This window comes from Magallana gigas, chromosome 5 (genome assembly GCF_963853765.1).
Source record: "Magallana gigas chromosome 5, xbMagGiga1.1, whole genome shotgun sequence".
In the NCBI taxonomy this organism is placed as follows: Eukaryota; Metazoa; Mollusca; class Bivalvia; order Ostreida; family Ostreidae; genus Magallana; species Magallana gigas.
The window spans coordinates 6,343,182-6,404,129 of NC_088857.1; the positions used below are offsets into that span (position 1 = coordinate 6,343,182).

Below are 60,948 nucleotides of genomic sequence, written 5' to 3' on the forward strand. Positions count from 1 at the left end.
AACAGTACAACAGTAAACGGTGCAAATATTCTATCGAGAACTGGAGGGTTTTATAATGAACCTTTTCAAGGAGTGAAATATAAGGGGGGAGGGCATCGTTAACAAATTAATCTTTGCTTCGATAAACATTCTGCATCACAAAGGCCAGAGGCTTAAGTAAGCTTTACTGTTCAAAGTTTATTCGTTATCTGTCGTCCCGTTGTAATTGTCTTCGGTGTTGAAAGCTTTCACATTTTCATTTTCTCCAGAACCAATTTCAGAGAGACTTAATACAAAGAATTCTTGGGGTAAGGGCTTTTAATTTTGTTTAGATAACGGGTCAGGTTCCCTTCAAAGGAAGATACAGAAAGAGTAATACATGTAACAGGATGGAGAGTGTTAAAAATCTTTATTCCAGGTTTACAGTTTCATATTTTACAGTTCATTTCAACTAAACATAGGACAAATCATCCTAGGCGAGTGGGCTTTCAAGCTTGTTCCTCTGGGTCATGATTTGAACATAAACATCGGAAAATGATAAGAAAGTGAACAGTTTACAACGACAACGGACAAATGTTAATCATTAATCTTCGGCTAGGCGAGTTAAAAAATATACTTATATCTAGTAAAGAAAAAATTCAAATTATTTAGCCTTGGAACTTGAGCGTTTTACTACAGTAGATTTCGTATATTACGCGAATACTTAATTCTGCGATTTAACTTCTTTGCATCAAATCGCGAGAATGTAAATTCGTAAACGCCATTTTTTTTATGGTTAATTAGATTAAGTTAACGTTTGTCCAAAAATTAAAATAGATAGGTAAAAACCCGGGAAATGTGCTTCTCGTGATATTACACGAAAATTAAAACCTCGCGTTAATAAGGAATCTACAATATATCGTTATGCAAAGCTTTTTGTATTAAGGAGGTAAATATACCCTACAATTGGTCACGACCATCCAGCCCTCTTGCGCAAGAAAAAAATTAATGGATCAGCATATTTTGACATTTATCATTTCCTAAAAGCTTACAGCAGACAATGTTTGTTTAAGTTTTGCTGCGGCGTTCTCATACACGGTGTGAAACATTTTTTAAAAATCTGATTGTTGTCTTGCACTGAACAAATCGGTATCACACCGATGATAAACGGTGCAAACATTACATATTAATATTGATCAAAGTACATGTACATATACATTTCTTAGAATAAAATGCTTTCTTTGTTGATTCATGCGATATATGAAGGTGACAACATTGCAGAAAAATCACATAATATCATAAATTAATTTGGACATAATATTTTTCAAAAATAAGGGCCATGTATGGGACAATAATCTACATAGCACTAACTTCATATGTTAAACATATTTACTTGCCGCTATGATTTTTTTAAAATAATTTATTTTATGTTTTACAATAGGCCTATTCAAATTTTATTCAAACCCTATGAAAGTAAAAATCAAATCTCGTTCTATTATCCAAATTTTATCATTGCATGATAAAATATCACAGTAACTGATGAAGTAGGGTTTATCGAACACAGTGCAAATTCAACCATGTCCTTATTCTTAAAACAAGATAGGCGACCTCTATTTAAATATTTGCAAAAATGTTTATGCAATGAAATGGTAAAGTCTCAGAAATATCTTTCATTTGGAAAAAGATTTTTCAAACATACCTAGCAGAAGATTGAGACAAAACTGTGCTTTAAATTCTAACTCAAAATTTGCTGTAAATTTATAGCCAGTCCAAACTGTTCGTGTGATTTTCTAGAGATGCATATCATTCGTTTTTTGTCTGTAAAAAGTATGCAAAAGCAAGGAATTCTTTAATGAATTGCGTATTGGCATAACATTATATACACATGATATATGCACATTTATTGTCATGGGGGATGATTCTTCAAATACAGAAAACATTGAAATTTTAAAGACTGTACAAATTTCCTCGAGTGAATGTGGTCATTTTTTAAAATGTTTAAATTTATAATGCAATATTATATATGTAGGAGACTGTTTATTCATCTATATTAATATAAATTCATATACATTATTGGCAATATTTATAAATGGTATTGTGAGGGGAATACTACGTAAGTTATTTAGAACTTGTGTCTTATTCAGTTGCTTTAATCAATACAATATGTTCAATTCAAATTCAACTTGATATATTCGCTTCAATAACTATGGCTTACAATGTCAAAAAATACTGTCCTCTAACTTCCAAGGATTAATCAAGTCGAATTGGAAATGCAGCGATGAAAATCAGTGCTTGGAAGTGAGTTCTTAAGGAATGTTGAAGTTTGTACCACTCCACTATGGATTGAAAAAATAGAAGCATTCTGTCAAAAAGTTTATTCCTACTGTTAGTTTTAATCAATGGCTTTATCCATCTTTAAGCAAATTAAAGGCAGTTTAATGGTCATACATATAAAAACATGTTCATCAATTCCTTTGACTTGATTTTTTGGATACATGCATAAGTTATTGATAGTCTTTATAATAAAGGTCTGGAACAGAGCAGTGTTTTCTTCACGGCTCATACAATGTTTTACTTGTGACACAACACACAATTCGTAGATTACGAACATACATTTTGTAAAAGATTCACCAAAACTTTTATCAGATTTTCTTTATTATTGATGTATTTACATGAACAAGAAAATCGTGAATAAGATATAACATATTTATTAATTTATAAATATTTTGACTGGCAGAGCATTTGTTAAAAACCCTTCATACACTGTAACACTCCAACTTTTAAATGCTAATATATAGAATTGAAAAAAATGCAGAGATAGTTAGGTCGGAATTAATATTGAAAAGAAAGATATAATTAGCTGTCTCCGGCTTTTTGAAATACACAACACTTTTTTTATGCAGCACAATATGTATCCTTATTTTAAAAAAGACATAGTACCATGTAAACTCATGAAATTATAGATTTTAAAACAAAAATTGTTTTTGTATGTCGCTGTTCAATATAATCTGCAGGTTATCTTAGATTTCTTAGAGGCTAGGAACACTAAAAAAAATCCATTTTCCGACATTGTATATTGAACAGTCTCTTGTCACACATGAATCACCAGAAACTTTAAATGGCATTATTGTAAAATTAGATGTTTTTGCGATAATTCAGGTCTTAGAATTAACTTTACTAAAACAAAAATGGTCTAGGCAGGCAGTAGCATGTTTTCAAAAGATATATTTTCATCACTCGAGATGGAAACTGACCTGGAACAATACAAATCTTGATCTGCTAGGAATTGAATTTTCAGGTAACTTACATAAAAGTAAATAATTTTTTGGAAATTAAATAAACATTTAAACAATGGAATTCATGAAAATTAACTCCATTTGGAAGATTATTTGTACAAAACACTTTAATTTTACCAAAAATAAATCATTTGTTTTAACTTTACCAAACTCTGACAATGCATTTTATCAAAAGTTTGATAAAATTTTGATTCAATTACCTCTGGGTGTCAGATTTACACAGAAATAAGAAAAATTCAGTAAATGAATTGTTATCCTCTGCATAACGTTTTTTAAATATCTAATTTTAATACAATTCTATTAAAAATTGATTAAACTTGGGGCAGATTTTTGACAATTTCAAATGAAGTCTTTATTTCTGTTCTTAAAGTAATTGAATAAAACTTACCAATATGTGTCTTTTATTTGTTTGCTCATTTATTATCATTTGGGACACTTTTGTTAGTTGAAATCAGTTGCTGACAATGCATCAAAAGTTTACTTGACAAAATATCAAAACATATTAAGTTGAATAATTTTTATATTCTTGAAGAATTTTCAAATAGTTAATACTTCTGGACACTATTTTTTGTTAGGTAGAAGTATGACTTTATTCAGACACGTATGTCAATTTATATCAATAAAGGAGACAATCATTTTTTTCTGATCAAGGAAATTTGAATGCTGCCAGTTTGTGAAAATGATTACATTTGTTTTTGAAATTTTTGAAGTTTTTTTTAATAAGAAAATGAATAATATTTGTTCTTATCTAGCATATATATCTAATTTTGACTGGATCTTTCCCGTCCCAATTAAAGTTTTACCTTTAACAAGTGTGTAACTCACGTCATAGACGTTTGAATTTCACATTTTTTTTTATTTTGCAAACGTTTAAAGTAAAAAAAAAGTTACACTACCATACTGCACTTTGTCACCTCGTAATGATACTATTATATAAGAGAATGGGAATTATGAATCAGTGTAAAATGCACCTTAAATACTCTTATATCCTAGGATGACAACCATTTGATTCTTAATAAGTATGGACCCATCAAGAATCATATGGTTGTTGTCCTAGTTTATTTACATGGTTTAATAGCGAGCGCAGCTTGTGGTAGATCTACGTCTTTATGAGTTTGCCCTCCCTGTGATAATTTTTACATCTGTATGATTTTGCCCCCACCCCATTTTAATATTTCTAATTCTACCTGATTTTGCTCTCCTTTTGACAGCTTTAAATCTACATGTACATGATTTGACGGATAACTATTCCCCTTTCGTTTTATAGTTAAGGCGTAATAAGAACTTTCTCAATTGGACACTTTTGCATCTACCTGTTTTTGCCCTCCCGGTATGGGATAGTTATTCATTTTTCTGCTTATAACCTCTCTGTAACACTTCTAAGGCCACCTGATTTTGATACACTTATTTGTGTTCCCCTGTCTGTGCGTGTAAGAGGATTAGAGTGGGCATTAGGATGGACGAAGTAACAGCTAGAGGTTCAGACTCATCCCCTGAGGAGAGAAAGAACAATAAACATTAAAGATATAAACATATAACATATAGTTCAACATCGTTAAAGCTTAGCAAAGTTAATATCACTGGGAAAAGTGAGCCAAATTTGAATATTGCAATGTCACCTTTTACTCATCATTTCAATAATGTAACCCCATGAATTTTTAAATTCAATGTAATTCATGTTATTTATTGATCAACAAGTTACACATAAAATCAAGCAATCTTAAAGAAGTGTATACAAAAATGTAAAAATGAACGCTAAGTTGTAATAATATTGAAATTGTAATGGAATAAAGCCATCCCCACACTTTCTTTAAAACTGTGCAACAATTCTTAAATTGTAAGGCTCCGTACAGTTTTTTTTAAAAATTTGATATTATGAACTGTTGTTTTTTTTTAGAATAGGATAAAATTGAAAATAGTTGTAACTGATTTGAGATGATTTATTGAACGTAGCAGAATTTTTTTTTTTTTACAATGAAACACTTTTCTAAACTTTAGTATGATATGTTTCATTAAGTTTTATTACGTTTGGATCCATAAGTTGCGTTCAAAAACCTTCATTTAAACAGTTCATTCTCTATTTATAAATTTCAATGTATTAAGATAATTAAGTGTATTCATGACATTCAAAACTCTGATTTTTCATAAAACCCGACAACAATTAACGTTTTCAGTTATCTCAAAACTGAAAACTGTTATCTGTTTCCTATTGCTCTACAGTTGTCACAAACCATTTTCCATTTTCTGATTTTTATATACAAGTAGTAAATATCCAGGAATTATCTAATAACGGTCTTAAAATATTCATTTCTAAAAAAAAAAAGGGGGGGGGGGGAACAGATGATTTACTTATATAATTCCTGTACATTTTTGTCTATATTAATAAAAGAAATCTAAGTATTTGAATATTTGTTGAATATTATCTTAAACCTTAAAGTAAGATATTTACATGAGAAATTGTTTACTTATAATTCTAAGTCTCGTTCACAACGTACGTCTCCGATGTATAAACTTCTCTTAATGTCTCCAAAGAAATAAGTAAACATGTTTGCTTATTTCTTTTGTTATTTTGTAATAAACAATGTGCTTGTTATTTTCTTATAAAATGGGTTAGTTTTCTCTTTTCCAATGAATTGAATAATTTTGATATTTAATGAATGTTCACCTTGTGTGTTTATTTGTGGTATAACAGAATGTACACACTATTGTTTGTAAGATGTACATAGAAGTCACTGGTTTTTAATGTTTATCACCCATACAAACATTACAAGATCAAGCACGTTAAATTAAATGATTCTTCGCGATAGCTTTAATGATAACTGAAGTCTGAAGGTAACTTTTTTTATCAATATTAAAACAATACAGTCACGCTAACGCCTCCAAATTATATTTGTGTTGGGAGGTGAATGTCGTATCTTTTGAATTGCACATATTTGATATTATTTACTAGATTCACAAATACTGGTTAACTTTTAACAAGTTTATTCACATTGATCCAGAAAATAGTCATATCACATACTATGTTTATTCCATGTGCTCGTGCAAATAAAACAAAACCCCAAATCTCCACTTCATTCTACTCCGGTAAACTCCTGATACATATCTCAAAAATTAGCTCCAATCTATCTTATTACCTAGCTACATTTCTACATCAGTCTCTATTAAATTCTAATCATCTTGTCAGAACTCAAACTTGACCTTGGCTTCAAATTCTACTAACAATAGCTCCTATGGCTCCACTAACTAAAAAAACCCATAAAACTTGACCACTCTAGACAATGTTCCATTCTTAATCACCCAAACACAGCTTGAATTAAGTAAACAGCACATTCTCAGTATTAACTAATACACTAAATTTACTCCTACTCATTTGTAATAATTTTTAATATAATTTACGAATTATTTTACAGAGAAATGAATAATATGCATCTTATGATATTAGTCAAGTCAATGCTGAATGCAAAAATTAATAATGATATATGACTCTATTTTTTACACTCTGCAAATAACATGTATGTATGCATGTATGCATGTATGCATGTATGTATGTATGGCAATCATGTACAAAGGCGGATATTTTATCAGTTTGTACTACCACATGATAATAATTGTTAGATAACCGTTCAAACATTATCGTATAAAACACATACCTATGATAAAATGGCTTACACGGTAGTACAAAGTTGTCCTCTGACTTTTCAGGAGTGGTCGAGTCGAGCCAGTTCCACATGTAGCAGCAGTACCTATCACTGTGTGGAGGACGAGTACTCTAGGATGGTAGAAGTCTGCGCCGTGCCAATATGGATAGAAGCAGGTATTCTATTGGGAGCTCTCTATTTAAAACAAAAGATTCACTTTTCGTTAGTTGTTTTATAATCAAATAAGAGTTTCAGAGATTCAATATTCGCTGAAAATAAAAGGTCTAGGAATGGTCTCGGAAAACTGGCTGAGTGGTAAATTAGTAAACTTTACTTTACGAAATGCATCGATTACCAACCTAACGGGGAAATCTCATAGTAAAGCCTACCTGTATCTCGGAAACGGGAAGGGGGGGCTCGAAAACAATCATAGCCAGTCTTCTCAAATTTTCTGGGGGAGGGGGGAGGGTTTCACTATATAGCTAACCTTCTGGGGGGTAAACCTCACTAAATAGCCAGTCTTCTAGGGAAAGTCTCACCTTGATGATTATAGACACAATAACAGGTCATTGAACGTTGATGCTTCAACTTAGTTTCTTCCAACTTTAAAAAAAACATTAAAATGATTGAATGCGCTTACACTAAAACACATTAACGGCATGGCTTGACAAATACATGTAATTTGGAAAAAGGATTCTTTTAAGAATAAAAACCTCACATTACAAATCCCTATGAAATTGTAACTTTTCTTATGTGACGGTTAGATTCGTTTACAATTCAAGCTACGATGTTCACCTTCATAGCATACTGTTTAATAATTGATTTATGCGTACAGCTGAATCTGATACTAGTAAATAATTTTCAAAAAGGGAAAACACTGAGTTGTTTATTCATTTTCTTTTCCTTCTAAAAAAATGAATCAATCTTAAAAATGCATGCATCGTAATGGAATAGTCTGGACTATGAAGGATAGCTCTGGACCGTGTATGTTATTTATAAGTTACTCACGATCTGACCAGGCTGACAGAATCAATCAAAATTGTGTATTAAGTACACGAGTGTATATAACTATAAATTCATTTATGGATGATGGATGGATGGATAAGGCGTGTAAAATGCCTAAACACGAATGGTTAAAATGGAGAAAATTAAAATATCAATCAATCTGATATCTTTTGAACAAATTATTCAAAACAATAAATATTTAACATATCATCGATTTTAAACCTTTAAATATATTTAATACTTAATTTAAACAGGCGCATACCTATCAAAACGTCCAAATAATGTCATTTTTAAGAACGTCAAGGCCACTTCTCTTCTAGAGTGGGTCTGTGCTCCATTTTTCTCATAATCTAAATAAGGTCTAAAGGAAAACAAACCGATTTCAATCTACAAAAACGTGGAGAAATGACCCACTGTACTAAAAAAAACTCATTTTGTATCCAAACAATTGAGCGCTTCAAAAAAAAATGTATGTCCGTTAATTTGTGGCCAAAGTCAAACATAGTATTTAAACATCTTACTTTGTTGTGTCTGAAAAGGCTCAGTGGTTAAGCACCTGACATTAGTTAACCTTATTATTAGGGTTATTTGGGTTTTTATGTTTTCGGTTCCATACCACCAAAATTTAATGCAATATCATTTTAATTAAATATGACTCAATTAATTTTAAAAACTGAATATAGTTAGAAATTGTGCTTTTGCAAAATTCCATTGTAATATACCGGTATTTGAATAGATTTAAAAAATAAATTTAAAATTGTATTTCCCACCTTCTTTAAATTTCAATAATTCTGATACTGTGGAATCATTAGATTTCGTGGTGGCTCAATTTTCGTGGAATTCATGGGTACCTCTCATCAACGAAATAACTTCTTCCACGAATTGATAAATTAGGGTAATAAAGTCATATTCCCTTTTGTAGATATATAAGAATACACGAAATTATGTCTCCACGAACCTGTAAAATTTTAGTCATCCACGAAAATTGGCCCCAACGAAATTAAATGATTCCACAGTATATATTTTTTTGATATTCAAAACGATATAAATTTCCCTTATTATTATTGAGTTTTAACCTTTTAATATGTTCAATAGTTGGAATACTAGTATGTTAACTCGAAAAGGCGTATGCGAATCAAAACGTCTAAGAAGTGTCATTTTTTAGAACTTCAAGGCATTTTCTTATATAGTGTGTGTCTGTGCTTCATATTTTTTCATAGTCTAAATAAGGTCTATGGGAAACAAACCGATTTCAATCAACAAAAAGAGAAGACTATACATTAAAAACATCATTGTGTATCCCAACAGTTGAACGTTTCGAAAAAATAGTACAGGACCGTAAATTCGTGGCCAAAGTCACAGATATTATTTAAACAGAGTACTTTTTAAATATTTAAACGTTTCAAAAAAATATTGTTCAATTGAGCATTGTGGCTCATGATCCTCTTGTTTGTTTAGGGTTTTTTTTTCTATTTGTTTTTTGTATATTCAATATTTGTGAAGAATTGCCTAGATTCTCTTTATATAACTGAAGTATTGTTAAACAAGAGAAAGGGGGTGTTGCCTAGTAACTATGAAGAAGCATAAAAAGTAATGCAATTTTTTTTTCTCTTTAAAATCCATAGGAACGGCAATTATTTCAAACCAAATTTGGTTTTTCAAGCTGCGTCTAAAAGAACTTCATTTATTTTACAACGAATGATAAGTTCTACGACTTATATTAGTATATCTCGTTGGCTCGGATGTTAGTGCGAGGTGATCATCGATGTATTAGAAAGCCGGAGAACCCGGAGAAAACCCATATGTCCAAGTGGGCGACCGCCATACCCTTTCACACACAACCACTGTCGGTTACGGCGATCAAACTCGAGTCACAGCGGTGATAAGCGATTGCATTGTCCACTGCGCTACTTGGACGCCAACTGCGTAAACGTTAAAGACATACTTGGTTTTCCCTTAAGAATTGAATATCAAAATTTTATATTTTATGAAATTGAATGAGGTCAATTTCGAAGTGCCTCAATGCATTTTTATTTTCCTTATTATGAAGATTGTTACCATTGCAACGGTACTAATCAGTTTAAAAATACATATTGCACAACCATGAAAGTAGGTTTAAAAACCAGAAATCATTACCATTGAAACACTTTGAAAATGCATTTCTTCACAATTGCCTTTCTTTAGTTTCTTTAGTTTAAAAAATTGACAATGTTTATCTTCTTTCTTTGGGAACACCAAATTTTGCCATTAACATGATTGAGTCTTAACTAAGAATAAAAAATTCATGTTGGCATCTTCACACTCAGTTACCATGGCAACGGAACCATACATCAAAATAAATGGTTTTGGGCTTTTTTGCTTATCAAAGTCTATTGAACAGAAAATTATGAGAAAAAAACTCGGCGACTACTGTAGATTCCTTATTTTACGTGATTCCGCGATATAACGGTTTTCCATCAAATTGCGAGAACATAAAATCGAATGTCGAAATTTTATCATAGGCTCATGTAGTTTACATATGTTCGAAAATTAAAAGCGAAATTTTAGCATTCGTGAGACGGCCTTCTCGTGATTTTACGCGGATATTAATTCCTTGCGTTTAATTAGGAATTTACAGTATGCGTTGCAACCGAAATTTGATTATTAGAGATAATTGATCTTAAGACTTGCATTTTTGGAAGGAACGGAAATTAATTCTCTACAACTTCCATAATAGATAAAAGTCATAACAGGAATTTGATTCATCTTATATGGGATATAACAAACGTCGTCTGAGCAATGTTCAAACTGTTTGGCTATAACACCCCTGCGAATGTTTAATGTCATTAAAATTTTAGACAACGTGATTTTGTTTAACCCTTTCAGTTTCGCAGTAAAAATCATACATCGTGTTTATGGTCTATTTCATAGAATCTGTATAGGTACTTGTATTCAAATATAAAATCTAGAGGTTTATTGATTTTAAACTTTATCTTCATTAATTGGTGAGAAAATGTGTTGTAGAAATAAATGTAACAATACAAAAAATAGTTTTTGTCTACTTTCCAACAATTAAAATTCTTTTTTTTTTTTTAATTGTAAACAAATGTTAAATATATAAATCATTTTATGAAATAGTCACTCTCTCACTTCTCACATACACACATTTTCATCCCATATTGTAATATAAAATAAAGAGTAGGGTAGTTGCTTGTGATAGTTATGCCTATGCAGTAAAACTGCAATCCATGTGAAAAAAAACCCAGACAAACAAACCAAAGAAAGAAAAAAAAAACAACAGAATACCAAAAAACAAAAAACATAAAAATATTTAATTGATGCATTATTGTACACATGTTAATTCTAAACTGCCAGATGATTAATAAAATCATTCTAAGGAGACCATGCTTTTTCAAATTCATCAATTTCTGATATCTGAATATAAATATACTTTTCAGTCTTGTATCTTTGATTTAAATAGTGTAAAAGCCCTAAAATATTTGGCGTCTTACTTTGTTTTAAACATAAAAATATATATTGTTTTGTACATAGGATTACAAAGTTTAGAATTCTGTTCTCCCAAACAAGGGGATAAACACCAAATAATACATTACAAACATCAAAACTAACATTTTTGTTGCATTTCTCATATAAAAGTATACTAAGTGCGATTAAAATTCTTAGTAGAGATCCCCCTGAGGATTAATTTTCGATCCGCGCCTGACCTAGAAATAGCATCAATAGTGAAACAGACTATACTATTTTATGCAGAATGTTCCTTGAAAATGGCTCGATATATACAACGTTTTTATGCAAAACAGACACCCATTATTTATTTAAAAACATCGTATTGCATACCACAAGCATCAAACATGGCTATTTTTGATTAAGCAACCCAATGTTAATATTTTCAACCATTTTGCATTTAAGACAAAATCTTAAAAGATTTTCATGTTTTAACATACGTCAAAGTAAGATATGATATAAAAAACGACCAGTACTTACGTATTTTGGGAATATTATTTGAGCACTTATACTTCCGCTCGAAATTTCACAGGAAATAAACAAACACATTCCCATGGGTGTATAATTTTTATTACCCTTTCTCTTTTTGTAGGTCACTGCCCCGTTTACAACACAGTGGCGGAGAAGATGGATTCTCGTGTGTGTTCCAGGGACCCCTGTCCTAAAGTCGTGTACACCTCTGATGCCGTTTACAAATGTATATCTTATTAATAATGATAATATTTAATATATCTAGAAACATTTTTTTCCAAAACTGATTGATAAAATTATCATATGAATGCTTGAAGCAGTCTAATCTCTGAAGTTGATGGAATGTAAATATTAATTCTAGCATTAATGTTTAAACGATAAAAAAAAATGCATATGCATTATGTTTTAAGCGTTAAAGATCGTGATTTTAGATAACAAAATAAGCAATCATATTTTTCTTGTTCGTAAAAAAATATTTAATATATGTTACTGTATGCTTTATACCACATAGACACTGGTTGCCAGCAGTTTGCCCTTGGGTAAGTTACAAAGAAATAAAAGGTAAAAACGGTAGATTTCAATCTTTTTGTATTTGGTTTTCCTAAAACAAAATCTTTGATTTGGTATTAAAATATCTTATAGCTCAAGCATGACTACGTCCACGGGTCCCCTTGCTAACACGCCAATGTCAGACACCTCTGATAATTCCATCATCGCTGTTGAGGTATCATCAGTGATAGTTGTCATTCTACTGGTTATTCTAGGATTTATTCTATGGAGAAAAAAGAAATTTATTGGTATGACCTATACGAATAATATTCTAACAATTTGCATAATGTAAAATTCTACGAATATTAAACCATATACCGTTCCAAATCTATTTTGCGATGTTAAAAACCAGATATTTCAAGGATTTAAATAGAGTATTCGGTTAAATAATGGAAGAGGAATGAATACATCTTTTCAAACGTTTCACGTTTGTGCGGATTTGAGCGCATGAGGGGGGGGGGGGGAATCAAAGAAACTCTATATATATTTATTCTATGCATGTTATAATACGATGGGTCGTTATTAAGATTAAATATAATTCATTGATTATTATTAAGTGATGATTATGGTCGGGGTGTTATCAATTCCAATAAGGCCTGAAGGGCTTTATAATAGATCTGATCATACCAAACCATATTGATCACCTCATGAAAATCAAAGAATGATTCTTTACTACATATATTACCATAATTTTAGCAATTGAACGATTAACCTACTTGGGCCCCAACAGTACGTCATGTGTAAATGATGAAATCATATAATTATATCTTACTTTGATCGGTAGTTTTATCACAGAAAAAAAGACTCGAGAAAGTTATATAGCTAAAACTTGTTGTAGCCTTCCAAGCCTGTTTATATGGTAGAGAGCAGACACATCTAGCCAATGATACATGTAAACAAAACATCGGAGACGAAACAGGTTAGCTCTTTAAACGTTTGAATTCGAGTAAACTATTTCCAATTGATTTCCATTAGATCATTGGTTACAATTGCATTCTGACTGTTATACTTAATTTCTGTTTCAATTTCGAACCAATATTTTCTCTCCTACAAGACTTACAAGACAGCAGTTGATGTAAAAAAAAATGTAAGCACCGATTTACAATGTCTTTGGAACTACACAATGTATAATATGTAGATAAATAAATTACATTTGCGTTTTAATATTTATTCAGATTAATAACATTATGCTTACAGAACCACTGATACAAGGTGAAATAGATTCTGCTGCTCTAGGTATGAATTTCAAACATGTGTCGTAAACGTTAAACTACATCTTACGTACTATAGCATTCATTGAATTGCTTACCTATAAGCATTATTTTTAAATGAATTAAATAATTATGCCTTTAGAAAATGATGACAAATGTCTGCATTGGCCTATTTGATAAATAATATTTACTATGTTCCTGTAGAGAAAAACACTCCAAAGGAGCTCAGTGCTGATAGCGGCTTCATTTCTCGGTGCCAGGATTATCTTAACAAACGTGGTAATACGCTAGCGTTAATTGGAATATTGGGAAGCGGAAAAAGAACAATTGCAGCTCAAATAGCCATAAGACTTGCCAAAAAAGACCCTAAATTTAAAATCAAAATAGTGAGCAACAGTGATGTCATATCTGAAGATTTGAAGACAAGTCATTCAACAATTATGATAATACATAACCCAGTTAAAACATGGTTCACATCTAAGCATGCCGATGAAAAAATCGACTGTTTATTAGAAATTTGTGCGAAAGCCAAAACAAATAATTCGTATATCATAGCCATTTTCCATTTCAGTGATTGGAATTCATTTAAATCGCAAATTAGCAATAAGAATACCATAATGGAACATATTTTCCCACACAGAGAGATAATTTGTAATAAAATGCAAAAATTGAATGAAATGGCAAAGAGCAAAAATATAGACATCTCAAAAGTAAGATTTCAAACAGATGAAAGAAGCATAGGAGACCCTTTCATGATGACTTTGTTCCTAAAAAATCGTGCATTTCGAAATCACGAATATTTACGTAATCCAGCTAAGTTTGTCTTTGAAAAACTGAAAATTCTGGAAAAGTCGCCTGAAATTAACGACCAATTAGCATTTAAAACTATGGTATTTGTCGTTGTTCACAATGGAGAAATCGCTAAAACGAAGTTGAATGATATCTCACATCACTCACTGTTTGCCAATTGGAAGGGGGAAATGAATATAAAGGTATCCATTGGTGCATGTTTTGAACAGTTGCTTGACCTATTCATAGAAGAAACGTTGGACGGACAATCTTACCGTATTCTGCATGACGTTATCACAAGATGTACATTTATAGCTGCTATGGAACACCATAAGATCTTACTATTTAGAGAATGCGACCCAATATTAATATTTGACTGCATTCGACTGAAATCAAGAGTTGAAAAAATGAGATATTCAGGAGAGATAGTCTACGATGACACGTATATAAAGATTGCACTTCCTACTGAAATATTCCCAGATATAGCCAGATTGTTTTGCCAACGATCGAAAATGCAAAGTCTTTTATGGAACAGCATATTATATAACAATGAACATTTTAAGGAGGAGTGGAACAAGGCTAAACTATATTTTACAAGTTAGGATAAAAGACATGAGAAAAATATGGAGGTTAACTGATGATTTAAGATAACTAAAAAGATTCATAGAAATGTTTGCCTATGATTTTGAAAATCAGAGGCTTCTTATGCATGCAGTTAAGACAGTGATTGTGTAGCACTCCAGTATATTCTTAGAGTTAAACTGTATCATTAAATGTTTATTTTGCTGATTTGTTTAAGCTAAACATATGCTTTAAAAACAAAATTTGTAATTTTTAGAAACGGAAAACGTATTAAAGATAATGAAAAATGGGAATACAATAGAAAATACGTAGAGGTAGTGAATCAATTTGACTATCTTGGTGTGTAGTTTAATTACAATGGTAAATTTTTATCTACACAAAGCACTGTGCGGCACAGGGAAACAAAGTAATGTTCAGTATATCTATTAAAATGAAAAATTTGACTTATTATGTTGAAACTCAATTAAATGTTTTTGATACCTATGTAAAAAGTGTAATAAGCTTTGGTGCTGAAATTTCGGAATTGCATAAGGGCCAAGATGGTAGAAAAAGTGCATATAAATTTTTGAAAGAGGGTTCTGGTTGTCAGCAAAAAGTACATTCAACAGTGCAGTATATTATGAATTAGGTAGATCTCCACTAAAAATCTTCATGAAATTTTTTTTAAATACTGGGTTAAATAAGAAACAGTCAAAACTGTATTTTAAAATCAAGTTACGAAGACATGGTGAAAAATAAACTAACAAATGGATTTCAAATATTAGGAAAGAATTGTGCATCTTAGGCTTGGCTGATTTATATCATAGTACTATGAAAGAATCTGTTGTTTTAGATATTATATATGACAGAATGTGTGATGTCCTTAAACAAAAAGTTGTCAATATAAGCAATGCATCAAAATTTATATTGTATAAACATGTTGTTGATTTTTTTTTGTTTACAAGTTCATCTAAAGAAATCAATTTATGTAAAATATCGTAATTTAATTACACGCTTACGGTTGTCTTCACATCACTTAAAGATCGAAACAGGGAGGTTTGATAATTTAACACGTGATTGTCGAAAATGTGACGTTTGCAACTTAAATGAAATTGAAGATGAATTCCACTTTTTACTTATTTGTTTATCACTTCGTAGTTTAAGAGAAAAGTATGTTAAAAAATACTACTCCAGAAAACTAAGTGTCTATAAAGTTATACAGCTTATATCTGCTTCTAATAAAGAACTGTGTAATTTAGGGAAATATTAATATTATGCAAACAAGCATCGAACTCTTAATGTGAATAATCAAAATTGATTATGTACACTTCGCATGTCTAACTATATTTAATATGTATATGTTCACTTATATAACCTGAGATATTTGTCTATTGGAATAAAGAACTTGAACTATTATGCTTGGTATACATGTGTGATTACTTGTTATATGCTATGTGGAATTTGTAATTCCTTTTTCCTGAAATTAACGACCAATTATCATATAAAACTAAGATTTTTGTTATTCTTCACCTTGGAGAAATCGCCAAAAGGGATCGGAGTTGGATGCCATCTCACATCACTCATTATTTGCCAATGTGAAGGAGAAAATCAATAATGGGGGATACATTGATCAATGTATTGAACAGTTGACGGAGCTGTAGAAGAAACGTTGGACGGACAATCTTACAGTATTCTGCATGACGTTATCACAAGGTGTACATTTCTCGCTGCTACTGAAAATCATAGGGCCTTACTAATCACAGAATGCATCTCCATATTAATGTTTGATTGCATTCGAGTAAATTGAGCTAACCAAAAACGAAAATCAACGCAGTTAGCTTATGTAAGTTTGAATTCCATCGGAAATGTTTCCAAAAATAGATTTGACCGACTTTTCGACAAAAATGACTAAAAAATGTCTTATTAGAAAACAGCAGATTATATAATGATGAAAATTTTCAGAATGAGTGGGATAAGGCTGAACTTTATTTCACAAATGAAATAGATGTGGAAAATGAGACAGTTAACTGACCATTTTAATATGATATTAAAAGAATTCATAACTGTACCACATATTCTCAAACAAGTACTTGTATAAGAACTATCAGATACTCTATATATATGACACCTACTGACATCGCATTTTGCATGCCTGGTTATTATTGTTTAGATTTATATATTTTGTACATTGTGTAATTCTAATGGTTTTCCATCGTACACCCTTTTCCCCAAATGTTACAAAACAGCTGATGGGCCACAAGTATGGTATTTTCATAAATATTAATTAATCTCATGAGCTTCGGGTATTTTACTTTAAAGGAGGATGTGGTAACAAGTCATTTTAAACAAATACAGGTGTGTATGAGGTCATTTTCTTTTAATCTTAGTGTAGGACCAAACTCCCCGTTGAGGCCTCATCTTAAGTTTGTGAACAAACAAACTATGGCAGAAGTTTGAGTTTGGGGACAAATAAAGGATTCTTATTGAACGGCCTCCATATCTCAATGTATTTTCACTGTATTTTATTCTTTGTCCTTGGTGGATATTTTTTCTTAGTAACATAAAGTAAGAAAGGGGTATTTCAACATTCCTTGTTAGTGACGGATTTTTTTTATTACCGTACATGAGTTATAAAAGAGGTTTTTCAACATTTACCCATTTTCTAAATAAACATACATCAATGAGCTAGCAAGGTACCAAAGTCTCACAATTGAAAACTAAAACCGAGCAAATAAATGGTCATTTATTGTCTACTCTGCTAATAAGACACCTATAACTGATTATCACCATGTTCAACAAAGCAACAAAACTTGTACACCATACTAAAATGTTGTATTGAAAAAAATCACACAGAGTTCATTTTTCTTTTTGTACAATATATCACAATAAATCGTCAAAATTGTATGAGTTTAAATGTTACATTGTGGAAATTTGTTTCCTGTTACACGCTGATCAAAAGTCTATGGTATTTATATATGTTTTATGATTATGGCACACAACAGAAGTTTGTTTCTCAGCTCATCACAGCAAGAGATCTTCTGTTTAGAGAGAGGCCAGCTCCATCATATAGGCTCCCAACACTTTGGTCTGTAAAATACATTGCTCAATTACCGGTATGTGTAAAGACTTATTGTATATGCAACTTTATGTAGCCTGGCAATAATTATTTCAGGAAGACTTGCATGAGAGAATAACAATACATAATGTGATTTAATGCAAGCTTTAAACATGGGAAATATATTTTCAAATGTTGCTATCCTTTCAAATTTGCTCATTAATCAATGCCTTCTACCTCAGACATAAAAAGATATTGTCATTATGCACAGGACTTTTTAAACTCCTTTTCGTGAGGTAACGTAACAGAACATGCAATTGTGTATTAATGAGGATTAAGTGTTGCATCACGCAGGTATATGATGTATCTATCTATCCCAGATATACTGACCCCATAAATGTGTATGTTGCATCTATCTATCCCAGACAAACTGACCCTGTTTATGTGTATCATGAACCTATCTATCCCAGACAAACTGACCCCATTAATGTGTAAGATGCATCTATCTATCCCAGACATACTGACCCCATTAATGTGTATGATGCATCTATCTATCCCAGACATACTGACCCCGTTAATGTGTATGATGCATCTATCTATCCCAGACATACTGACCCCATTAATGTGTATGATGCACCTATCTATCCCAGACATACTGACCCCGTTAATGTGTATGATGCATCTATCTATCCCAGACATACTGACCCCATTAATGTGTATGATGCATCTATCTATCCCAGACATACTGACCCCATTAATGTGTAAGATGCATCTATCTATCCCAGACATACTGACCCCGTTAATGTGTATGATGCATCTATCTATCCCAGACATACTGACCCCATTAATGTGTATGATGCACCTATCTATCCCAGACATACTGACCCTGTTTATGTGTATCATGAACCTATCTATCCCAGACAAACTAACCCCATTAATGTGTAAGATGCATCTATCTATCCCAGACATACTGACCCCGTTAATGTGTATCATGAACCTATCTATCCCAGACAAACTGACCCTGTTTATGTGTATCATGAACCTATCTATCCCAGACAAACTGACCCCATTAATGTGTAAGATGCATCTATCTATCCCAGACATACTGACCCCGTTAATGTGTATGATGCATCTATCTATCCCAGACATACTGACCCCATTAATGTGTAAGATGCATCTATCTATCCCAGACATACTGACCCCGTTAATGTGTATGATGCATCTATCTATCCCAGACATACTGACCCCATTAATGTGTATGATGCACCTATCTATCCCAGACATACTGACCCCGTTAATGTGTATGATGCATCTATCTATCCCAGACATACTGACCCCATTAATGTGTATGATGCATCTATCTATCCCAGACATACTGACCCCGTTAATGTGTATGATGCATCTATCTATCCCAGACATACTGACCCCATTAATGTGTATGATGCATCTATCTATCCCAGACATACTGACCCCGTATATGTGTTACATGAACCTATCTATCCCAGACATACTGACCCCGTTAATGTGTATGTTGCATCTATCTATCCCAGACATACTGACCCCGTATATGTGTTACATGAACCTATCTATCCCAGACATACTGACCCCGTTAATGTGTATGTTGCATCTATCTATCCCAGACATACTGACCCCGTTAATGTGTATGTTGCATCTATCTATCCCAGACATACTGACCCCGTATATGTGTTACATGAACCTATCTATCCCAGACATACTGACCCCGTTAATGTGTATGATGCATCTATCTATCCCAGACATACTGACCCCGTATATGTGTTACATGAACCTATCTATCCCAGACATACTGACCCCGTTAATGTGTATGTTGCATCTATCTATCCCAGACATACTGACCCCGTTAATGTGTATCATGCATCTATCTATCCCAGACATACTGACCCCGTTAATGTGTATGATGCATCTATCTATCCCAGACATACTGACCCCATTAATGTGTATGATGCACCTATCTATCCCAGACATACTGACCCCGTTAATGTGTATGATGCATCTATCTATCCCAGACATACTGACCCCGTTAATGTGTATGATGCATCTATCTATCCCAGACATACTGACCCCGTATATGTGTTACATGAACCTATCTATCCCAGACATACTGACCCCGTATATGTGTTACATGAACCTATCTATCCCAGACATACTGACCCCGTATATGTGTTACATGAACCTATCTATCCCAGACATACTGACCCCGTTAATGTGTATGATGCATCTATCTATCCCAGACATACTGACCCCGTTAATGTGTATGATGCATCTATCTATCCCAGACATACTGACCCCATTAATGTGTATGATGAATCTATCTATCCCAGACATACTGACCCCATTAATGTAGTTGGACCTGTCGATCTTCTCGTTCTGGGAGTGAGCGCCATCATCACACGCTCCGATCGGAAGTAACATCACGTTCTTACCAGTCGCCTCCTGAAAGGTCAAGGTCACTGGAATACTTCCTCCCTCTCTGGTTAAATCCGGTTCCACCCCAAAAACTGAAAATATGTCAAATCAGGAACGACTGAAATTATGTACATAATCAGCTTATCATAAACATTGTAGGGTTAGGTTAATGCTGAAACATGATAAGAATGAAAAAAAGGATACATGACTTTTATCTTTGTAATTACCCAGGTATTATGCTTTTAGCTACCAAAGATATACAGAATACACTTAAAACATTGTCTTCTGTCTGTATTCATCTGGTATCTTTAGAAAGATGAAATACTGGTATTTAGTCATAAAAAAATGCTAACAACTTCCTTTTACTCTCCACTTTGCATAAATTGTATCGGAAACATTCTGGCATCAATGTGATACATGTATTTGCTTCTTTTGCAATAATGGATGTGCTTCTAGAGAGAAATTTTACCTGTTTTCATTGCCTTTCTGCCAGCTACGTAGTTTGGATCATTGAAGTCACTAACCCAAGGCTTTCCTCCATGACCCATTGAGACTCTGAAGTATATGGTAGATATTTGTTAATGGAATGGAAAGATTAACTACAGCATGCTATATGAGGTAAAATATGACAGAATCTCTCTTATGTAAAAGAAAAACAGAAACTTTAACTTGACTTTAAATCCCACTTAATGTAACTTAACTGATCCACACTAAATAAAACCATCCTACAAATAACCTTTTGTTTTATGACCCACTGCACTTTATGCACTTAAAAAAAAAGTGTGTCATTACAAATAAATGTACTGTGGAATCATTAGAATTCGTGGTGGCTCAATTTCCGTGGTATTCGTGGGTAGCCCTCCCCCATGAATTTAAATCCTCAACGAAAACAATTTTAGAAAGAGTTATCTTTGTTGCTGAAACAGAAATCGATGCATCCACGAAATTACACCCCCACGAATGAGCAAAAAAGTCATATTCCATGAAAATTGGCCCCCATGAATTTAAATGATTCCACAGTATATGATAATTCTAATTAACTAACATTTATAATGTGTCAAAAAACTTTTCACACTAAATAGGTAGACTTAAATATCAGCACCATAACTATAGATGTTATTTGTATTAAAACACTGGAGGCAACTGGATGCTCCTCACTTAATTTTGTTGGGACTATTCCTTTCTTTGAACTTCTGCTGTATGTGTTCTTTGACGAGTTTCTCTATCTCGTCCGGATGCTGATCTGGAACAAGCCTGACGGAGAACTTTCCGATCACCTTCCTAGGAATGACTGTCTTAGCTCCGGATTCACTGAAAGCTCCCTCAATTCCTGAAACAGTAGAAAGGGATTTCTGTGAGTAATTACATATTTGCCGTGTGTGCTAAACTGTAGATTCCTGATTAAATGTGAAGAGTTCAATTTTCTCTATAATTACTGGTAATATTTTGCAGAACTGTTTAATATCCACAGATATATAAATAAGAAACTCATAAGAAGATGCACAGTCACATATTCTGTAAAAAACATACTGATATATATACTGATATTACAAAGATCAAATTGAAAAAGAGATGGTATGGGGACTGATTGAACCAATAGTTTTGTTCATGACACCATTTATAGATCGCTAATTGTTACCATACTAGATTATCAAATAAATATGTGTGCTTTTCACTAAAATACTACATGTATTAGACCATTTTATTAAATTTAGGACAACAATGGACATGGTGAGGTGTAAGCTGGTGACTGACCGTGAATAGACTTTCAAATAAACATTACATCTGAATTGAGCTGAACTTTATTTATTTTACAACGATTGATAAACAAGTTCTACAACATATATTAATATCTCTCGTTGGCACGGAGGTTAGCGCGAGGATGTCATTGTTGTGGGAAGAAGCCAGAGTACCCGGAGAGAACCTACGTGTCCAAGCGGGCGACTGCCATACCCTATCACATACAACCACTGTCGATCACAGGGACCAAACTCAGCCGCAGCAGTGAGAAGCGAGTGCATTATCCACTACGCTACTTGGACACCTTACATTACAAGTAGTGTGCTTTTCACTAAAAAATAATCAGACTAATATAAGGACAACAATGGTCATGATGAGCTGGTGACTGACCGTGAATGGAGAGAGAGGGGTACCTCCAACGATGCATCAATATGTCATCCTTCTTATTGTGGATTAAGGCTGTCACTCCAACATCTTTTTTATACTCCTCCTACAAAATTAAAAATGATATGTTGAGTTTCTTTTTTTAAAGCAATGAAAAACTTACACCTGTAGAATCAGAAAACTGTCTAGCATAAAGTTACAGAGGACCAATGTTTGCTGCTTTGTTGACAAGCAAACTATTCTTTTTGTTTATTGTTTTGTAATTTGAAGTAAGAATAGGAATATGAGAATAAAGAATATGCAGAATAGGAAGTATGATGGATTTTTACAAATGCATGTAAATGTGTATAGACCATCAATATCTGATGCCAAAATGTATTTATATATACACTAAATAAATGTCCTCCCAGTTATGTGACTGTCACTTACTGGATCAAAGTCGATGGGTTCATACAGCTTCTTTTCCTCGTCTGTCAGTTTGGCCACAGAGTCATTAATCCCAGGGATCAGGATACGTCCTTTGTTGTCGACCAGAGTGTCCAGGAGTGCAATAAGGTCAGCCATTCCTTCATGTCTGGAAACATGCATACACATTGGAATTCAGATTTATATCGATTTTTTCACTGAGTTTCTAAATGAATTATTTCTATGTTAAGCCGCAGAGCTGATCAGAGAATACATTTAGAATCCCTTTATAAATTTAACTGCATCTGTTTATTATTTTGGCCAAGGAAAAGAGTATCCTTATAATATTGAGTGTATGATGGTACAAATTATATGTATTAGATAAACATTTAGGTAGAGGTATTATAAATTTTGCCGGTATGATTTATGTTGAGATGAATGTAGAATCTAGATTCCACTTACACAGTGCCCCCAAACACACCGGAGTGTAGGTCCTTGGTGGAGCATTCAATCTCCAGGAAGAAATAGCAGATCCCTCTGAAATCAACAACTTAGTTAAATACATACACACAGTACTAAGCTATAGCTATGCTATCTATGTACTACATAATACTAGTGCTAGATCTCACTGGTATAAGTCATGATGATTTACAGTGATGGAAGTAAAAGTAAATTAAACGGGCATGGTCAAGATTTTGGTCAAAAATTATTTTTCTGATTTTAATGTTTACAATGCTTCAGTAAGGCATTTTTAGGCAACCAAATTTGAGTGTCATTCGTTGAGTTATAGGCAAGTTACAGAGCTTACCATTCTTTGCTATGTAAACAAAGCTTATGTTTACATTTTGTATGTTTAAAGTGAAAATTCCAGTTTTAGACCTAAAATGAATGTGTTGAACGTTAGGAACTGTTTATTTATGCTTAAAATGAATAAGAAAATATACAAATCAGCTTAGCCTTGAAAAAGATTTTTTACAGGTATATTGAACATATGTAAACAAAAACAGGGCATGAGCCGTGTTTACGTGACAAAAATTATGAGCCCTGAATCTTGCTTATAACTTTACAACTGACTCTCAAATTTCATTTGATCATTAGAAATGCATTCCTGAAGCATTGTAAATAATAAAAACAGAAAAATAGTACTTGACCAAAAATTGTGCCTAGCCCCTTTAAAAGATATTATGCATGTTTGTATAGAGAGACTGTGCAAGTACACTGTTTGCAATCACTGCATAGGTAATGTGAGGTACTACCTGAGACCATAGGTCAAACATGGCTTTTTCTTGCCGAGCCAGTAGTTGTCTGAGATGCACACAAAGTCTACATCCTACAATAAAAGCAAAGCTTGAATTATCATTCCACAAGCTATCAAAATTACACCTCATCTTCAGATTTTTTGTGTTTCCTACCTTTAGGAAGGTATCTTTCTTGGAGAAGACAAGTTCATCCAGACCTTCCGATCCGGATTCTTCCATTCCCTCAAATAGAAACTGAAAAAAACAAACAATTCAGCAAATTTTGATTCCTGCAAAATCATGTGGAACTTCTTTCCTCTCTCTGAACAGTGTCACTGAGTAGTTTATCCAAACTGATTTTTTTTCTAAATCTCTTGATTTTCAACTTTGAATATAAAATTGTACAATTTATTGTTAACCACTAATGAAGATCCACATAAGAATGGTTATTAAAAATTGACTGTTTTTCTTTCGCATGGCTAAACATTTATAGAACTAAATATGAAATACAAATGGTTTCGTAGCATTGTTGAAATTCTTGTTGCAAGTATTTTTCTTGAACTTTCTGCATAAACTTTAAAAAATAACATTAAAAAACCATGAAAATCATAAAACTGTCATTATCAATACATGCATGTATATATGCATGCATATTTAGCACATCCGATTACTTAGTACACCTAAGCTTTGTCCTCCTTTACCTTGAGATTAATGGGAATATCCATTCCAATTTCCTGCATGGCCTCAATACAGTTCAACCAAGCCAACACTGGTCCCTGTAATAATGTAACAAATTTCAGTCATAGTTCTGTAAACATCATCATCTTTTACATGTCAGCATTATCTATGAATTAAAGAGTAAGACTTGTTTTACACAATCAATATATGTGTGATCAGAGCTGCCCTTTTGCTTGATATCCCTGGAGTACATGTACTAGTATTTCGTTCTTTTAATTTACTTTTTGCTTGCAGAATTTAATTCTTTAATATTATTGGAAAGTAGATACAACTCACTTATCCAGTGCAACAGAGAATTAATCTACAGAAGTTAGACAGAATGCAGTAACGAACAAATGTACAAGTGACAGACACATTCTATAAACTGTCCATACAACAGACACATCTTGTACTTGTCTTTTGTGCGTTTAAGAACAAACACATTCAAGATTAAGTTTTATTAAAAAGGTTTCTGTGCTATCTTTATGAGAGTCTTCTGTACAATACTAAAAGTTTAACTTAATACATTCAATAATAACCCATGGTTTTACTTTCTTCCTCTGAACATTACCTTGTCGTCGGTACTTCCTCTTCCATACAATTTGCCGTCCTTCTCCGTCAGGACAAATGGATCTGTATCCCAACCATCCTCCTGTAAAAATATCCAAAGTCAGCTAAATCAATGCATCTTTTCATTGGTACAGTTTGGAATTTGCACAGTTTAGCAAATGAAGTCCCAAAAGGCATACCGGTAAAACATTAGTCTATAGGAAAACATTGGAAATTCATGCTGTGGAATTTTAGTGTCAATCATACGTCCCTTGTAAGAATTAATGGACCAAATCTTTCTCTAAGGTCTAACAAACAAATGACCATGAAAAAAAATTATACTGTAGAAACATATATTTTCCTTGGGTTAAAATTTCGTTTTTAAAACAAATAAAATTTTATTGGCATTTAATTTCGTCATATTGTAATCTCTAAAATGTATCAAGTATCAACTATGTATTTCTTAATACTTGGGGTTAAAAATTCGCCATGAATTAATTTCATTGATTTATACTGCCAACGAAAATAATGAAATTAAATCCTAAACAAATATTTCTGCTTCTACAATATTATTTTACTTAACCCAAGATGTGTATAAACAAGATCAGCAAAACCTTTCAGATGACCTCACCTGTTTTGCTGGTTGTACATCCAGATGACCATACACCAGAAGTGTCTTCTTCTTGGGGTCATTTCCGAGCGTTCCCATCAGAATTGGGGGCAAAGGAAGCTTGGATCCATCCGGCAAAACCTGCTCCCCTATATCCGCCAACTCAGTTTTGGCTCCCAGCTTCTCAAATCCCTGAAAATGAAATAAACAAGACACTAACATATGTTGTCCTCCTTATCTAGCTAATCCTAGACTTGGCAAAAATCTTCAAACAATAAATTAAAAAGCACTCAGAAATACTACATGCAGTACATGTTTATACTTTATAACATGCTTCAGCCACTTCTTAAAATAGTTGAAATTTAATATACTGGTATAATTGAATGTGTTGAAATAAAAAAAAAAAAAAACCAATTAATATGATTTTTCTCTTGCACAGTTGAAAATATAATTATTAATTATTCATAAATCAAACAAAACAAATAAAGTAAGAACTTACGACTTTGGTCCACTCTATCATTGTGGTGATATCTGGGCGTGTCTCCGGCCATGCTGACACACTTTTGATAGCAACTGTATCAGCTAACCTCTTCACATATTTCTCTTGATTGTCATCTATTTGTCTTTTCAAAAAAATATTCAATATCAATACACAGACATTTCAATCCATTTTATTACAGTTAAAACCAAATAGTATTACATTTTCAAGTCTCTCTCATATATATCATTTACTGGTAGATAGATCTCTCTCTCTCTCTCTCTTTCTCTCTCTCTTTTTCCCCTATCTTGATTGATGGAAGCTTTTAACCAATAATAAATTGCTTCTAAATATTCTGGTCCAGTTTCTGATCACCTACGAGTATAGTATCCAATTATGGTTATGCAGTAATGAAAATAATTTTGAAATGATTGTCTGAAAAAATCTGTCATTATAGTAATTGACATGCTTGTTTTGATTTTTCCTATTAATGTAATATCATGGGCATTCATGGCTTCATTCTAAAACACATTTTCAATTTAAGATCATTGTGACATTTTATATACATGTAGCTCAAAGTACATGTATTACACCTAGTTTAACCAATTTGGCCCGAGGTTTAATTAGTCTCACACTCCAATGAGCCAGTTTGAGTGAATATCTTAACATCTATTCTGTGGCCTACCAAACAACTGGAAGCATCTAGCTGTCATGCTTTATATGATTTAGCTCCTTTTTGTATGTGTAAATCAGAGAAAAATAAAATAAATGCACCTAAATTAAAAAAAGAAAAAATTGTTAACAAGCCGGATTCAATTGATTGGTAAAATTTATGATATTTGTAACCGAATACAAGTTTAAACATAATATGTATTTGTGTACCGGTATGATATATACTAATAAATATATTTTTTAAACAAAACCGAGAAGTTTCACCAGTCAAATTATTTTCAGTAACACAAAAGGCACAACAGAAAAATGAAATTAGAGATCTGTATTACTAATTTTGTTGTAGGGTCGCCAGCTTACACATAAGGGAGGGAGGGGGGGTAGAATGCTGGTTTCATGTTTTGAATCTTTTGGTTTTTAGTTTAACAATTGCTGCGTATTTGCAAGACTATTTTGAATTCATGAGAACCTTTCTTATGCACTTAAATTGTGTAAACTCTATGAACTAGAGAGTTATTTTCACCACATAGACTAATATTAGATTTGTCTCTACCAACAGGTGGTGTTACTGACAAATCATTCTGATAACAATGATGCTCTTACTGATGTCATTACTGAAATTTATTATCACTTGAGTGCACTTCTCTGTTTTTATTTTTAGATATATTTGAGCATAAATTACATTCAAACCTTCTTGCTTTTTTAAATTAGAATATAAATTTCATCTATTAATAATAATTCAGAGGTTAAATTGAATGTGTACTGAAGGGGAACTGTGGCTAACAAAAACTGGTTTGAGATGCATGGCAGCTTTGTATCCATCTGTAGAATTAATACATTTAAAATGCCTTTGTACATCACTTCAATAACTTTATAAGGTCTTCAATGAATACAAACTGATTTGGCACTGGAAATGTTTTGGAAGACTAGAGGGCCACAGACTAAATTGTTGTCTGTAATAGTATACTTCACTTTATATAACTATGATATATACTTGTTTCCTATCATATCGTGGGTTCTATGGTATCGCGGTTATTACTGTTTACGTACAGTAACACGCGCTGAAATTTTTTTTGACATTGGGATATTTTTAGACATAGTAAACAAAGACACGCTGAACATCAATGGGGTGTATATTAAATAGAGGAAACTCACAATAACATTAGTTTCTGGAAATATTACCATATTCAATTGATAGATTTTTTTGACAAAATGATTTAACTACGGCGATAACATAGGACCGGCTCATATATATATATATTCATGGAAGAAGTACATTTCAATGATTTGTATTAAATTAAAACCCTAAGTGAACGATGTGATCATTGACCTGGTGGTTCTGAAAACAACTTAAGTGAATAATATCACTTATTCATCCTCATTACAGTCTCTGAGTCATTGAACTCTTAAAGTGAAACTAAAACTGAAACCAGTACTACAGTTTAATGGGGAAACCCTTGATATCACATACTGATTTGTATTATCAACCTGTGGTAAATATCTTAATAAATATTCTTGATCATTAAAAAAACATCAATAATAAAAAAAAACCATTGATTCACCTGTGAAATCTATGTACAGACTTAACTGAAAAACCTATTTTGTGCATCTCAGGCCCATTTTATAGAGTTTGGAACTAAAAAGAATTTTTCATTCTCTGACTTCACAATTTCAATGTGCATTCAGACAAGTTTAAATCCTCTAATAGAAAATTTCTATTCATGTGCACAGAACACATTTTCAACTGTCATGTTTCAGACCTCCACTGTCTGATTGTAAATTTAAACTGTACAATTCATTTTATTCTTTATAATAAAATTCTTCTTCTAAAATGGCATGCACAAGTAATCATGTTCGTTGGGCATTCATCAGTTATTCATTGTTTCATAATTGTGAATCGGTGCAAACCAGTGGCATTGTGTACAACCACAGGAGTCTGTGATTTGCCTGTTTCTCATTTATTTACAACAAATTGATAAAATTGCAGACTCCTGTGGTAGCTAGGATCTTGCCTGTTTTTCATTAATTTACAACAAATTGATAAAATCCCGACTCCTGTGGTAGGATTTTGCCCGTTTCTCATTTATATTCAAGATATTGATAAAATCGCCGACTCCTGTGGTACAACAGTCCAAAAAAGGCGAAATCCACATTACCAATATATTAAACTACTTAGTTTAACGGTTAAACTGAACTTGGACCACAAGGACTCGAGAAGTAACAGCAAATAGAAAATAAATGCACATCAGATTAAAGAATTTCCTTCTCCTAGTTTTACGAGTCGAGTACGACTTAAAGCTGTAGCCTACTGTGGCTACAGCAGCTCTACAGTGTAGGCCTAGACTCTAGGCTAGAGGGTGTCTATAAACAAAAAAATAAAATTCTCTTGCTCAATATTTTGTCCTTCATCCACAAATATTCAATCGCTTTGTTATACCAAAATTCTTACTTGAATAGTTTATCTGCTGACATCTTCACGTAGAGTAGAATCACTGAAAACGAAAACAAGTCCAATGCCCCTACCAATGGTCACAAGCTAGTACAGCCCACTCAAAACCGGATGTTATACCGTAACACTAAACGATGAAAATGAATGAGATATCGGCTGTGATTCGAATCGGCTTGATAATATCTGCTTTGTGTTCAGTAAAGAATGTTTTGACGTACTTTGAGTGCATGCAAGAGACCCAGAGAATTTAAAAATTAAAAAAAAAATTGGTTTCGAAAGTTTAAACAAAATGCTCATGGGACACATTGCTCACCTGAACTGTAACTATACTATAGTATCTTTATGAATCTTTTCTAAAACTCACAAAAAGGTATCATTTACTTTTCAACCTTCTTATTTGGTCATCTCATTATCTAATCTCATTATCTTATTATCCTATTTAAAATAATAAACTTGGAAAATGAATCAATGTTAAAAAGTGCAAGACGTTCGATATAGATCATCGAACCTTGATTTGAGGATATGAAGATATGAGGATGCTTACATAGTAAGCTCACAAATTTTAGCATTGTACCTCTTGAGAAGAAAATTTTTAAATATTTTCCCTATATGCTTCGATCTTTACTAAACTTTGAACAATCAATATTGAATTTGTTTAATGTTTTATCCCGTTTTGAGCCTCGATGTTGTACAGGTAAAGTTGTATACATTATCCTGCAAGGAGCCCCATTATTCTGGGTATTTAAACCAGTGTTGCTATATAAGAGGCGTAAAGGTTCCTCTCAGGTAGCACACGTTTTCTGGGTACCTGCTGTGGCTCAGCTAGTCTGACAGGCACACGGAGGAGTAGTTTTTAAGTTCGAGGTAACTGAATCTCCTGTCAGGATTTTCCTGGGGTTTTCCCAGTGTAGCTCTATGTGGCGATATAGTTTTGTTGATGACTTGGACGACTTCCCGAGGCCTAGTTGTGAGCGAGTCAACGTAACATCTGAAGCATGATTCTTTGAGGATCGGATGTTTGATTGTTAGGGGCAATAGCGCACATAACGAATGCAGAATCACTTAACCGAAATTAACCATGGCTTGAAAGCTTATTCCTCTGAGGATACCAATACAGGGACCTGGGCAACATAAACTCTCTCTCACATTTCATCTCATTTATTTTGTATATATGTACATATTTTTGTTTTATACAAAATTTTAAAATCAAAAAAAATACTTGTGTTTTACTGATCAAGCCAAATGGTGTCATAAGAGTCTGGGAGTCATGGTTTGAACAATTTGAAATATACACTATCTTTAGAATCTTTCAAAATAATCTCACAAATTGTAGCATTGTAGTTCTTAAGAAAAACCCTCTTTGGATTTTAGCCCAGGGTTTACAGTTTTAACAATTTAGAATCTTCACTACATGTATATATGCAAATTTTGATGTAAATATTGCGATTTCTAGTTCAGTGGTTCTTGAGAAGAAGATATTTTGAAACATTAGACCCTGTTTTCACTGCTTTTTGTGATTATCTCCCATTTAAAAAGGATTTTACCCTTTATTTTAGATTCCCCTTCTCATAAGAATGCTTTGTAACAAGTTTAATTAAATTTGTCCCAGAGGGTCTAGAGAAGAATTTAAAAATGTGTATTTACAGATGGACAGACAGATGGACATTAGGTGATAAAAAAACATTTAGTTCAGGTGAGGTAAAACTTACTTTTTTATAAACTTTTTTTTTTTTTTTTTTTTTTTTTTTTTAAATTGTAAACAAAGGTTAAATATATAAATCATTTTATGAAACATTTACTCTCTCACTTCTCACATACTCACATTTTCATCCCATATTGTAATATCAAATAAAGAGTAGGGTAGTTGCTTGTGATAGTTATGCCTATGCAGTAAAACTGCAATCCATGTGAAAAAAACCAGACAAACAAACCAAAGAAAGAAAAAAAAAACAGAATACCAAAAAACAAAAAACATAAAAATATTAAATTGATGCATTTTTGTACACATGTTAATTCTAAACTGCCAGATGATTAATAAAATCAATCCAAGGAGACCATGCTTTTTCAAATTCATCAATTTCTGATTTCTGAATATAAATATACTTTTCAGTCTTGTATCTTTGATTTAAATAGTGTAAAAGCCCTAAAAAATGTGGCGTCTTACTTTGTTTTAAACATAAAAATATATATTGTTTTGTATATAGGATTACAAAGTTTAGAATTCTGTTCTCCCAAACAAGGGGATAAACACCAAATAATACATTACAAACATCAAAATTAACATTTTTGTTGCATTTCTCATATATAAGTATACTAAGTGCATTCCATAGAGGCTGGATTTTCTTGCAAGTTGCAAAAACATGTTTTATAGTTTCAGGCATATCATTACAGAACGTACAGCAGTCAGAGGTAGTAATTCTGATTTTCTTAAGATAATATTTAACAGGAAGAATTCTATGGAGAATTCTATATTGTAACCAATTAATAGTTGAATCATTGGTAGTTCTAAAACATATTTTAAACACATCATATACACAGAGATCATTTGGCAAAATCACATAGCTCAGCATTCCATTTGTTGATAGCTGTAGGTACACAATCATTTAAGGTTAAACATATGTATATATGCTTTGTTACTTTTTCTTTCAAAAAAATAGACTAGCTCATAATAAAATGGCATAAATGTAGTGCAGTCTCTCTTCAAAGTAGACTTATCAATAGACAAATATGTCAAGTATTTTGATATTGCACATATAACACTATTATATAACATTGGAGGTATATATGAAAAATGGAATCTTTCAGTAAAATCTATTCTTGACAATTTGTTTCCATTTTCATTCATAAAATCTCCAATGATTTTAACCCCTTTCATATACCAATCTTTGATAAATACATATTTATATGCAATTTTTATATTTGGGTTGTACCACACAGGAATATTGAAAACATTCTTGGTATTTAATGAGCTTTTAATCATTTTCTTAGTATAGCATAGCCAAGAATTAAAAACATCTTGCCAAAAAATATTGTTTCTTTGAACAACCATGCATGATAGAAATTCACCACCAAAATCAATAAGTTTTTTTGCAAAATCATTACCATTTATTGATAAAAAAAAGTCCATCCATGGTTTGTAGCCTTGAGTTAATTTCTTAATCCATGAACATTTCAGAGATGCCATGAAATTAGAAATGTTAACCATTTTTAAACCACCCTTTAGGTAATCGAGAGTAACAATTTCTCTCTTAACTTTATCACACTTTGAATTCCAAATGAATTCGAACAGGCTCTTACTAAGAGATAGAATGACATCTTGTATTGGATTTGGAAGTGAAATAAACAGGTGGTTAAGTTTTGGAATAATCAAACTTTTTACAACCGTGATGCGCCCAATGGGAGTTAAAATTCTCCTCCTCCATTGTTGAATTAGAGAAAAAACTTTTGGCAGTTGTTTGTTATAATTTAGTGTTGTCATTTTATCTAAGTCGACAGAAAATTCTATTCCAAGTAAATTAAAAGAAGTGGAGCCCCAATCAAGTTTCCAACGTGAATGGTGAAAAACTTCATTAGAAAATTTTTTAGAACCTATCCATACAATTTTTGTTTTAGAGCTGTTTATCTTCAAACCTGAAATGTGTGAAAAAAATTCTAAAGTATCAAGAGCTGCGAAAAGTGACATTGGTGAACCATCTAAGATGAGTGAAGGATCATCTGCATACTGAGAAATCTTATGTTCATTGCCATTAACAATTATACCTCTAATATCAAAGTTTTGTTTTATGAGAATAGATAAAATTTCTGCACATATCAAAAATAAGTAAGGAGCTACTGGGTCACCCTGTCTACATCCTCTTTTGATTTTGAACTGTTCCGACAGGAAGCCACATTGTAAAACAGAAGCCTTAAAATCTTTGTTGAGAATCTTTATCCAATTTATAATATTATTTCCAAATCCAAAGTATTCTAGAGCTTTGTATATAAAGGACCATGAAACAGAATCGAAGGCTTTCTCAAAGTCAATAAGAACTAAAAGACCTGGTATGTTTTCATTTTCAGTGAATGACATTAAATCATAAATAATTCTAGTATTTTCTCCAATATATCTTCCTTTAAGAAAGCCTGTTTGTGTATCAGATATAATATAGTCTAGTGTAGATTTAATTCGATAACTAATACATCCTGATATAAGCTTATAGAGAACATTCAGAAGAGTGATGGGTCTCCAGTTTTTCAAATACTGTCTTGGTTTGTCACCTTTTGGTAAACATGATATAATTCCCAATCTCTGGGAAATAGGAAGTTCCTTTTTCAGAAAAATAAGGTTGATTGCATTTAAGATAAATAGTTTTAGATCCTTCCAAAAGAATTTAAAGAATTCAACTGTAAAACCATCACTACCTGGTGATTTGTTATTTTTCATATTTTTTAGAACCTCAAGAACTTCTTTTTCAGAGATTTCAGCTTCTAACGAGCTAGATATATCTGGTTCTAACTTAGGAATATCTACTTTAATTATTTCTTCAAGGTTAATATTTATTAAATCTGAATCAGCACATGTATATAGATTTTCATAGAATTCTTTGACGTGATTCAATATATTCGATTGCTTGTATATAATTTCCCCTTCTTCAAGTTCTACTTTTTTGATAGTTTTGTTCAGAAAATTCCTAGACTCCAAATTTAGAAAATATTTTGTTGGTTTTTCTCCCTGCTCGATCCATCTTGCTCGAGATCTTATGAAATGGCCTTGAAGTTTGTGTTTTCTTAAATTTTCAAGATTTGATTTTTTTTGTTCTATTAGTTCAAAATTAATGTGCTCTTGAGATTCTAAGGATGTTATTTCATTAACTAGGGAGATTTTTTTATAAACTTCATTGTGTTTATAAAGCAAAAACTATTACAATGAACGTTATACTCGTTTTATTTAACCTAACCCTGACAAAAAGTATCTTGAAATTACTCCAGCTACTAAATATCATATCAAAATATGAACAAACTGTGACACTTTACATTTTATTGTTAAGCATCACTGTTTATCATAAAAGCAACAATGACATTCGGCTCAGGTGAGCTAAGAATGTTAAAGATTTGACAAAAACTACAAGAAATAACTTCATTCAATAAAATGTCTTTTTGTAGTAAAATGTACATTAGAATATCCTGCTCACATCAAATATAATTAAAGATAAATTCTACCAAGAAAATTAATTCACTATAAATATGTACACACTACATAAAGTTCAGATCTTTGAGTGATCAGTCCTGAGTTATAACTGACTGACAAAATGATAATTTTTTCCTAAATAAATTTTGTAATAGGAGCAAATAAAAATAATACAATTGTAAACAATCCAAAATACCATTAAATAGAAACAATGAGTGCAAAGGTCAAAATGACCTATACAATATCAAAAATACTGGTAAAACAATGTATGTATATATTTAGTCAGTTTACATGAAAAACAGAGCCTGTTTATCCACAGAAAAAAGAGCTTATGGATACTAATTGCCTGAGGAAAATCTATGACCAAGTTAACAAAACCTGAGATTCTTATATTTTTGTGCATGTGTTGGTTTTTTTTTTTAAATTACATGTACATGTATACATTCAGGGACAAACTATTACATTGTAACAGTAATTGGCATAATTAAAATGCATTTCTTCTTATTCTTAAATACATATGTTAAGATTCCATGTATCAATATCACTGAGTAGCATGGGATGGTCAACCATGCAAGATTGCTGTCTATACATATGGCACACACATTAATACATGCATAAACATGCAAAAAATGCATGAATTATAATAATTATGCATTATTTAGATAACAACAGTTTGTATCAATATATAGAAACAAGGAATGCTTCATCAGAGTTTAGCTAATTCCATCATGTAGGCACCCATGACTTTAGACTGAAAAAAAAGTTATGAATACTTTCAATTACGGTTCCAAATTGGCACTTTTTGGCTCTCTTTTTCAATATTCAAATCAGAATAAAAATTTATTCCTAGATTAACAAATTTATTCTGACCTTAATTAACAATTTAACATACATGGCAGAGGAGCTGTAATTATTAAGATCTACATAACTCTGACATCTGTTTCTTTGATACTTACCCCATTGATGTAGTTAATTCTGTCAATCTTCTCATTCTGAGAATGCGCCCCATCATCCGACGCTCCTATGGGAAGTAACAACACACTTTTTCCTGTTGCATCTTGTAAAGTCAGGGTCACAGGAATGCTTCCTCCTTCTCGAGTCAGATCAGGCTCAACTCCGAAAACTAAAACACAACAAGACAGTTGAATAAATAAAAGGGAAAGTACATGATTTTGTGTTTAATGATGTTAATATATGTCAAGAGAGCACTTTTATTCAAACATTACGTTTCTACATACCGGTAAATGTATGCTGTTTGTTGTAAACAGCTTTGTTGTTAAAAGTTTGTTGTTAACAGTTTTAAATTTCAAGCTACAAAAATTTCTTGAGAATAATTGTCTCATCAAAACTTTCACCAAATTAAACATATATTGATTGTTTCAATGAACAATTACTATAAAATTTTCTTCATTAAAACCTATAGTTTGATCATTGGAAGGAATGTTTATACCTGTTGTCATTGCGTTTCTGCCAGCTATGTAGTTGGAATCATTAAAGTCACTGACCCAGGGCTTCCCACCTTCCCCTTCAATTGATATCCTACGGAGTACAGAACAGTATGATGGCAAAAAATATCCACTATCTAGATATTTTAAGAATGATTTGAAAGTAAAAAAGAATTGCTTGAATGCTATGTTGCTGAAACATTTTCTTTTTATATTTTAGTCAGGAAACAAGAACAAAATGATGCTGCTTGGTTTACCTGAGTTTGTTTGGGCTGTTCCTCTCTTTAAACTTTTGCTGTAGATGTTGGGTGACCAATCGCCTGATTTCCTCTGGTTGCTGATCAGGGACGAGTCGTACTGAGAACTTTCCAATCACCTTCCTTGGAATGACTGTTTTGGATCCAGATTCACTGAAAGCTCCCTCTATTCCTATACATCAGCAAAAAATAATAAAAATAGTTTTCTGTATGTATGCACAGTAGCTTTACAGCACATCAAACCCAAGCTAAAGATCTGCAGCTATGGGACAATACAATAATTTGTATGATAAAAATTAGTATGAATGAACAGAGGACATCAACACTACAGGGTGAGGTGTAAGCTGGTGACTGACCGTGAATGGAGAGAGAGGGGTACCTCCAACGATGCATCAATATGTCATCCTTCTTATCGTGGATTAACGCTGTCACTCCAACATCTTTTTTATACTCCTCCTGCCAGTAATACAAACCAATCAACCAATCAAATCTAACCACTAATCAAATGATTCTAATCAACCAATCAAATAAATCAAACAATCAAATACACAAAACACATTCTCATTGGTTTATATGTCCATACAGAGATAAAAGTATCAAACAAATGTAAAAGTTAATTCTGCTCACAAGATCAAAGTCGATGGGTTCGTACAGCTTTTTTTCCTCCTCCGTCAGTTTGGCCACAGAGTCATAAATCCCTGGGATCAGGATCCGACCTTTGTTGTCAACCAGAGTGTCCAGGAGTGCAATAAGGTCAGCCATTCCTTCATAGCTATATATTCAGAAAAACATACCGGGTATATAAACAAAAAAACATAAATATCATTGTAAATAAATACTACATTGATATCCTGAAAAATGTATTTCCTTTTTTTGGGGGGGGTGAATCACTGTAGAGTTGAAGAATAATAGTTCACTATTAAGTGTATTCTCAATACTTTATCTTAATTAAACATAAACTCTTTGCTATTTTGGTACGTGTACTATTAAATGGAAAAAATTGAAGAAAAAGAACTCACATTGAGCCCCCGAATAAACCAGAGTGAAGATCCTTTGTAGAACTCTCCACCTCCACAAAAAAGTAGCAAATGCCCCTGTAGTAGATCAACATAAATCAGTCAATAAACCAATGCAACACAAAGAAATTACAAATGTCCTTCTTGTAGATCAACATGAAACAATCTAAATCAGGACACTTCGCAGATATCTAAACCCTTGGATGCTCTAATCATTCACAGGACATGTATTTAAAAACAATTTGAAATACATTAAGGATATTCATAGGTTTTTTCTGCTATAAGTTGACACAAGACCCTTGACATTGTGAGGATAAACGTGTACAGTCAAGTATATTAAAGATACTGGTACTTTTTCACTACTGGTACCTCGCTAATGGTATGATACTGCGGGGTTTGTAATTCCGTACCTGAGACCATAGGTTAAACAGGGCTTCTTCTTGCCTAGCCAGTAGTTGTCTGAGATACACACATAGTCCACACCCTACAAAAGAGTTCATATTTGATACAACTCAGAGAAGCATTTAGGTTTACATTAAAAAAAAACGGCCCATACTCTTCCAGAAAGGCAGAGACAGAGACAGAGAGTATACAAATAGTTTACCTTTAAGAAGGTATCTTTTAAAGAAAATACCAAATCATCTAGACCTTCTGAGCCCGACTCCTCCATCCCTTCTATTATGAACTGAAAAATAAAATATGTTGGGGTTTTTCTAGTTACATGTAGCAATAATCAAAAAGCACTTACTCTAAACAAACACTAAACTACAACTCTACAAAACACACATCAACATGGAGAATGTGTTAGAGAATACAAACATTACATTCTAAAACTATTGCAGCTCATAGCCCTGTCTCTGTGAAACCATTATACAGAAGTACAAGTTGTACAGTACAAAGTAATGCACATTGTAAAACTTTAACACATACTTTAAGATTGACGGGAATCTCCATTCCAATTTCCTGCATGGCCTCAATACAGTTCAACCAAGCCAACACTGGTCCCTGTCAACAAAAAAAAGACATTCAACTGATTCTGCTGCATTTCTATATACATTGTAATTAATTATAATGCTGATGTGACACGTTGAAAATACAAATCACAAGTATTAAAATGTTTTCACTTCACTGCAAATTTTTGATTACGCTTATTTACAAAGAAAAAAAAATGTTTTTGATATCTAGAAGTCAAAACTCTTTAATACAGAGAAAATTTTCACTCATTTTTATATCACTAGAACAAACATAAATGTTCCTACATTGGTTTACTGTACAGTAAAGCTTGGTTACAGCAAAAACACTAATAATGAATTCATCCTTACAGCAATGTCAGTTTTATTCTGTAGTTTTAAAACATGTCTCAACTTTTTGGAAGTAACAAATTATCAAAATTGTTTCTCCATGACACCTTGCTATATATCCATGTCTGTGTCCTTGGTCAACATATACTGTAAATGTGCACAACAAAGCCCAGCTGTGTGTTTGACCTGCGTGTTTGACCTGCATAATTGACCTGTGTGTTTGACCTGTGTGTTTGACCTGCATGTTTGACCTGCGTGTTTGACCTGCGTGTTTGTCCTGCGTGTTTGACCTGCGTGTTTGACCTGCGTGTTTGTCCTGCGTTTTTGACCTGTGTGTTTGTCCTGCGTGTTTGTCCTGCGTGTTTGACCTGCGTGTTTGACCTGTGTGTTTGTCCTGGGTGTTTGTCCTACGTGTTTGACCTGTGTGTTTGACCTGCGTGTTTGTCCTGTGTGTTTGACCTGTGTGTTTGTCCTGGGTGTTTGTCCTACGTGTTTGACCTGCGTGTTTGTCCTGTGTGTTTGACCTGCGTGTTTGTCCTGCGTTTTTGACCTGTGTGTTTGTCCTGCATGTTTGTCCTGCGTGTTTGACCTGCGTGTTTGACCTGCATGTTTGTCCCGTGTGTTTGTCCTGCGTGTTTGTCCTGTGTGTTTGACCTGCGTGTTTGTCCTGCGTTTTTGACCTGTGTGTTTGTCCTGTGTGTTTGACCTGTGTGTTTGACCTGCGTGTTTGTCCTGCGTGTTTGACCTGCGTGTTTGTCCTGTGTGTTTGACCTGTGTGTTTGTCCTGCATAAGTCCTGCGTTTTTGACCTGTGTATTTGTCCTGTGTGTTTGTCCTGCGTGTTTGTCCTGTGTGTTTGACCTGTGTGTTTGACCTGCGTGTTTGTCCTGCATGTTTGACCTGTGTGTTTGACCTGCGTGTTTGTCCTGTGTGTTTGACCTGCGTGTTTGACCTGTGTGTTTGACCTGCGTGTTTGTCCTGTGTGTTTGTCCTGCGTGTTTGTCCTGTGTGTTTGACCTGTGTGTTTGACCTGCGTGTTTGACCTGTGTGTTTGACATTCATGTTTGGGTGGTTGGCCTGTGGGTTTGGCCTGTGTGTTTGACCTGTGTGTTTGACCTGCGTGTTTGACCTGTGTGTTTGACCTGCGTGTTTGTCCTGCGTGTTTGACCTGCGTGTTTGTCCTGTGTGTTTGACCTGTGTGTTTGTCCTGCATAAGTCCTGTGTTTTTGACCTGCGTGTTTGTCCTGCGTTTTTGACCTGTGTGTTTGTCCTGCGTGTTTGTCCTGTGTGTTTGACCTGTGTGTTTGACCTGTGTGTTTGACCTGTGTGTTTGTCCTGGGTGTTTGTCCTACGTGTTTGACCTGCGTGTTTGTCCTGTGTGTTTGACCTGCGTGTTTGTCCTGCGTTTTTGACCTGTGTGTTTGTCCTGCATGTTTGTCCTGCGTGTTTGACCTGCGTGTTTGACCTGCATGTTTGTCCCGTGTGTTTGTCCTGCGTGTTTGTCCTGTGTGTTTGACCTGCGTGTTTGTCCTGCGTTTTTGACCTGTGTGTTTGTCCTGTGTGTTTGACCTGTGTGTTTGACCTGCGTGTTTGTCCTGCGTGTTTGACCTGCGTGTTTGTCCTGGGTGTTTGTCCTGCATTTTTGACCTGTGTGTTTGTCCTGCATAAGTCCTGCGTTTTTGACCTGTGTATTTGTCCTGTGTGTTTGTCCTGCGTGTTTGTCCTGTGTGTTTGACCTGTGTGTTTGACCTGCGTGTTTGTCCTGCATGTTTGACCTGTGTGTTTGACCTGCGTGTTTGTCCTGTGTGTTTGACCTGCGTGTTTGACCTGTGTGTTTGACCTGCGTGTTTGTCCTGTGTGTTTGTCCTGCGTGTTTGACTTTCGTGTTTGTCCTGTGTGTTTGTCCTGCGTGTTTGTCCTGTGTGTTTGACCTGTGTGTTTGACCTGCGTGTTTGACCTGTGTGTTTGACATTCATGTTTGGGTGGTTGGCCTGTGTGTTTGACCTGTGTGTTTGACCTGCTTGTTTGACCTGTGTGTTTGACCTGCGTGTTTGACCTGTGTGTTTGACCTGCGTGTTTGACCTGTGTGTTTGTCCTACGTGTTTGACCTGTGTGTTTGACCTGAGTGTTTGACTTTCGTGTTTGGGTGTTTGTCCTGTGTGTTTGACCTGCGTGTTTGACCTGTGTGTTTGACCTGCATGTTTGTCCTGTGTGTTTGTCCTGTGTGTTTGACTTTCGTGTTTGGGTGTTTGTACTGTGTGTTTGATCTGTGTGTTTGACTTTCGTGTTTGGGTGTTTGTACTGTGTGTTTGACCTGTGTGTTTGACCTGCATGTTTGACCTGTGTGTTTGACCTGTGTGTTTGACCTGAGTGTTTGACTTTCGTGTTTGGGTGTTTGTACTGTGTGTTTGACCTGTGTGTTTGACCTGCGTGTTTGACCTGTGTGTTTGTCCTACGTGTTTGACCTGTGTGTTTGACTTTCGTGTTTGGGTGGTTGGCCTGTGTGTTTGACCTGTGTGTTTGACCTGCGTGTTTGACCTGTGTGTTTGACCTGCGTGTTTGTCCTGCATGTTTGACTATCGTGTTTGGGTGGTTGGCCTGTGTGTTTGACCTGTGTGTTTGTCCTACGTGTTTGACCTGTGTGTTTGACTATCGTGTTTGGGTGGTTGGCCTGTGTGTTTGACCTGTGTGTTTGTCCTACGTGTTTGACCTGTGTGTTTGACTATCGTGTTTGGGTGGTTGGCCTGTGTGTTTGACCTGTGTGTTTGTCCTACGTGTTTGACCTGTGTGTTTGACTATCGTGTTTGGGTGGTTGGCCTGTGTGTTTGACCTGTGTGTTTGACCTGCGTGTTTGACCTGTGTGTTTGACCTGCGTGTTTGACCTGCATGTTTGACCTGTGTGTTTGACCTGCGTGTTTGACCTGCGTGTTTGACCTGTGTGTTTGTCCTACGTGTTTGACCTGTGTGTTTGACCTGAGTGTTTGACTTTCATGTTTGGGTGTTTGTCCTGTGTGTTTGACCTGCGTGTTTGACCTGCGTGTTTGATCTGTGTGTTTGACCTGCGTGTTTGACCTGCGTGTTTGACCTGTGTGTTTGACCTGCGTGTTTGAACTGCGTGTTTGACCTGTGTGTTTGACCTGTGTGTTTGACTTGCATGTTTGGGTGTTTGCCCTGTGTGTTTGACCTGCGTGTTTGACCTGCATGTTTGACCTGAGTGTTTGACCTTGTCATCCGTACTTCCTCTGCCGTACAATTTGCCGTCCCTTTCTGTCAGAATAAATGGTTCTGAATCCCAGCCATCATCCTAAATAAGTCATAATCACATAGAAAATTGAGAGCTTTATTAAAGATGTTTGATTTCATCTGCTGATTTTGTTGAAAGCATATACATGTACCTATTGCAACATATTGCTATTGCTAGAATTAAACATAGGTAATCACAGATTACAAAGCTCACCGAGATGAGACATCACTCTTATGAGACTTCACCTTTATGAGACCACCTTTATCATATTAAATGAAAATCATATTTTATGATCTTGGATATTCATGGATTCTGTTTTGACACAATATCGTATATCATCTTTTAAAAAAATTGTATGATAATCATATGTTCATATGTTAATCAATACAATAATATAAAATTAAATATTGCATCCTATCATATCTACAACATATATCATATAATACAATAAAATAGCATAATAAACAATGATGAGATATAATATTGAAACGTATGATATGACATTGTATTGTGTTATATGTTTATGTAATTTGATCACATAATACAATATCATAATATGTAAAACAATATAGTATTATATTACAATATCATATTACATCATAACAAAACATATGTTATTATATTGTATAATATAGTATGATATTGTATGATACTGTATCATTTTTGATACATAATATGATATTGTATCATATGATACAATATTATGTGATAAAGTAAAATATTATATAACACAATATTATATTATACATATTGTATCATATGATACAATAATATATTTTACAATATCATACAATACAATTTTATGTGATGTGATAATATATCATATTTTAAACCAATATCATATTATACAATATCGTATGATACAATATTATTACTTATTAGGTTAGTTACTGACTCACTACGGAAATATATTGGGTTGATCAATCTCATAGATGGCGAGGGGAAGCCGAGCCTTCTATGAGATTGATCAACCCAATATATTTCCGTAGTGAGTCAGTAACTAACCTAATAAGTGTTTTGTTTTCTCGAGGACTTTCAAGCGACATATTTATTCACAAATAGCGATGATCTACGCAAAGCCATGTACAAGATGCCTTACATCTCGTCCAATTTAACTCATTTTTAAAAACTCTTCAAAATTTTCAATCTCACCTTTCAAATACTCTTTCAAAATCTTTGCTTCACCCATGTTACTTACAATGTTTTGTTGCTATTCAATTTTAAGTGTTTTCACCCTTTCCTCTGCAGAGATTTGAGCAAATTTCGACGCTGCCATTTTGTTCTGCTCCAGACAAAACAATGTGACGTCAATATTCTAAGGGCAACTACTCTAATTTTAAAGAATTTCAAAGGGCAACTACTCCAAATACTTTAAGAACTTACGGGATGCAGTTTATGTATAAAATACTATGAAATGTTGAAATGAGTAAGCGAAGCGTCGACCAATGACGGCCATATTGCCTAATATTATTTCTCACAGAACAAATATAGAGATATATGAGGCAATCACATGCTATGTTTAAACCAATGAAAATGTGACATTTCAGTCCAAGGGAAAACAATATATCATAGGATACAATATTATATTTTGCAATATCTTATAGTATCATGTGATAAAATAATCAATAAATAATTCAATAAAATATTATACAATATTGTATCATAATATACAATACTATACATAACGATATCATGATACAATATCATAACATAAAATATCAAACAAATTGATACAATATCATATCGTATCATATAACTTTTTATAATATTTTATATGATATTATATTGTATCATATTAAACAATATTGTTTCATACCATACAATTCTATATCATAGGAATCATGTTGTTTCATTTATCAACAAACACATCTATCTATCGAGCAGGTTTGAGTGAGGAGATTTCTTTAGCATCCTTGATAATGGAGATCAGGCTCTGCATCTGAAGCAACCTCTGCGTTTCATTTATAATATAGTTAAATCAACTATGCAAGCTATCATCTATAAAAATGTGATCTGTTCCAAAAAAACTAAACCTCATCCAGCATCCGAAACCTATGGCTCAGATTCAGCATTCAAGCCTGTAAGGTGCATCAGTATACATAAGACGCATCTCCATGCAAGTTTGGTGAAGTTCAGACCAGTAATAACTAAGATATCATCATCAGAGGGCACTAGCAATTAAAACCTTAACCTGCTCCAGCATCCGCAACCTTTGGCTCAGATTCAACATCCATGCCTGTCAGGTGCATCTGTATCATAAGACACACCATCCATTCAAGTTTGGTGAAGTTAGGACCTGTAATAACTAAGATATATTTTTTAGCATCCTTGATAATGGAGATCAAGCTCTGCATCTGAAGCTTCCTCTGTGATTCATTCATATTACAGTTTAATCAACTATGCAAGTTTGAAATAGTACTGTTATCTATTAAACATGTGACCTGTTCCAAAAAACTTAACCATATCCAGCATCTGAAACCTATGGCTCAGACTCAGCATTCAAGCCTGTCAGGTGCATCAGTATCATAAGACGCATCATCCATGGAAGTCTGGTGAAGTTAGGACAAGTAATAACTAAGATATAATCATCAGTGGGCACCTGTTTCAAAAACTTTAACCAGCTCTAAAAACCTTAACCTCCTCCAGCATCCGATACCTATGGCTAAGATTCAGCATTCAAGCCTGTCTGATGCATCAGTATCATAAGACGCACCATCCATGGAAGTCTGGTGAAGGTAGTACAAGTTGTACCTAAGATATAATCATCAGAGGGCACCTGCAACAAAAACTTTAACAAGCTCTAAAAACCTTAACCTCCTTTAGCATCTGTAGCCTATAGCTCAGATTCAGCACCCAAGCCTGTCTGGTGCATCAGTATCATAAGACACACCATCAATGCAAATTTGGTGAAGTACGAACCTGCAGTAACTTAGATATTGCTATCAAAGGGCACCTGCAACAAAAACTTTAACCTGATCCAAAAACCTTAACCTCCTCCAGCATCCGAAACCTATAGCTCAGATTCAGCACTCAAGCCTGTTTGGTGCATCAGTATCATAAGACACACCATCCATGCAAGTTTGGTGAAGTACGGACCTGCAGTAACTTAGATATTGCTATCAAAGGGCACCTGCAACAAAAACTTTAACCTGGTCCAACAACCTTAACCTCCTCCAGCATCTGAAATTTAGGACTCAGATTCAGCATCCAAGTCTTTCAAGTCCATAAGTAGGTCCAGATGCATCATCCATGCAAGTTTGGTGAAGATAGGACAAGTAATAGCTTAGATACAGGACCTGCAACAAAAACTTTAACCAGGTCCGGACGCCGACGCCGAGGGTATAGCATAAGCTCCCCTGACTTCGTCTCGGTGAGCTAAAAACTGTTTTGTTTCATATCACCTTCTTTTGTAGGTTTTTCATATTTTGGATTTTTATTATCCTCTGAACAAGCTATGCCAATTTAAACTCATATAAGAATTTAATGATACTTTTTCAAAATCATACCTTTAAGGCAGGCTGTACGTCCATATGTCCATACACCAATAGAGTTTTCTTTTGAGGGTCATTTCCAAGGGTTCCTAAAAATATTGGGGGGAGAGGAATTACGGACCCATCAGATAAAGTCTGTGTTCCAACATCAACCAACTCTGTCTTTGCTCCAAATTTTCCAAACTCCTGAAAAAACCCATACTTGCCATGTCATAGTTATTGCTGCAGTCTTTTGGACATATGACCCAAAATGCACGGTATTCAGAGTACGTACTAGCTGGCACGACCACTGCATGCTATTGATAACCAACTGTAATTCTCTATTACAAAGTTACCAAATATTAAACAGCTGCTAAATCAAGAACTTACCACCTTAACCCATTCCTGCATTGTAAGGATGTCTGTTCTTGATTCTGGCCATGCTGACACACTTTTGATCGCCACTGTATCTGCCAGCCTCTTTATGTATTTCTCTTGATTCTCATCAATATGTCTGTAATGAATGGAAACTATCAAAGTTAGGTCAGCAACAAACGCGACAATTTTACTTTATAAATATTATTTTCAGGGTACTTTAATTTTGTAAGATAATTAATATGAAACCAATACAAAGTAAAGTTTTGGAAATACATTGTATATCACTGTACATTATTATACATGCATGTAAAAAAAAAATTGCTGCAGCTCAATTAAAGCTTTTAAAAAAAATTAATAGCAACAGTAGCTTAATTGCAATATAATTATAGACTAATTTCAACTGTAAGCGTGTCTGTAGCATAACTTCAAAAACTTACTTGAAAAGTTTGACTGTAGACATTGTACAGCTTTGTACAAAGACCCGTGTCTTTGTCGCCAGGTTTTGACCTCTTCCACTACCTGAGAAAAGCAGACCGGTGTGACGCAGAGATACACTACACAGACGCTGCAGTCCAATCATTGTTAAAAGTAACAATCAGATGATAATTATATTTTGGACATGCACTCTGTCGCACATTACTGCCAGTTTTTTCCGGATCATATATGTATAACGTTACCAGCTGGTTACAATGGAATTGAATGTCATTTTAAAAATATAGTTAAACATTAAATAATACAACATTTCGACATATGACCTGATCAATCTACACAATCTAAATGTTCATCAGGGACGTATAATCGTCCCTGGTATGTAGTTTATGTATTGGGAAAAAACCTGGGACGGAAAAACAAACCAACCTAAAGAAAACCTCACCAAACTTTACGACTAGTTTCAAGTACAAACTAATAAATAAATCCCAGACGGTGACAGGTCAAATTGTATACCAGACCATTTCACCCTCAGCTTGTTTCAGTTCATTTAATGTTCCTTGCTTATTTTAATATAATTTTATGAGTGTATGATTTTGAAAAATAAATGATTTAAAAATGTTTTCTGCATAGTAATAATAAATCAATCGTTTTATAGTTAATCATTATTACGTGCTGTTTAAATATTTCTTTAACAAACATTTTTAGTTTAAGCACTTATATAGATGCTTTGTTCAGCACGTTAACTTTTTAGGGTCGTCAATAATGATATTTGATAAAGAAACACTTTATTGCGCCTCTTCAAATATGCTAAATTGTTTTCAGGATAGAAAAATCCTAAAAGGGCAGGGTGATCGTGAATCGTTTAGCATTTTACGTCACTTCCGCTTTCACATCCGGGCATCCTCGGCAATATGGTCGCCGACAAGATATTTTTTTACAATCGGTGAATTCGGGTGAGCAGTTAATGTTATGCTTACGACTAGAACCCATATGCAATGACCACTATATCTTCAAAAACTTTATAAATCGTCATAAATTACACGTAATTTTGTCTGATGTTTCTGTGTTTCTGTATGTCATGGATCATATTTTGTTGTCGGTGAAAGATTCATCAGTCTCTGGCAAGCAATGCAACAATGTATTGAGCTGAGCATTTACCATCGGGCGAAGAAAAACATGATCTTTATAATTAATGTATCTTTTTAAGGATACAATAGTTGAATGTGTATGTTACTGAAACACACAATATACCTGTACAATCCAGTTTTTATTTGCTATAAACCACTACCTTGATGTCATATGATCAGTTTACCAATAAGCCATTAAATTTTTACCGCTATGGTTTTAATGTTATGTCATTATTATTGTCTTATATAATCCAGGCTGTGATGGAGAATACAAACAATACATCGGAGGAATCTGTTCACCCTGAGAGGGGAACAGAACAGGCTGTCAGCGAAGACGTAGCAGAGGGTGAAGACACGCCTGTAGTGACCGTAGACCCTAATGGGGGTACAGAGCTAGGGGTCAATGAAGACAATGTCGAAGGTGAAGGTCAATCCCACTTTGGATTATGATCAGTAGTCAAAGTAGCATTTCTATCGAAATATACAGTGTTCATTGCACAGGACAAACTACAAAGCACATGGGTTAAGAAACAATACTCAACAAGAGAAGTGTATGTTTCAAATTCAATTCTAAATTTCCATAACAATAGGTAAGGTAGATGATACTTAAATGTATTGATTCATTTCTACTGATGAACACATGGGGAGGGCAACATACAGTGTATGTTATCTGAAATGATGTCAGGATGATGACAATGTTGACCAGTTCATTTTTTTAATGAAAATGCAAGGTAAACTTAACAGTGGTATTAACAACTGAAATCATTGATGGCTAAATATTTGTGAAATGACTCAGCTGAACAAATCCAGATCATATCTACTCGCGTTTTGTCAGCGATGATTGGAGAAGAGGATGAAGCCTTGTTAACATGGTAGTGAATTTCTAATTTTTATTTGTCAAGCTTGTGTGAATGTATTCTAGCTACACTGTGAAAATCAGAAATTATCATCCACTTTTTTCATTGCATATTTGTCATAGTAATTAGTTTTTTTCTTTTGATGTTTTTTTTTACTTTTGGTAGATTTGATCATATTTCTGAGACAGGATTTTATTTCTGGCAGAAAATTCTGTAATGATATAGGGTATAAAATGAGAGTTTTATTTTGTTTATTGTACATGTGTGATAATTTAAGAGAGCTGAGGGACAATCCTACTGAAACAATTGTTCCTGTGGTGAGTCAGAAAAAAATGACCTTATATTACATTGTTTTATTAACATGGATTATTTAGAGTATGAAAATTCTACTTTGGCTATTGAACATGATTCATTTTCTGATTTTCACAGTTGTTTACACTAATCTTAAGCTATATATATTTGATGTCCATAAAAGATTAGGTGGCAAACATGTTTTTTGGATCACACTGTAAGTGTTTCTCAGTGTAAATTTATTTATAACAAGTGCTTTTTTTAAATGGCAACTAATGTAGATCCTTTCATCTCTTAGACTGGGAAACAGAGGATGAAACAGATGATGAAGATGGAGAGGAAGATGATGATGATGAGGAAGGAGATAGTTCAGACGAAGACTCTGGTGAAGAGACAGAGGACTACGAGTTTGAGGAAGATGAGGAGGAAGATGGGGACACAGAGACCTGTCCCATTTGTCTGGACAGGCTGAGGGACCAGGATGTAGGCACCCCCGAGTCCTGTGACCATGTCTTCTGTCTGGATTGTATACAAGAGTGGGCCAAGGTAAGAAATATGGAAGATAATTGCCAAAATAAGGCATTTTTTCTTCTTCATGTTTGAACCATGGAGTAACTCAGTAAGATCAGTTGAAATATAATTTGTTTGACACGGTTACTAAATGTTTTTTTTGGTGTTTTAGAATGTAAACACATGCCCAGTAGACAGACAAGTGTTTCACTTGATTTTTGCCAGGCATGCAGGCAAAGATGCAATATTTAAAAAGGTAAGTAATTAAAAAAACATCAAAAGTACATATTATTTTGCATGTATAGTGAGAGATGTTGATATCAATTGAAAGCTCTACTTCTCTGTAGATAACCGTTGAAGACAAGGAGCAGGATGATCCAGATGTGGAGGAGGATCCGATATTCTGTGAGGCCTGTGGGAGGAGTGATAGAGAAGACAGGCTGTTACTATGTGATGGCTGTGACTTAGGGTAAGTCAAATGGAACCAAGAGAATTAGGTTATCAAGATTGAATGTTTAAGAACATTTCAGTTTAGCTGAGTATTTGACTAGCACTGGTCTCCCTCTCACTACTACTGTTGTTGCCTTGTAGTTACCACTGTGAGTGCTTGAATCCACCCCTGGCTGAGGTACCAGCAGAAGAATGGTACTGTCCCGATTGTGAGGCATTGCAAGACAGAGAGAGGGAAGGTATGAATGCCTAATGGGTTTCACCCTTCTGTATAACTTACTCCATTTTGTAGAAATCACAGAAACTTTAATTTGCTATTTTAATAGAATATCATATATTTGTGAGTGTGTTTGTTTTATTTGAGTTTCATAACTTGAACACCATCTGATATAAAAAAAATAATTGATTAGTATATTTTAACTTTCTGAAAAATTATCCAAATAATAAGCAAAAAAAATTACACAAAGATATTATCTAATGAAGTTTTCATTGCTGTGTTTAGGAGAAGCAGCAGTGACGGTCAGTGATGATGAGGAGATCTACCATATCATACAGGAGGCTGGCGTTCTGCCTCACTCCCTCAGACCCAGGGTCCACCGACGACAGGTGGCCAGGACACGCATGAGTGATCGAATCTACCGACAGATTCAGGAAATAAGACGCAGTCGATTCAACCGCAGAATGATCATATTGTCAGACTCAGAAAGCTCTGACCAGTCTGAGCATGATTTATCAGATGAGGTAAATGAAATCTACTGGTTATTGAGCCATGGCTGTGGGTTGTCTATAATTGGGCCATTGAATTAAAATTGGGAACCATTCTTACCTTATATGAACTGTATGGATTTTTCCAACGGTCATTACGATGTATATGTATTTCTAAGTTTGCCGCTACACATGAAAATCTTGAATGTTCCCAATTAGGATTTAAATTTCCTAAAAGTATTGTAAGAACTCTCTGAAATGATGGTAAATCCTGCAAATAAGCAAATATTAAAATGCAATGTTCATTTATTTATAATGTACAAAAATGAAATCAATGAACATGCAAATGTAAGTTGTTAATGAAGCAAATTAAATTGAGAATGTTATTTTTCATACCACTGAACTATTTGTTACATGTTTCTGTATATATGTATTAAAGGACTTTGATATCGATGATGATGCGCCATCTACCAGCACAGCCTCTGCTGCTACTAGAAAAAAACCAACTACTCGACGGAAGAGGAAAACCCGAAGTCGCAAAACCAAGGTGAAGAGAAAATCTACCCAAAAAAGAAAAGGTGCAACTGGAAAATCCAAAAAAGGAAAGCAGTTAGCTGGCAAAAAAACCAAGGGAAAGAAAACAAAACGGAAAACACGCAGGAAAAAGAAATCAACAAGTAAAAGAAAAGGATTCAGAAGAAAGGTACAGAGATTTATCAGCATGAGATTTTAAACAAATAACAAGTTTATATTTGATCCATGAGTGGAGAGTATATAGATCCGACTGACATTTTTGGTTTCTATTTAAAGAGGGTGGTGAGAAGAAGAGCTGTAGCTGACACCCCAGTCACCACAGTGAAGTCCAGGATAGCCAAGAGTCTGGGACTCTCCAAACCCCCCACAGGGAGATCAATACCCCTGCAGAAACGCCCCAGGGACAGGACAGAAGAGTTTGGCCCTGCCCCACTCAGTATTATGGGAACTCCAAATGATCTCTTTTATTTCCAAGAGTAATTACTCACCTTATGTTGTTTCATATTTGGATCATGAATAAGATTGGCAAAGAATGTATTAAGTAAACTTGAGTTTGTTGTTTTTTCAGTGGTCATGTGCATTTATTCGTTTTGATTTTTTCTATCTTCAGTGAAGCTGAGAATCAGCCATGTACCTCAGGATACTCGTCACACTCGGGGAAGAAACCAAAGATGTCCTCAAATCTGCAGTTTTCAGTCGATGAAATAATGAAGAGGACCCCTGTAGTGAGGATCGCAGCGGACTCTTCCTTGAGGTGCTAGTCAGCAAGGAACAAAGATTGCTATAGATAGCTATATCCAGCATTTGTAATTATTTTGCTGTGATCAATGAACTTCTTAATAACATTGATTTTGTTGTACTTCCTAGGTTCCGCCCTCAGGAAGAGAACGCCTCTGTGTCGGCCAGTGGGAGCACGCCTTGTGATCTGTTAGGGAGTATTTTTCAGGGGCAACAAATGCTTCACATGAATACCAACAAAATCAAAATTCACAGAGATGGTATTTTTAAAATTTCCTTTTTAAAATTATCAGATATAACATCGAAATGCAAATGTTTTTGGTGAATATATGAATAGCTCAGTTTTTTCAATACGTATTTAGGATGTTAATACAAATAAGAGTTAATTTGAAGTTAGTGGAGGAAAATAAGGGATACCAGCTTCAACAATTCTATTTGGAAATATGCATATTTGTGCTTTACAATTGTATTTGACTTAATGTCTTAAATAAATTAAGAAATGTTTTGTGTTGATTTTTTTTGTTTTGAATAAATTTTACAAATCTTGTATACATGTTTATAAGAACAAATATCCCATGTGACTTTGTTTGTCTTGTGCAATGATCTTGTACTGTGTTTAATTGATTTGTGATTAAACTACATTGATTTTAATGATGAAAATGTCAGTCAATTCAAGATATGTTGGAGTAGTTTTTAACTCTGGGATGTTGTTTCAGGTTCTCTGACTGCAGTGAAAGCAAAGACTGACCCAAAGGAAGGGGGATCCAAGTCAACTGACTCAAAAGACGGGAAAACCCAACCAGGGGAAGGAACTTCAGCTGAAGGAGGAGCCTCTAGTAAAGAACAAGGGGACAGCGAAGTTGGGACCGGAAGTAAATTCCTGCGTCTTCCAATATTTGCTGGGTCGTCAAGCGTTGAACTGGACGACAAAGTGGAATTACCTGAAGATCCTCCAGAGGTTCCCTTCCAGGAGGATGACGGGCTCGGAGATTCACTTTGGACAATTCAGAAACGTCAGGGGCAGATCGAGTTAGATGAATCTAACCCTGATGGTAGTAGGGCCATGTCAGAAGAATGGAGTGAAGAAAGTGACTTGACGAAAAATAAGGATAGAGAAATAGAGAAATCTGTTAGTAGTGACAAAGATGGAGAAAATAAATCTAAAGTGATGTTAGACCAGACTAGTAAAAGTGATAAACATAGGACTCCTGGAAAAGGAAAAGAGAGTAAAAGCAGAAACTATCGGTCAAATCAAACTTTATTTACTACACACAAAAGCAAAAAAACAGACTTGTATTCAGATGTAGATGACAGTTTAGATGTACCTACTTCCTTAGATGTGTTTGAAAAAAATTTGCAGGGTGTGGGTGAAAAATCCAAGAAACATAGTGAAAAAACAGCATCGAGCAAAGTGAAGGTTGGTGATAAAAGCATTTGTAGTGACATGTTTGAGGACAGGACACAAGATAGTGTTAGTGATTTAGGGAAAATGGAGGATTTAGACGACTTTAAACTGGAGAAGTCGCCCAAACCTGGTGACCCGCCCACGTACAATAACCCTCAACTAGACGATGTGAAGTTTGAGTACGAGGACTCCAATGATTCTGTTCCCAGCACCTCCTGGTCTGATGCTGGTATCGGCAGTGCCATCATCACTCAAGAACAATACAGTGGTAGGTGTTAGGTCTGTCAGGAAGCATTTATCACAGTTATTAGCTCACCTGAGCTGAAAGCTCAAGTGAGCTATTCTGATCACATTTTGTCCGTCGTCCGTCTGTCCGTCCGTCTGTCCGTCTGTCCGTCTGTCCGTCTGTAAACTTTTTACATTTTGAACTTCTTCTCTAAAACCGCTTATCCAATTTCAACCAAATTTGGCACAAATCATCCTTATGGGAGGGCGAATATAAATTGCAGAAATAAAAGTTTGATCTGTATTCAAAGCGGAGAAAACCTTGAAACTGTAGAAAAAGGGGGGTGCATTTTTAAAAATCTTCTTCTCAAGAACTACCGAGGCAAATTCAACATAGTTTAGCATAAATTATCCTTATGGGAAGGAAAATATAAATTGCAAAAATTAAGTGGAAATTTTGTTTCAAATCTGAGTTATTACGAAAATAATAATAAAGGAAATGCGTGTTTCAATCAGTTTAATAGCTTCGGGTTCGGCATCCGGTAAAATGATTCCATACTTCTAAAACGAGGTTCTTTGTTTAAAGCAGCCATGACATTATACGAAAAAGGGTCTATCTGACTATGATGAATTTGCTTGTTGTGCAACAGTTCGCGTATGAAGGGAAATTTTGAAACATACAAAATATATTGGTGCCGATTTTGTGAAGTAAATTGAGGCTAAATATTTCAATGCGTTGACAGTTTTCACACATGACGTTGGTGTTAGCTTGTTCTGATTTTCGTTTCGTTCTCATTATGCTTTGTAACCTGGAAACTATCGTCTGTATTTCGTGATTTTTACGTATCAAATCAAACAGAGACTTCGGTAAATCAAACAGTTAACTGTTTACCTGCGCAAATTAAGCAAAATCGGATGTAGGGGACGGGTACTGAAATACAATTCATTCTATCGGTAATTCGGCATTATCTTTTGCGTAATGGTACATGTAGATTAATGCAATAGGTTTTGTTGAGATGCTCGGCATTTTTTCGAGTTTATTCAGTTTAAATAGAGTTTGATATCGCTGACGGAAATATGTAGGTATATACATGTATATATATATGATTCATTTCGAAAACATAAATTGTGTTCTTTATTTGTTATACATGTAGTGCATGTTTCTTGTGTTTAATTGTTTACAATTTCTATTTACTAACCATATTTGAGTGTTAAGCTTCGAATTATAAGCAAGATACAGCGATTTGCTCACAATTCTATGTTTGTACACAGATCTTAAAAACTAAAGCTTAAAAAAGTAAAATATTTGTCAATATTTATTAAGAAAATTTTCAAAGTCTGTTCTTCCAGAAACCAACTTTAACAACTTATTGTATTGTAAACTTAACCTTTTTAGCTCACCTGAGGGTGGGGCCACAATGGGGGGTCGAAGTTTAACAAATGAATATATAGAGTAAATCTTTAAAAATCTTCTCCTCAGAAACTAATCAGCCAGGAAAGCTGAAACTTGTGTGAAAGCATCATCAGGTAATGTAGATACAAATTTGTGAAAATCATGATCCCCTGAGGTAGGGTTGGGCCACAATGAAGGATCGAAGTTTTACATAGGAATATATAGAATAAATCTTTAAAAATCTTCTTCTCAGAAACTAATCGGCCAGGAAAGCTGACACTTGTGTGGAAGGATCCTCAGGTAGTGTAGATTCAAAGTTGTGAAAATCATGACCCCTGGGGTACGGTGAGGCCACAATGGGGGATCGAAGTTTAACATAGGAATATATAGAGTAAATCTTTAAAAATCTTCTTCTCAGAAACTAATCAGCCAGGAAAGCTGAAACTTGTCTGAAAGCATCCTCAGGTAGTGTAGATTAGTGTAGATTAGGGTAGGGTAGGGTGGGGCCACAATGGGGGATCGAAGTTTAAAATAGGAATATATAGAGTAAATCTTTAAAAATCTTCTTCTTAGAAACTAATCAGCCAGGAAAGCTGACACTTTTGTGGATGCATCCTCAGGTAGTGTAAATTCATAGTTGTGAAAATCATGACCCCCGGGGGAAGGGTGGGGCCACAATGGGGGATCGAAGTTAAACATAGGAATATATAGAGTAAATCTTTAAAAATCTTCTTCTCAGAAACTAATCAGCCGGCAATGCTGAAACTTCTTTGGAAGCATCCTCAGGTAGTGTTGATTTAAAGTTGTGAAAATAATAACCCCTGGGGGTAGAATGGGGCCAAAATGGGGGGTCGAAGTTTAACATATGATTAAATAGAGTAAATCTTTAAAAATCTTCTTCTCAGAAACTAATTAGCCAGGAAAGCTGAAACTTGTGTGGAAGCATCCTCAGGTAGTGTAGATTCAAATTTGTGAAAATCATAACCCTGGGGGTAGGTTTGGGCCACAATGGGAGGTCGATGTTTTAGATAGGAATAAACAGAGTAAATCTTTAAAAATCTTCTTCTCAGAAACTAATCAGCCAGGAAAGCTGAAACGTGTGTGAAAGCATCCTCAGGTAGTGTAGATTCATGGTTGTGAAAATCATGATCCCCAGGGGTAGGGTGGGGCCACAATGGGGGGGGGGGGTCAAAATTTAACAAAGGAATATATAGGGTAAATCTTTAAAAATCTTCTCAGAAACTAATCAGCCAGATGTTTCTTTATAATTGTTAAGACTTTGGCCCCAGGACAATTCTTTGGCCTCCCGAGAAGGTTCATAGTTTGATGTACGTTTATATCTAATATATAAACTATTGTTAAGGATCATTTTGAGAACTGCAATACTCAACATATGATAAGACTATAAAATCATCTTGTTAGAAAAGGGACAAATGATTATAAACATAAGAATATCCAGGGGAAAATGGATTTTATTTATACAGGATCTACATGTATTATTGTACATTGTCCAGATAGTTTGTATTATGACTCCATTAAGCTGATTTTATCATACCTATTGTTCCTCAGGTGAGCGATGTGGCCCATGGGCCTCTTGTCTTTCTTTAGTTTCATATATTGTTGAATTTTCAGACATATATTTCAGAAGTAAAATATATCAGCTTTAAATTAGAAGAAATGGCCTTGAATTTACTGTTATATAATTCAAAAGGTATGTTAAGTTTGTTTATAGGTATAGCTAAGCAGTGAATACAGGGTTAATAAAAAAAAATGATGCTATACATTTATGCCAAATTTCTTTACAGACAAGAAATGGAGACTGGATAAAGTTCAGAGCATGGATCAAGAGCTAAGTAGTAAACCCTCTACCCACAAGTCTCCCAGAGGTTCTCGGAGAAGATCTGATTCCAGAGGAAAGGAGCAGGACCCGGGTTTATTAATAACAGTGGCCGGGGGCTCAGAGGACAGGAGTGTGGCAGAGAAGACGGAGAAAAACACCGAAATCTACGAACAACAGAGGCTCAGAAAAAACGAATCAGATAAAGAGTCATCTAAAGAGCGCAGAGAGAAATCTTCTAGTAAGTCAAAGTCGTATCACAGGGAAGATGACTCTGATCATAACAAATCCAAATCTCGTAAGCAGAGATCCAGAAGTCGATCAAAAGAAAGGAGAAGAAGATCCAGATCCCGAGAGAGGAGAGAACGTTCAAGGTCTCGAGAGAGAAGAGAACGTTCAAGGTCTCGAGAGAGGCCAGATGGGTCCCGATCTCAACAAAAATTGTCCAAATCAAAGGATAAAAGGGAGAGGTCAAGGTCAATAGAGCATAAATCGAGGGAAAGACATGAGAGATCAAGATCCTGGGAAAGAAAGGAGGGCTCAAAGTCCAGAGAAAATAGGCAGAGGTCACGGTCTCGTGAAAGACGAAAATCAAAACGGGATAGATCCAGATCAGTGGAGCGAAGGAGGGAGCGGTCAAGGTCTTCAGAGCGAAGACGTGATCGATCAAGGTCAGTGGAAAGAAAGCATGATCAGCATAAGCAAGAACAAACCCGATCCACAGAACGACATCGTGATCGCTCTAGATCCGTAGAAAGGAGACAATCTACAGACGAAGGGCAATCAAGGTCTATGGAACGCTCAAGTAAGAAAAGTAGAAGGGAGAAATCTAATGAAAAACGCAAAAGTAGAGATAGTAGAGATTTAATCTCAAGTCCTCAAAGACAAGACATTGAAGAGAGGCTGGAACAGGAGGAAAAACTAGATGTATTTAGCTATGGTATAAAGCGTCTTCATGATGGGAAAAACAAAAAGAAGAAGAAACTCAAAACTACAGAGACTGAGCCTATTGTGATTTTATCTGATGATGAACTTGATTCAACACCAAAAATGAGATCAGATCGAACTTCTATTAAACAAAAGACAAATTCTGATGACAGGGACTTGAACAGAATTGAACCTATCATTACAGCTCGTTCATCCTCAAATCATCATACAAAAGACAAAAGTGAGACTCGTGAGCCTCCTCTGCCTACTGAAGAAGTGATTCAACCTCCCATGCCACAAGCCATCTCCAATGTTATCAAAGTTTTAACAGACTCAAAGGAGCCCAAGAGAAGCAAGTCTCGCCATAAAGAGGTAGAAGACATCTTCCTTAGAGAAGAAGCTAAAACCAAAGAAAGTGAAAGGCATAGAAGTTTTGATGAAGAAATGGATGATAGATCATTTGAAGAGGAATGTGCATATGATCCTGCATTTCCAACGGTTGATATGGAGGAGTCTCCAACAGAGGATCAACCCATTGTGTTAGAGGAAGCTGCTGAACCCATTCAAATGACTGTCAACCCACTTCTGCATAAAGAACTTCCCATGCAAAGTATTTCACCCCTTCCTGGCCCCCCTCCGCCTCCCATGCCTGGTCAGGGACTTCTTGGGGAGCCCTCCATTCTATTACCAGCTTCTGCAGGAGAGCCGCCACAGTCTATGTTACCAGGGACTGGGCAGCAGATTCCCCTTCAACTCCGCATGCTGGCCCCAGGATTTGCCGCTCAGCAGCCAGGTGGCCTCCCCCCGCAGAGACAGCTGATAATGAATCACCCAGTGTTCATCAACCGCCCTGGATCATTTCCTCATCTCCAGCAGCTCCCTGCCGGACACCCCCTACACCCACGCCTTGTTTCTACCCCAGGAGGAATGGTCACCATGCAGAACCAGTTCCCTCCTAGAATCCCATCCCTGGTGTCTGTTCCAGGACAGCACGGGCTGCTGAACGGTGCATTAGATCATCTGTCACATGATCCTCATCTTATCCTGACTTCAGATCCTCATGGTGATCCCAGATTACATCACCCTCACCCTCCCCATCCCGAACACCGCGTCATCTCAATCCGACCAGAAGTCCCTGTGGTACCAATGTCTGTCCATGACAACATGCCACTCTCCATAGCATCAAGTGAAGCTCTGTCAATGAACCAGCCAAACATCATTCCATCAGTCTCTCAGTTAGAACAAATTTCACAAATCACAAAGCTCCTGAACACCCAGGCACAGCTGGCTATGTTTGGGAAAGAATCAAAAGGCTTAGAACATCATGAGCACAAGCAGGAGCCAATGGAACAGAAGAACAGCAATAATGTGTTTAAGGTTCCCCTGCCTCCCATACTGACCCACACACTTAACAAGGTCAAGTCGGAGAAAGAAAACATGGAGATGGTGGACATGGACATGTCTTCACCGCAGGACAACGGAAACATCGAGATTCCCACGTCCTCCTCAGAGAAGTCGGAACGGAGCAGGAGGCGGGACAAGAAGAGGAGCCACCGACACCGCCAGGACCGCCACCGCACAAGTCACGAGGATAGACATCGCTCCAGCCATGAGGACTCGGTGACCTCTACCGTTGAGAAAACCTACGACCAGATAATGGACGAGATGAACAGTGTGGATGAGATTCCGTCCTCAGCTGTAGAGCTGACTAACAAAGAGAAGGTATGTGTCATGTTACTGTTAATGTGAATGTCACCAATAAACAGGCTTATGGTGTCATCTTGCTGTAAATGTCAATCAATGAATGTGTCTGAATATTGCAATTGATGTTAATCTGTATTTGATGAGCTTTCTGTATTTTCATTGTGTGTCTTTGTAATGTTTTTACAGTACCTCAGAAAGCTACATCTGCAGGAAAGGGTTGTAGATGAAGTGAAGACTGCATTAAAACCATTCTACAGTGCTAAGAAAGTCAACAAAGAGCAGTATAAGGAGATTCTTCGCCGAGCCGTGCCAAAGGTAAGATTTAGGTATAAAGTCAGGTAGGTGACCAATGCACTATCATGAAATCATTGAGGCATTTTCAATGTCAGAAACATTTTAAAGAATTATTTATCTGTGATGTTTTGGTGCATTAATTTTTTCTCTGAAAAAAAAAAGTAATTGCAATAATTGTTCGATCACATGAATAAGAAAAAAATTTCTTGATCATTACTTGCAATCGCTATTCTTCTCTGTGTTTTTGCATATGCAGAAACAATTGATGTTTATATTTTATGAAATACAAATAATATTTTACATTTGTTGGTAGGTGTGTCATAGTAAGAGTGGAGACATCAACCCAGTGAAGATCCGGGCGTTGGTGGACGCGTATGTTGCAAAATTTAACAGGAACATGTCTCCTCCAAAGGACGAAAACGAAGATCAACCAAAGAAGGCCCAGTGATACTGTTGTGATGACCCGAGGCCCAAAGGGCCATGATCCAGACTTAAAGTACACTGTGTTGATCAGTGCCAGTGCAAAAGAGACTGACAATAATCCTCATGACAGACTGGGTGTGTATGCAGTTCTAAAGATCTCAACTAAACTCTAATGAGTGCTCTGTAACTTGTCTAATGTGTAAAGCTGACACAGAGAGTGAGAAAACACTGGTAACTTAGTTATCTAGCTCACAGTAAGGAGAGGACTGACCATTGAGTGGGAAAGACTTAAGAATGTGACTTTATCTAAACTCAATGAAATGACATTACAGGACAATTGGGAGAGAGGCTTTTGTTTGTACATTGACCTTAAAGGCAAGCTTTTTTGTTGTAGAATGAATGATTAATAAGCATTTATCTGTACATTGTTAAAATCCATGAAGACAGCCAGATTCTAGTATTTATTACAATGTGGGCAGCAAACCCAACTGTTTCTACTGTTCCCCATTTGTTTATATTTTGTTGACCTGTACCTTTTGAAGAATTTATCTCTTGATTTTAATGCGAAAAAAAAACAACAAATCTTTATTTGTAGTATGATGTGGTCTATTTATGAATCATGGATAAATTGATCTTTTGTACTTTTGTGATAAAAATGAGAAAATGTCATTGTGTACAATATTTTGACACATCATGTCTGTAATTTTCTGCTGACGGTGGACAGTGACTCGCCATTACTGGCCTCTGTAGACCACCGCTCTCTTTTTTACTGAGATATGGAATGTGTGAATGTTTATCTACCCTGTTCCTACGGAGTGATGGCCCCTGTTATGAAACAGGAGTAGAAAATAAATAATCAATTACAACCGGGCCTTGTCCTCTGTTTATATCATGGAGAGTTGGAGGTTGGGGGCTATTTGAATTCCCAAGCTTGTCCAACAGATGATTGTGACATGGATTACGTGCCCTTACATGCTCAAAATGATGTATTATACTCATCATGCTTTATCATGTTTGGAATGTTTTAAACAGCACAGAATATTATTCATTCCGAAGTATTTTATCAAAAGATATGCATTACAGTTCATCATAAATTTA

General features: G+C 34.7%; 3 protein-coding genes across 4 annotated transcripts; 1 reads left to right on the forward strand and 2 right to left on the reverse strand.

Annotated features, from left to right (window-relative positions):
* Nucleotides 1-17,710: 17,710 nt before the first annotated feature.
* Nucleotides 17,711-29,881, reverse strand: LOC105342026 (cytosolic non-specific dipeptidase). Its single transcript, XM_066085086.1, has 14 exons — nt 29,722-29,881; nt 26,625-26,748; nt 26,147-26,317; nt 25,538-25,618; nt 24,951-25,025; nt 24,424-24,504; nt 24,268-24,341; nt 23,474-23,548; nt 23,036-23,180; nt 22,613-22,712; nt 21,641-21,812; nt 20,952-21,037; nt 20,408-20,574; nt 17,711-18,069 (listed from the first exon to the last, which is right to left on the reverse strand). Exons 1-14 carry the CDS (start codon nt 29,742-29,744, stop codon nt 18,025-18,027), a joined length of 1,419 nt encoding a protein of 472 aa, XP_065941158.1. The 5' UTR covers nt 29,745-29,881; the 3' UTR covers nt 17,711-18,024.
* Nucleotides 29,882-34,723: 4,842 nt separating this feature from the next.
* LOC105342027 (cytosolic non-specific dipeptidase) lies at nt 34,724-46,876 on the reverse strand. Of its 2 annotated transcripts, none has more exons than XM_034473950.2 (14): nt 46,436-46,876; nt 46,011-46,134; nt 45,657-45,827; nt 42,130-42,210; nt 38,537-38,611; nt 38,211-38,291; nt 38,017-38,090; nt 37,610-37,684; nt 37,218-37,362; nt 36,947-37,046; nt 36,591-36,762; nt 36,339-36,427; nt 35,845-36,011; nt 34,724-35,639 (listed from the first exon to the last, which is right to left on the reverse strand). In XM_034473950.2, exons 1-14 carry the CDS (start codon nt 46,576-46,578, stop codon nt 35,595-35,597), a joined length of 1,542 nt encoding a protein of 513 aa, XP_034329841.1. In that variant the 5' UTR covers nt 46,579-46,876; the 3' UTR covers nt 34,724-35,594. The 2 variants fall into 2 exon arrangements, with proteins under 2 accessions (XP_034329841.1, XP_034329942.1); XM_034474051.2 differs by having other exon boundaries at nt 45,657-45,730; nt 46,436-46,875.
* A 373-nt stretch (nt 46,877-47,249) lies between these two features.
* On the forward strand, nt 47,250-60,716 carry LOC105342022 (PHD and RING finger domain-containing protein 1). The gene is made up of 15 exons (XM_011448805.4): nt 47,250-47,383; nt 47,813-47,978; nt 49,004-49,251; nt 49,388-49,471; nt 49,563-49,684; nt 49,807-49,904; nt 50,168-50,406; nt 50,810-51,073; nt 51,181-51,380; nt 51,515-51,658; nt 51,772-51,902; nt 52,359-53,315; nt 56,471-59,151; nt 59,320-59,448; nt 59,741-60,716. The coding sequence occupies exons 2-15, from the start codon at nt 47,819-47,821 to the stop codon at nt 59,873-59,875; spliced, it is 5,592 nt and encodes a 1,863-aa protein (XP_011447107.3). The 5' UTR covers nt 47,250-47,383; nt 47,813-47,818; the 3' UTR covers nt 59,876-60,716.
* Nucleotides 60,717-60,948: the final 232 nt, after the last annotated feature.

Coding starts and splice junctions, on each gene's coding strand:
- LOC105342022 (XM_011448805.4), top strand. CDS start 47,819: ATGGAGAATACAAACAATACATCGGAGGAATCTGTTCACCCTGAGAGG. Junction 49,685..49,806: donor TGTGATGGCTGTGACTTAGG/GTAAGTCAAATG, acceptor GTTGCCTTGTAG/TTACCACTGTGAGTGCTTGA. Junction 51,659..51,771: donor GCAGCGGACTCTTCCTTGAG/GTGCTAGTCAGC, acceptor TGTACTTCCTAG/GTTCCGCCCTCAGGAAGAGA.
- LOC105342027 (XM_034473950.2), bottom strand. CDS start 46,578: ATGATTGGACTGCAGCGTCTGTGTAGTGTATCTCTGCGTCACACCGGT. Junction 37,363..37,609: donor GGTTTATTCGGGGGCTCAAT/GTGAGTTCTTTT, acceptor CTGAATATATAG/CTATGAAGGAATGGCTGACC. Junction 37,047..37,217: donor AACCCATCGACTTTGATCTT/GTGAGCAGAATT, acceptor TATTACTGGCAG/GAGGAGTATAAAAAAGATGT.
- LOC105342026 (XM_066085086.1), bottom strand. CDS start 29,744: ATGTCAGCAGATAAACTATTCAA. Junction 26,749..29,721: donor TCAGCAGATAAACTATTCAA/GTAAGAATTTTG, acceptor TTTTTTGAAAAG/ACAAATAGATGACAATCAAG. Junction 24,505..24,950: donor ATATTCCCATTAATCTCAAG/GTAAAGGAGGAC, acceptor TGTTTTTTTCAG/TTTCTATTTGAGGGAATGGA.